Source organism: Eimeria tenella, genomic scaffold (genome assembly GCF_000499545.2).
Source record: "Eimeria tenella Houghton genomic scaffold, Eth_scaff111, whole genome shotgun sequence".
Lineage (NCBI taxonomy): Eukaryota > Apicomplexa > Conoidasida > Eucoccidiorida > Eimeriidae > Eimeria > Eimeria tenella.
Genome location: NW_013541476.1, coordinates 1 through 63,656, shown reverse-complemented (window position 1 = coordinate 63,656; position 63,656 = coordinate 1). Strand labels below are relative to the sequence as shown.

The following is a 63,656-nucleotide window of genomic DNA, read 5'->3' as shown; positions in this document are numbered from 1 at the left end:
CCTGAAGCCGATAAGGCAGCACTCTCTCCTCCTGTATGTACTGTCACTGTGTTCGCGCTGCGGGCTGATCCTGCTGGAACTGCGCTACAGAAAATTATGCGAATAATGAATTTCACGTGGCCTGTGTTATGCCGTGAGCTGCATTCTCCATGGGCTTACCCCTATTGTGCCCGTTGAGGCGTCTGGTAAGCTTCTGCTGCGTGCTGATTCTGTTGGTTGTGGTTCTGCAGCTCTTCTCCAATTTATCTGCCGTCAGAAGCAGTTTGATCAGACTGTTGCGCTGCTGCCTACGAAGAAAAAGCAGGTGGCTTTGCATATTCTCCGCTGCAACACGCATACCAGCAACATCAATAGCAAAGATAGCGGTGCCCACACCTCTGCTCTGTTTACCCATGGCGCCTGTACGGCGGTCTGTTATGTATAAATACTAAACACCTGCTCGAAACGACAAAAGTAACTAACCTTCAACTAGCCGTCCCTCCCTTATCCTCCGCATTTCACGTAGCTGCTGTACACGTATTTGCTTCTGTTGCAATAGGAGTCGCAGCTTTTCCTCATGCTTCCGTGCCTCAGTTTCCTTCTCATCTCGGCCTTTGGAGCTGTTTGAACAGCGCTGCAAAAGAGGCTGTAGCTGCTCCTGCAGCTGCCGATGCTGCTGCCGCAAGAACTGCAAGCACCACATCTGCTGCTGCAAAGCTGTACTGCAGCAGAGGGAACAAACCAGCCGGAGAGGAAGTCTCCCACACAAATGGCATCGGGCAGGGGCGCACTGTGGCAGATTCCTTGGCTCTCCCTGCTGATTTTGCAAGTTCCTCTGGTGAGGGTGCTGCTGATGTTGCTTTCCCATACTAGTTCTCTGCATACGCTGTAACGTTGGAGGCAGCCGCAGCAATGACTCGGACTGTAATACACGGGAGCTTCCCGAAAATCTCTCGACATTGGGAAGCCTATGATTGCGCAGGTGTGTTCGGCTCTGTCTGCGTTGTTGTTGGTGCTCTAGTTGTTCTTGTTGCTGCTGATGCTCGTGTTGCGGAGGCCGCTGCAACTGCAGCGATTGCACCAGCTTCCGCTTTTCTGGAGTGGCGTGCACTTGCAGCGGGCACTGGCCCTGCGTGGCAGACTGCGGTACCTGCTGCAGCAAGTCAAGAGAACACGATGGAACCTGAAGAAGCAAGCAGTAAGCCTCAAGCTGTTGCTTTCGTTGCTGGTGCAGCAACAGCTGCTTCTTGTGGCGCTCTCGAACCGCCTGCTGCACTTTCAGCTGCTGCTGTAACACCAAAATTTCGTCCTGGCGCTGCTTTAAGAGGCGTGCTGCTGCTGCGTGGACAGCTTCCCCTTGTGGTGGTTGTGGTTGTTTGCTTAAGTTCTGCTGCTGAAGCCCTACATGCTTTTCTGCTGCCTTTTCTTCCCCTTGGTTCGATGTCTTCAAGTGTGTCTCCATTGCCGCTATAATGGAGCGTGCCTCAGGTGTAGCTCGGAGCGTCCTACAGTATTAAGACTAAACTCAGAGGCGGGCGAATCTAGGATCCCATTTCTGGTAGGTGCTTGACATGAAGGAGCTGTATGCTCTGAAAACCCTCCGTGTCCTGTGCGGTTGCTGTGGTCCACTGGTCGCGCAGTTCCGAGCTGCCGCTAATGTTCCTGCGTAGCGCCTTCCTTTTCTGCCGTTACAATCCTCAGCAGTACATCTTCTGAAATTTTGCATGTACGTGGTAGCTTTAATGCTCTATCTGTGCCCGCGCGCTTCAGAGCTGTCGGGCTTCATCAGTTAGCATGGAGCGAAGCACCCACGTTATGAAGCAAAACAGAAAACACGGAACCACTGAACACCATTTCGGGTACAAAATTGTTTGATACGAGAATAAGGTGAGAACAGACACGGCCTTCTTCGGCAGCACGTCCTGGGATGCAGCAAAGCGTAGGTTCATCCAAGCAATGTCCTGTCTGGAGGTGCGGTGTCCGAACCACATGTGTTCTGTTAAGCATTTTTGCCAGGTCATGATGCATATGAGCCCCCTCTAATTCATTGTGCATGCATCTCAGGAACTGTTGTGAGTGTACATTCACGTAACTGGGAATCAGGGCGCTCCCCGAGCTGGGTCAGCAGATCACGCCTTCACAGGAGTCCCACAAGCTGAGCCCACAGAAGGAGCCAGACACCTGAACTATAGAGAGAGTGAGACATAATGGCGCGTTCTCTGCATGTAACAAACATGCGTGCTTCACTCATCAAAGAACCAAACACAAAGGACAGCCGTATTGTACATTTTTGCCCTGGAGAGCCGCTGAGGTGCCTTGGGACCGGCACATGGATAGCTCTACTAGCTCTACGGCTTTTTGCTTAACACACTCCTGCGGGAAGGTTTTTCCGACCTCAAAGTAAATCATATGGGCCAACGTAGAGCGCCCAACGCGGCGGCGCCCCCCAGTCCGAACTCTGCGACGGCCTGTACCTTGCTAGCTGCACTAGTCTTCGACAAAGGAGCAGCCTCGACACTAGGCAACAGCAGCCCTGAAGCCTAAGCAACTAATGTTCAAGAAAGTTAAAGGCTGAGTTGAGTTCGCTCCGCACACCATTGCCACTGGCAGTTAGCGCCTGGGTAGGTCTGCACCGAGCCGTGAGGGGACAGCGGGCCCTCAATTGTTTCAAACACAGGCAAGGTTACGAAGGGGGTTGCGTGGCTAGTCAAAAAAGCTTTCTTATCTCTAGACGCCCCCCTAGTGGACCTAGAGGGAAATCTTTGTGGTGAGCCAAACGCGCCAGCGCACTTCCGGAAGTCTTGCCCTCCCTCATCCCATCCTGGCACTCTTTGTGGGGCCAACCGGGAGCCCTTCTGATGCCTTGCAAGTTGAAAAGCTGTAGCTGGATACCTCACTGAGGACCACGATGGGCTACCGCTATTCGCCAGTTTCTCCCTGCACTGTGTATATGAACGCGCGTGTTCAGACGAGTTGTATTTTACTCTCGAGCCAGATTCTCCCTTATTCTTCTGCTGAGTGCGCTGTTCTTCTGGGACCCTTACAGATCGTCGTCGTCGTCCTCTATAGCGGTGTTCACAGCCTCCTGCAACTCCCTCTCCGCTTGCTGCACCAGCGATGGGTCTATCATGATTTCGGGAGCCTTTGCGTGTTCCCCTGAAAAAATATCGCACTTGATTTATATACAATTCATCGATGCCACGGCTGTACCAGCAGGGCACGACACTGCACGCCCAATAGAGCGGCACACAAAAAGCTTCACTGAATCTGGTCGCAAACCCATACGTAGGCCGATGTGTTGTGCACACAATGTCACAACAGTTCCTACAACGTCTTCTCCAATGAGCCGATAAACAGCCACAGAGAACTTACCAGTAAAGGTAAGGGATGCCTGGTTTGTCAGTCGACGCGCGAGCCACAAGAACGGCTTCTCGAAATTATAGTTTGAACGCGCACTGATGTCGTAGTACTGTAAGTTTTTCTTCCGGTGGAACTGGATAACCCGAGCTTTTACCTGTCGGTCCTTCACGTCCACCTGGAGCCAAAATCCAAGCCACAGCCAATGCTCAAACTTTAATTTAAGGCTAATTACACCCTCGACATAAAAAAATAACTTAGGACTACAAACTCCCACCTGAAATGCTGCTGCGCATTCATTAAATGAGGCCAGAAGACGAATGGTAACTTGCCTTGTTTCCAACTAGGACAATGGGTATGTTTTCGCAAACCCTCACAATATCCCGGTGCCAATTTGGAATGTTCCTATAGGTGATGCGACTCGTTACGTCGAACATCATAATGGCGCACTGGCCCTGCGGAGACAGCATACTAGGACCTCACACCCTAAGCCCTGAGCTCCTCAAACGTTAAAACGGATCCACGCCAATGTGGACACATCCAGTTACACACGGCCACTTTGTACCTGCTACGATTTGTAAAAGGGGTGAGTGACCAAGTAACGCACCTTGATATAGTAGCCATCTCGGAGTCCGCCAAACTTCTCCTGGCCAGCAGTGTCCCAGACGTTGAACACAATCGGGCCGAAATTCGTTGAGAAACGCAAAGGCCGCACTTCCACGCCTAGGGTAGGGATGTACTTCTTTTCAAATTCGCCTGCGCGTACCGCCTCGACACGCGATACCATCTACTAAGCATTATCTTCCGCGCACCAACTCCCAGACACTTCAATGCCCGACACCCTTGGCAGCAGACGGGATAAGACAGGCAAGCACGATAGCGTGAAAATGCAGCAAGAGCTCCAGCTCGCTGACTCGCTCCAAACAAGTTGGCACTGCTCATCCCGCACGGGCAACATAGGCATGGGGAACAGGACCTAAGTGAGAAGCTTCAAGAGCCAATAGAGTATCCAGCAATCCTCAACTACTTAGAAACTTGCGTGTCAAACGGATGAACGAGCCAGCAACTTTATACACAACTCCAGACGCCCCACACGGCGGATACTGGTGGAGGGCTGAGGCCCATAGAGTCCAAGGAGTGCCGTGATTCAGCTCGTGTGAATAAATGAAATATGATTCGTTGGCCAATTGTACCACTAGACTCTAGGGCCTCACCCGTGAGGTGGCGCTTCACGAGAGTGGTCTTGCCTACGCCCCCATCGCCCACCAAAATTAGCTTGAATTCCGGCACCTGCTCCGTCATCTTCAGGTCTGTTGGTGGTGGATTAGGGAATTAGCAATTGGAGCGTATTCTGCCTCAGCCCTAACCTAAAAAGATCTCCAGCCTACGCTCTCACCAAACGCAAGTCGCAGCGGCTACAGCAGCCGCTGCTGTTGCTGCTGATGCAGTACGGCGCTGCTTCACGGGCTGTGGCCGCTTTGCTACTATTTGCCCTGTCGGTGTTGATTTATGCTGTGTCTCATCCTGCTCATTTGTTCTTTGAGTCTACACTTTGGGGTGTGTTTAGTGTGGAAAGTTATGCGCACTAACCCATTAGACACTTAGCACCCAATGCCATCCACTAGGTGTTGCCACAAGGGTGTCGCTGCCACCCTTGAAGGGTTGAGCAATGCTCATTGCATTGCGGCGACTGCTATATTTGTCAGATTTTTTCGCGCCGCATCAAGTAACAACTATTTGTGGTTTTTCCCTGCCGCGCCACTGCCTGGCCAACCAAGCATACAGCGTCATGGGCAACTGGGCCAGAGAAGCAGGGTGCTGTGTGTCACTTAGCAGTAGTTTCGTTCAGGTCGGAGGAAATATCATTTTAAATTGAGAATTCTGATTGTTTATTTGTCTTTTTGTTTTCATATTGCATAGGATTAGCATTTCCCGAAGCAGTAAGTTTCTTAAGGGCACCCTCATGCACGAATGGAAGAACTTCGTTTTACAGATTCGACCGAGTTGTTTGCTTTTTTTGTAGAGCTTTCATTCGTCGTTTTAGTACTTTGCTTTTCCCTAGCACCTACATAAGCTTAAGCGTTTCTTCCACCCTTCAAGTCGATGACAGTTCAAGAGTTGACCCACTGGATTGCGAACTCTGGATTGCAGACCTTATTCAGTACGACGCTTAGGCCAACCGTAGCCTTTCCGTTCTGCCGCAAAAAAATTGGATACCTTTTTTATAGTTCTTGGATCCCTATTAAGTAGTCATGATTTTAATGGTTAACAACCATTATGTGGCTCTCAAGTTCGATCATCTAGTTCTCGCTGACAGCGGCAGTATCCGTTCCATGCATCCGCAGTAAATTCTCGTGTGCCATATTTTGTTTTACCACTCTTTCAACGAAGGCACAAAGCTTATTATTTCGAGGCGTACAGGACCAGTTTAGGTTCCCCATGCTTCAACTATGCAACAAGCAAGAAACCAATCTAGGTACCGAAGTGCCCGGTGTTGCAGTTTGAAGCGAGGCGAACCTACATAGACACTTTACGCTTTGTAACCTGGTTAGTGTAGGCTTCCTCTTCAACGAAATATGCTGAATTAAGGAGAGATTGAGCCATGTATTCATAATTCTTGCGCTTGATCAGCGCAAAATCTACCTGAGATTCACCGGATGGTCCCATGGGCCGATTGGCAATATCGGATTGTAAAAATAGATTGGTGGACTCTGGTCGCTGGAGTTCATACGAGCTCGTCTAACCTGACAATCTTTTGTCCCATATCATTTTTAACGGTTATTGGAAGTCCGCCACTGACGCTCCACTGCACCTTGAGTAGCATACTTGGCTATCTGTGCTGGAAGCCAACTGAAGGTACACTTGAACCAGTCAAAGTGAGATACTCACCACCACCGCCAATGCCTCCTTAAAGTAATAGCACAGATATGCAAATTCAGTAAGCCTCAACCTGCATATCTGTGCTATTATTTGTGAAGTTGTGAAGTGGTGGACTGTCCCTGTAAATAAGCCTTCCATGCTGGCATTGCCGTAGTGCGCGCGCAATTGGTTTAGTGGAACAGAATCACTGTTGCTTAGTGTTGTTTTGAATCCAGGTGGCCTTGCCTACGTGATTTGGGTTCGCCGGAAAATTGCGAAATTTTAGTATGGCCTGTAGGGTCCCAGCATTCCTGAATCAATGATGTCTTGGCAGATAGAAACCAACAAGCCGTAATGCAAACTTTGTCTTGGGAGAAGCTTTCTAGGACGCAAACAGTGACACAGATTATTTTAGCAGTCTCTATTTGTCTACCGTGACTGGCTGCGTACTGTTTACAGCCGTTCACAGCTAATTAGGAATGTTTCAAGACCTTCCATGAAGAAACTTGATGGGAGGAGTCCAAAGTGAGGGTTTTCTCATGTTGTTAGTATGCCATTGCCTCTAGGGTGAGTAGCCTCAAATTGCATCCTCTCATATGCAATCAGAGTATCCCTGAGACAGCGAAAAATTGCGGCATATCAAGTGCACTAGCGGGAAAAAAACAAAGTTCTACAGTAGAGGGATATAAAAGCTGAGCAGCACATCGCTTGCGGAGCTGTGTGACTCTTCGGGGCTAATTACTTTGGCTCATACCTGTTGCTGCACATTAGGAACAACATTTAAATACTAATAAGCGAAAAGCATCATCCCCCTAGGCCCATTTTTCAAGGGAATCAATCATTTCTTGCTCCCTAGGTGGCTGCGTTGCACAGTGGAGTTCCACTGCCTCTTGACTGCCCTAAGCTCCAGGCCAAACTCCGGAGTATACTGCGCCTGACCAACCTGTGAGTAGATATGTTTTTATGATAGTTACTGCTGCTTGCTATTTGAATATCAATATATCTGACGTAGAGGCAATTGCTTTGCAACGTTTAGTGCTGGGCACTAGATTAGCGATGGGGGAAGAGCAATAGCCGGTAACATAGTCCCTCACCATCCACGCTTTCTCAATTTAAGTTATCTGCAGCATTTTTTCCCTTTGGTATGGCTTGGAATATGTTGCTACTGCTTCCGCACGAACCGACTTTGTCGGTTGTCCGCACCGTGGCACTGAGCCGCGTTCGTAGTGGCACTTAAGATTTTCACAACAAGCATATCTCCCGGCCGCTTAGGCGAAAGCCAAATGTGAGCAATGGCTATCTCAAACGATTGTTTTAAAACACAACTACCAACTTTAGGGGCTGGGGGCTGCCCTGAACCAGAATTAGTGGAACTTAGGCCGTGTTCGTGGAACAGAGTTGCATCCTTACAGCCGCAGCATATCCCGCATCGGACCGAATAGCCAGCCTAATTCCTCATAAAAGCCCTGATTACCATGTAGTTTCAGCGCAAAGAAGTGATGTATCACTCATTATGATGTCTCTATGTTACTTCTTTGGCGGTGAGGGATGGGTTGCTCATCATGCTGTCATGCGGTTTCGCCGTAAGATACACATATGCATTTTCCCATGAAGTTAAAGCTCTCCAAGCACCACATGTTGTGCAGCTGAAAGCCCACGTTCTTTAAGCTATCGCGAACTAGATTGCAAATGTTGAAACTATACCAAACATTCTTTACGTTGTGGTGAACTAGACCCATGTATGCCATACAGAGCCCGAAGCACTCATACTGTCCTCCGTATAAGGGGGACTGCTACTGAGGGAGGACTGCTACTTCAGCTCATTAGAGGCAGGCAGCCATTTGTCGTCCCTTCAAGCCAAAGGAAAACCTTTTTTTCTTAAAAATGGTACATTACGTGAGCTTGCCACACCAATCCTTCCTGTCCCAGCTCGCCACGCCATTTTTAACGGGAGATGCAGATCATGGTACACAAGTCTCATAATGCATCTCTCCGTAGCTTGAGACGATGCTAGGATCATGATGCGCAAAATGTGCAGCTCCACTTAAAACGTAAGTAGTGTTGTTGAATTTGTTTACTCTACAGCACCATTTCTGTTTTAAGCGGAACTGCACGCACACTAGCCAACCGTGCAATATCTAATTTGTGTCCGTTTACATGCCCTGCGCAGCAATTTCATAGCCAAGGAGCTTACAGCCACTGTCGCGTGGTTTGTTGCGTTGCGGATGCTGCTGTTTGAAACTGAGTACGGTTTCAAGTAGGTATTTTCAAGTATTTTGGGGCAACTTTTTGCTGCAAGGTGTCACTGTAGACCCCGATATATTATGTCGTGTGCCTGTGCATAATTCTCAACACATTATTATTACCTTGATGAACTCACCTGACCCAAACGTTGCTGATTTGGTAGTATCAGGAGCAGGTTGTAGCTATTCTCATAAACTGCGAGCCTCACTCATGCACAACACAAACCAAAGACCAATGCAAACTGCTTCACTCTGTAATAAATTGCTGTTCAGTACTATTTTGAAGTGCTTGCGTTTGTACACATCGCGCTATTTCAACTTTTCTGGACTCAAGTACCTCTCGCCTCTAGCCCTGGGATTAGACTAGCCGTGCGCATGTGGAATCGGCAGTGGTGGGCGTTCACGAGCAGATATCTTCGAAAACGTTGTGCGCTAACTCAAATAGGGCACCAGAGAGTCCCCAGATCCCTAAGTCGCCTCGATGAAGACACCTCAGAGAACGTACTGAGGCTTCAGTTTGCGAGCCAAGAAGCAGAATCCTGTCCACAAATGGATCAAGCCAGTGATATTTTTGACTTGAAGCGAGAGTTGGAGGAGCTGCGGTGCTTCCTTTTCCAATTGAGCGTGGAGCGACGAACTCCGGTGAAGTCATAGCCTCTGCCATTCCAAAAAGAAAAAAAGAAAAGAAACTCCCTTGGAGTAGCGGTGCTGTAGTTTACAAAGATTGGCCTGGGCTGTCACACCTGGGTAACGAGGTAGGTGCGATTCCCTCGTGCACTGAGCATACCTACACGGGCATGGAAGACTGTGTTGGAGTAAAGCGTAGCATGCTACTACGTTTCTGCATTACTAACGGCGGCGCCCTTATTCTGCTGATTGTAGATAATCGGTGACAAGGTTATAAATGGAAATATTCAGCTAACTGTACGGCGACTGTACGGAGAGGGGAAAAACGCCTGTAGCGGAGCTCGTGTGCTATTACCAAGCTAGCCTGATACTTCGCCAACTTTGTGTATTATTCCAAATCCTCTCCTACGCAACCCCTTATCTCTATTGTGATAGGCCTTGTCCCTCAACAGAGAATGCTGAGCTGTCTTCTGACTATCCGTCTGCCAAATGTGTCCGCTCCATGTGTCTGCTGCTGATGTTGTTTGCTCTCTTTAGCATTTTCAGAGTGCTGACAGCTGTTATTTTCTAGAAACAACCGAATAGCCCCCAAATTGAATGCAGCCAAGCCCAGCCAAACGGACAGATAGATACCGAACTAACTGCATAGACGCCCAAACGCCGATTGACATCCAAATCGCCAAGTAAGCACTTGAAGAAAAATATTTGTTCCTATCAATGCCCTGTTCTTGTTCCGGAATTGCCGCCGGTGTCAAACGATACCCGCCGCCGGCTCTGTCAGCCATACTGCCAGCCCCATTTCCCAAACAACATTCAAAGATCCTTAGGCCTAATCTGAACTTAGGCCTAAGTTTCTCTAGCTACTTCTCCGTGACCTAATATCTACTGCTAAAACATTAAGCATTATAACATTTCGAGGCCATCTCTGTGCAGTATTACAGTGCCACCCACTACAGGCGTGCCAAATCGGGCTACCGTGCGGCTTAACACTTCAACGGCAAGCCTGCCCTGGCCAGCGCCTCTAAAGACTTTATAGCTACTCCTTTTATTATTTTGTAAAGACGCGACCAAAGGAAAGATAACACGTAAGACTCTGGGGGGACGCAGAGAAGAAAGTAACTTGTCCACTGCAGCAGGAAGGGGCTACTCCGCATGCATGCAGGGAAGATTCCGCATTCTCATGAGACGGAGATATGGATGCGCCGTGTTGATATGTGTGGCATTTCACCATCGGCCAGTGGCGTGCTGGGAACAGTCCAATCAAGACCAGGCGTTTCTGTTTTTGTCTTACTGCCTCTAGACCCCAATTAGTCGGATTTGGGGGAGTAGGGACAGAGAGGCCAAAATTCCTCCCCACCTATTAGAATTTTTAATGCTCACCTATCACTTTTATAGCTTGGCAAACGTGCTCTTCAAGCTTTTCCAGCGTATACAGAGGGCCCTTTAGGTGCTTCCTATGCTCATTCAACAACCAGGGAGTAGAGTACAATGGCCGTAGCAGGCAATGCAGAACAGGCAAGGGAAGAGAAACCGGCACAACATTCTTCCTCAGAAGGTCCGACTTCAGCAAAGAAGGAAGGCGGAGAAGACGAGTTCGAGGTCTCAGCAAGAGCAGCAGCAGCAGCAGCGCTGGAGCTTGATGAACTGGTCGGGGGAGATGCCGACATTGCCTACGAGCAAGAGCTTAGGAGGGATCCTTATCAGGTCAAGGTTTGGCTTGCCTATCTCAAGAGCAGGGCCAAGGCTAAGCCGGCCATTCGGTGAGTTGCTTCGCCGTCATGCGTACTTCACAGTCATGACTGTATATGAAGTTATTCAATTATTTATTTGTTTTATTTAAATATTTAGATTTTTAATTTATTTTATTTTGTTGTTTCACCTATTTTATTTTATGTTTTCATTTAGTTTAATTGTTTAGTTAATTTTAATTATTCAATTATTTATTTGATTTTACTATTTGATTATTTTATTTGTTTCATTCATTTCAGTTTAATTAGTAAATTTTGTATACTTGCCCGGGTTTCTTCTATATATACATTGATTGGGGCAACATGCTTTTTGTTTCTTCACTATTGGGCCTCACCAGCTCCACCAGACACCGTTCTCTATGCCGATCGCTTTGTGACACATCCCAGATTTTTTCATATGTTTTCCTCTCTGTATGCCCGCATAGCAGTCTTCAACTTCAGCCACAGATTTTTCTAGAAACTGCCCTGCTGAGCTAATATCTTGATGTGCCTATTTCTTGCAGGTTTGTAATATACGAACGAGCCGTTCGTTCCCTGCCGGGTAGCTATAAGCTATGGCGATTGTACCTCTTGGAGCGTGTAGCTTTGTGCGAGCGTACGGCAGGGCCCCCTTCCGGTCCAGAAGCAGCGCCGTTGTACTCTGCGACAAATTCAGCCTTTGAGAGGTGTCTTGTGCACCTGTCCCGCATGCCCGAAATATGGCGGATGAATCTGAAATTCCTGCAACAGCAGCAGCTCCTTACGCGTGTCCGTAGAACCTTCGACGCGGCACTCAGAGCTCTTGCTGTTACTCAACATGAACTGCTTTGGCCTGAGATGATGGACTATGTCAAGGTACGCAAATATTCTGTTTGGCAATTATTATGTGTTTCACTGATGTGGTTGTCGTTATTTCTGTCTAGAAACGGCAGTTATAGCACACTTTGTCCATTCGTGAGGACTTGGGGCTGAGGGGTTTAGTCGTTTCCACGGTCGTATCTGCACAGAGCTGTGGCGTCCCTGAGACAGCTGTATGCCTCTACCGCCGGTGGATAATGATAGAGCCAGAGAGGACAGATGAATTCGCGCTGTACTTGAGCAGTATTGGGCGCTATGACGAGGCGGCAAGCCACTTAGCTGCCGTGGCAAGCGACTCAACGATCACCACTGCATCGGGACGGACCCGCCACGAACTCTGGTTGGAGCTGTGCAAGCTGGTGGCAGCTCACCCGGAGTCCATACACTCAATGAGGGTTGAAGACATACTAAGAAGCGGCATAGCGCGATTTTCGGATGCTGTTGCGTCTTTGTGGTGTTCGCTTGCTTCTCACTATGTGAGAATGGGGTTGCTAGCGAAGGCTAGAGACATATACGAAGAAGCTGTCAGTTCAGTTTCCACCATTCGCGACTTGGCCGTTGTATACGAAGCATACGCAGCATTTGAGGAGGCGGTTGTCGCACAGCTTCTGCAGGAGCAGCAGCAAGCTTCCCCGGAGGCGGCGGCAGCCGCGGCAAAGGATATTGACTTCGCAATTGCACGCCTCGAACGACTGACTGAAAGGCGCCCTCTGTTGATTTCATCTTGCAAGCTGCGCCAGAACCCCCACAACGTCCATGAGTGGCTAGCTAGGGCAGAGCTGGTGCAAGACGATAACAAGAAAGTAACATTGCATACCGCTGCAATATGCCGCTGTTGCTTCGACGCAGTTGCTGCATTTGCTGTTGCTAAGACGATTATGGTTTTTAGTGTAACTACTGCATCATAGCTGTCACGTGGTATTTAAAACTTCTCAGGAGTCACGTTATGATGTCAATATCGCATGCTTGCAGCACACCCACCCAGAGCAAGAGTGGGCGAGGTTTATGAGGTTTTTGATGACTGCTGTTTCAGGTGGTGGAAACATTTACGGAAGCCGTGGCAACAGTGAAAGCGGACCAGGCTGTGGGTCGTTTGGGTGTGCTCTGGATCGCCTTTGCGCGCTTCTATGAGGCCCACGGTGACCTCGAAAACGCGGCGAAAGTGTTCGAGCGGGCTGTGCAAGCAACTTACCGCACCATTGACGACTTAGCGTCTGTTTGGTGTGAAGCTGTAGAGATGCACTTGAGGCATGGACTGTTTAAAGAGGCCTTGAGGCTAGTCCGGCTAGCCATCAGCAGTTCCAGAAAGGGACAGGATACGAAAGGCGCTCAAGGCCGCCTCTTCAGATCGGTCAAGCTCTGGTCTCTTGCAGCGGATGTAGTAGGCGCTTTTAGTTTCGTGTAGAATTTGGCACAGTGTCACTGAACACCACGTTGTCGCTCACTAGGCAGGTTGCAAGCCCGTGAAGCAATGGAGCTTTGTGAAGACTGTAGTTGAAAAAGCATGCTGCTAATCTTTGCTTTGGATGCACTGGGAGTAACCAGATTGATTTTCGGTTGTGTCTCTGGCTTGCTGTGTAATGCCGCAGGAGGAAATGTTTGGATCTATCGAGACAGTGCGGGCTTGCTACGATAAGATGTTTCAGCTGAAAGTAATAACACCGCAGCTTGTTATAAACTACGCTCATTACCTTGAGGTAGGGCGCCACGTTTGTCTGCTAGAGAATCCACTCCGCCAATACGTGAATGCCGCCAATACGTGAATGAGCCACTCCGCCATGATGCTCGAATTAGTGGCATTTAATATTTTCCTTTAAGAAACCATTTCACTGTGTTCCAGTATGTTGCTTTTTACAGGAGCGGCGCTACTATGAAGAGTCTTTTCGTGTTTATGAGCGGGGGGTGGCCGCTTTTCACTGGCCACATGTTAATGCGATATGGTTGATGTATTTGACGAAGTTCGTGTCGCGATATCGTAGTACCAAGTTGGAACGAGCCAGAGAGCTGTTCCAACAGGCTACGGCAGAGGTGCCGCCCAAGTACGCAAAGAATCTGTTTCTGCTTTATGCGAAGCTGGAGGAAACTTACGGGCTTGCAAAACACGCTTTGGCGATCTACAGCGCAGCTACCAAGGCAGTTTTACCTGAAGATAAGCTGGACATGTTCTGCGTTTACATTGCACGGGTGAGCACCACATTATTTTTCGTGCATATTACTTTATGTAGCTACCAACGTAGCATCTCCATGCTAACGCGAATAAATGGTTTAACGTGGATTTTGCTGAGCTTCACTAAAGAATGGGGAATTTCCCGGTGTTAAGGTTCTGCAACTTCACAATGGTGTCTTTGAAGCTGGTGGTGTTATTCTGTTGCTATCTCTGTAGACGAGTGAGCTATTTGGAGTAGCACGGACGCGAAAGATTTTCGAGGAGGCCATAGAGACACTCCCGTCAAACGACGTGAGGCACTGAAATGCAGCTAGCAGACACTCCACACATGAAGCCAGTCACAATCGAGTGACTATTGCGGCCACTGCTAAGTTAATGCTGTGAATAGTCTCTAGAAAATCTTTTCTTCTGCTATGACGTTTAGCTGTGCTTGTATTGCATGTACCCTGTGGGAACTGAAAGTGCGGTGCTTGATATGCGGCTCGTCTGTGCACGAGGGTGCACAAAGGGGATTGAGTCGTATCCATACTGCGTGCATGCTTGGACTGCCGTGGTGTACAAAGGTAGTTATCATCGTGGGTAAGTCTTTTGGTACTCTTGGAGCTACAACCAAAGCGTGTGAAAGATCACATGTGGTGACCTTATTCTACCAGTACATGCATTCTACTTTTTTCCTCCTTGCTTATCTTCACGCGTGGCAGTTCCGCGTCCCCTCTTTTCTCGTCATCTATTCTGCAGGTGAGGAATGTTTGCATGCGCTATGCGGCCGTGGAGAAGTCACTAGGCGAGATCGACAGGGCCCGCGCCATCTTTCAACACGCGGCCCATCTTTGCGACCCTAGCAGAGACCAGGAGTTCTGGGACGTAAGTCTCTCCTAAACCACTATGCTGCAACTTTCATCTTCTTGATGGTGCCTTCGCCAAACAAGTTTTCTTAGCGGGCAGAAGGCATGACGGGTCACTGTACAGGCTGGCCTTGGCTCGTCATTCTTTAGGCGATAGTGCTCCCACGGACAGCTGGGCGGCTGCAGCTCTCGACTTTAGCCTTCTGTTTGATGCCTGGTCTAATACATTGTGAAAAGCTCTGTTTATACGCTCTCACTGAACTGCAGGCTTGGCGTGAATTGGAAGTTGCCTATGGCAATGAAGACACGTTCAAAGACATGCTTCGGATCAAACGAAGGTAAGCACGTGCTAGTCACATGTATTTTGAGTTGTAGGCTGCACGACGCATTCGCAGCAAAGGTAAGCATTTTTTAGGCACATATATTTCGAATTATAGGCGGCACAGTGCATTCATAGGCCCATGGAAGCGCTGCATTTTAGTAGAGATGTATTTAGGAGTAGTGTGGGCAAATGCATGCTGGACCAGTTTCTATAGGCAACGATTTCAGCATACTTTTGCCCTGCACGCAATAATGCCGACCGGCCTGTGTCTACTCAATGCGCATGTGTGTGCACAGCGTCATTGCACAGTACAGCCAAGTACACCACAATGTCGCCGAGCTTACTGCCTCAGAGGTGCCGAAGCCGTTACCTGCGGACCCTGTCAAGGAAGCTGCTGCTCAACTGGCGAAGGAAGATGAAGAGAGGCAGCAGGTACTACGGAGGGAGGAGGCACTGCAGGAACAGCTGCGTTTCCAGCAGAAACAACAAGCGGAAATGCAGGAACTAGAACAAGCTGAGGCCGAGTTCCAGGAATTGCAGAGGAGTCGGAGGCAGGCCGCCACCTTGGCATCGCTTCAGGCCGATGCTCCATTGTTCGTCAGCGCGAGTACCTTTGAGGTAATCTGTCTAATCAGCAACTTGGTATTGATTTTGCGTGCATTTGCATGACATGTACGACGCAACCTGGATTTCGGAGTGCATTGCATATAGAATGCAAGTTCCATAAGCCAGTTACTTACGGTGGCGGCTTTTTGCGGAACGGACTATTATGTGCAGAGCAAGCTGTGGGAATTTGTTGTATATTTTCGCTTGGGAAGCCGTTTACATAAGCCTCTTATTTCATGCTTCAGAGTGCATTAGTGAAGGTAACCAGTGATGCTCAGGGAATTCGATATTTTCTCAATTCTTTGCAGGGAGCACATCTGGGCTACGCATTTAAGCATGGCCCACAGGGCTTGGGGTATTATCTGGATGAAGGGCAGGTGGGCAAGGGTTTCATAGAAGCCCGAGAGAGGTCACTCCTGGAAAGAAGCTGGCCAGGAGGTAGCGGCAGCAGCGAGAATGCACCACCTGGGTTGCGACGCCAAGATGAGGAAATGGAAATTGATATTAATGATTAGGTGGAATAGGGAGGAAGGAAGTGCATGCAACACTGTTCTTCTGGAGCTTGGACTTTGGAACGAAGCGCCAGGCACCATTGCGGTTACCTTCGCATATGCTTGGGAAGATTTTGAGGGGGACTTTGAAGAGGGTGTACACTTCCTGAGGGAAACAGAACTTCCTCACTATGAGGATGTAGGTGGAGGCAGAGACTTCCGAAAATGCTGTGGGCGGAAGGACAATTCATTGTATTTACCTTGGCTCTGAAAACCAACGCCAACCGAACTGTGTTCGAATACTAAAACACACGAGTTGCGGCATCTAGGCAATGCTGTGTGACCCTTCAGCCCCTCAACCGTGTTTTTCTTATCAAAGAAGGCTTTGTACCTTTTTATATGAATCTAGACTTACCTTTTACCTTTATATGAAAGCTGGAACTGTAAAGCAGAATAACGCAGCTTAGCGCGGAACATCGCAGTAAGTGCCGCGGTAGACTGTGCCCGTGGCTTTTGTCGTAACCTTGGGTTCGATATGCGAGCTGCTACAGAGCATACCTCATAGTTCTTTGGCTACTGTGCGGAGTTTGCTTTTGGGTCACTACATTAGCAGCCTCACGAGGTGCATCATTCTTAGGTAGACGCTTTTGGGTCTCTTGCCACTCTCCGCCCGCTCTGTGAGCTTCTCCTGGTCCAGCCACAGCTTCATTCTCTGGCTGACAGTTGTTTTATTGTCGAGGTCACGCGAGGCAAGCCTGTCAACCTTTTCAAATACCCATCCCAGGATAACAAAGGAGCATCAGATCACAAACACTGCAGTCACTGCCGTCTAAACGTGTTGCTTGGAATAGCCTTTTGCGGGTCACTGCAGAGCTCTGCATTGACCCACTCTTTCTGGCCGGCACACGCCGCACCCTCCTCATCGGCCAAACGACCTGCAGGGTTTTCATCCCTCACGTAAGTAATTAAAGGCCTCTGCGCTAATTCGGAGATATCTACCTAAGCTGAACTCTCGCTTCAGCAATGAGATAGCAATGACATTTTTTCTTTCTACAAACAGGAGCTTGGTGCTCCTCCTCGCTGTGTATAGCCCCCAATTGGCGCCATAAAGTATCGCGCCGCCTGTCGAACTAACGCGTGCGAGCCCCTTAAACCAAGTTTATCTGTCTACCCTCACCCACAGCAAGCCAGACGGCGCAGCGTCTTCAATGATAAACTGAACAGGCGTTTGAACCGTGGAAGGCTTCATCACGTCCAATGAAAAATTGAAAAGTGCAACGTCCGATGCTCTACAGCTTTATTCTCTAGGGTCATTGTTGCATATCAAGCAACGACGTCGGAGAAAACATCAGCCACAGGTTAAGCATGCTAATGCGCCTGCCCTACGTGCAGTGATGCGTTCATGAGACCAGGCGCTAACGCCAACTCGGTGCAGGTGATTGCACGGTCAACACGCACTGGTGTGCTTGCAGCCGCTGTAAATTGCCTCAGTTGGATTCCCTTGGTGCATGTGTACTTTGCGTAATATCACAGGAATGCCTACTTTGCAGATTACAAGCAGCATCAGGCCCAAAACATATGCTGTAACACTGATGCGGCACAAAAACCTACAACTTACTAATTAGCCCTCACAACAAACACCAACAGGCACGCGAAAAGGCTAAGGCTAGCCTACCCAAAGAGGCGCTTTTGGCGCTGGTGCGCGCAGTGCACAATGGCTGGTAGTTCATGGTGCACACAGCTTGAGATGGCGGTAGCTCTTCTACTCACTCCGCGGAGGACACCCAAAACAGCGAACGCCCCCAGTAGTATGCCCGCTGCCTATGCTAATGACAAAGCATTATCTGCAAATCTGCTTTTCGAAAGTTTAAGAAGAACGAAACTTAAGCCTGCCGTAAATACCCTAGATGCCCACCCTTAATGTGTTGTTCCAACAGACAATCTGTTAAAATAAGCATCTGCAGCGCCTACAACTAGACTTGCTTTCTGCGATTGTACCGCTCATTCTGTGGATAAATTAGTACGGGGCTACTGTGCTGCCACCAGGCCACGCAGCCAACCTGCGTGGCACTTGCAGTGCGTACTTGACCTGCTTTCTGCGACTTCGTCGACCACTCTACGAATAAATGAGTGCAGCGTTAACGTGCCGCCTTCAGGCCAGACGACTCACGTGCCTACACACCTAAAAATCTTTGGGAACAGCTGAGGGATGCCATGAGCTTAGTTGTCCTGAACACGGATGCCCGCTGCATCAGCAGCATGCCTGCCTTGTCAGCTTGCTTCATGGGATTCGCCCATTCGGCTGAATAATTTGTGCCATTTGTTTGCTGCTAAGAGTGCTTTCACAAAGCAGGGAGGCGGAGCTTGGCCTGGCTCAGTTTTCAAAAGGGCAAATCCCCGAATTACACAATGCCCTACGTTTTGCCAGTGTCGGATTTTTGTGGTGATCATTTACGGTGAAGCAACTTTTTATCAAGGCTTTTTCACTTCCTAGTGTAGAGTACAAAAGCTGCAGATTTCTTGCGGATGCGCTTAGTATTTTCGGTTAGTCTGATCGTGGAATTCCACGCACACAGCAGCCGGTGATGCTTGGCCTGCTACAGCACACCCTTCACCTACCTAAACCGCCTTATTTTCTGCGTGACCGTTGCAAAAGGCGTATACTAACCTCAAACAGTGTGTCACGTGATTGCAAATGACCGCATATTGTTGCAACGCTCTGCACACATGTGCTCACTTGCTACTCCATGAGGTAAGTCGCGTCGTGAGACGAACGACGCGCACTGAACCAAGGGTTCTAACTGCTAAGGCGCTCTCATCTGCGCTGTACATATACGGTGTAAAATTGCACTCCGCCATTTACTAAATGGCTGCTTCATTATGAGTGTACGGTGATGCTTATTCCATTCAAATCAATTGTTTCCGCGCCAAAGTCCCCACATTTCAAACTTCTCGTGATTTATTGATGTGATACGGACAACACTCCGGTGTATTCTTCCTCTGTTGTAGCTTAAACACAAACTCCTGCTATTCCCTGGTGGTTGAGTCACAACAGCTTCCTTCAGTCTGGCAATTCACGTACTTCAGGACATTGGGTACCAGCCTTGAGTCCCAAGACATCGTGGCGGCTGCGCATCCGGCGCGAAGAAGCCATTAAATAACTGCCTACAGGGATTGCTAAGTACATACGTAAATCACTATAGCTTCTACATAGGACAGTTAAAACTCGGAGCTCCGTTCTTGCGGCTTGGCAAGCCGACGAGCATATTCTCTGACCTCGCTGACAGTAGCCACAGGCAGACCAGTCTGTCTCGCGACAAGCTCCTGAGGACGATAATTAAGACAACAGGTAGTAGAAACAGACAGTACGTACTTCGGTAACAACCGCAGTAATGGTGGCAGTGCCCTGGCAACAAGGCATGGACAGTGCAGAGGCAAGTGATATTGTAACAAAGCAAGAAGCGCGACAGGCGCCACAGCAGCGACGAAACACGAGCACCAACGGTTGCACAGCTTCAGTCACAACAGCAACTCACATTCAATCGGTTGTCATTAAGACATTCAGGAGCCTTCCTCAGCACCAGCAACGCTTCAGTAGCCTGGCAAGCAAAACTCTTATTGCGTATACCTGAATCCCTCTCACATTCATACTTTCACGTTGGCGACGAAAACATGTATCTTGACACGCAAGAAACAGTGAAAATGCCCCTGTAGGGAATTTATAAATCTTCCCGGATGCGTGAGTTGAGCATTAAGAGCTTACCTCCACAACACAGCGAAGACAAGTGCAGGAGAAACCGTAATTCTGCATCGAAGAAAACCGTAAACTCAAAACACCAAACCCTAAGCCTAATTCCTCTCCCTGATCCCTTAAACTCAAAACACCAAACCCTAAGCTGATTGCTCTCCCTAATCTCAGAAGTGCAAGACACCGGTTGATGCAGTACTGCAGGCGAAGCGACCTAGCCTACAGGAACCGTCTGCCTTGAACCTTAGGCCGTACCGCCTGCAGCATCTGGCGGCGCTCGTGAAGAGGTAGGGCCTCGTCTATGTATGAGACTGTCACTTCTTCTCCGTTCTTGATCGGCCTTAAAGCCCGAACCTGCAAAAGACTCCAAATATCATAGAGCATGTTTCCAGCGCCTAAAAGTTCTGGCTGCCCACCGAGCACCTGTACACTAAACTCTTAGCCAGGAACCATCAGCCACTATGATGGCGTACCTCTAGAGCCGGCTTGCTCAAAGGGAAATCTGACTCTGCATTCGGCCAGCAACTGTGATTTGTCATGGACCCTAACTGGAATAAACCCCAGCCTATGAAAGGCAGTAAAGGGGCTCGCCATGGGAGCCTGAGAGTTCCTGCAGAATCAGCAGCGAGAATCCCTACTTCAAGAGACCCCGCCGCGTCTTCCACCTCCACTTCACAGGCTTCATCCGCTTCACTCCAGCGAGTTATTTCGTGCACTTCTTTCAGCAGCTACCAAACACGCACATGCCTTTGATCATGAGTCATAAACTCCAAGTCATGAATCATAAAGGCCAGAGCAGCAGTTAAACTACGTGACTGCATCAGCTCACGAGGCCTAGGATATGCTCGGCGTTGGCGTCCTCCGCCGTCACATTTTCCAGCTCATCTCGGAGCCCTTTGTGTGGCACTCGCACTAGAGCCTCCTCAGTTAATTGCAAAGCGCCGAGTTGGGAGTCCTGGCTTTGAAGGCTGGAAATGAGGGTATGAACCACTGGACAGCGCCACTTAAAGGCCAGGAGACGGTTATTAAGAGGATGGGGGAATTCCACATCGAGACATACGAGGGCGAATGTGCCCTGAGCGATCAAATAAGAGCACCGAAAAACCCTCTGCCCACTCAGGCGAAGCGAAAGCGGAAACGTCGAGATGCACTTGCGGCTGGCGGTAGTGCTGCAGAAAACGCAGTCATCGTCACTGCCTTCAGGAAATTGTAGTTAGCACGGCACACCGGACTTCGGTTTTTCGCATGGCGCTATGACTAAGAATAACTAAGCTGCAGTCCAGCATTTCGTATATTTTTCGGTTGCCGACCATTAGTTTGGAGTAAAAGTCCAACTGGAATAAGGTCTCAAGGTCGCTTTCGTGTGGCATAGTTGCTGATACTCTCAGAGCAGGCTTCAGGGCTTTTGACAGAAGATCCAGGGAATCCTTCAACAGGGCCCTCCGACCTTCGACAGTTTCAGTCTCGGGGTTCGTCTGAGCCCTCAAGCCAACAGGAGTTGTTTCTTGGCTGGAACAGGACTGAGCAAGCGATTCCCTGCGAGCCAAATTACGAAGGCAAAAGGCTTACGGTCTTGATTGTATAAGTCAAGCAGGAGCACAAAGGGATGGGATGAGACAATGGGTGGAAGTGCTTAAAGAAAATTAATACAATGACAAAGCACAACGACTAAACTATAACAAGAATGTTAGACAAATGCACATGGATACACGAGCGGCCACAAATAAGTCACAAAGGAGAACCATATAAATAGAGAAGCCACAGCAATGGCGGCGTGTGAAACGAACAGAAGACAACAACGCGCAATCGACGGAGGCAGAGATATGCACAAAAGAATAGACCCACATACTGCAGAGCACACAATAAGACGGAGCAAATGACAGAGTGAGTAGAGAACAAATACGAATAGCTAGCATATATGCAGCGCGTTCCGGAATGCATCCAATAAAGCAAAGCAGATATGTAACAAAGATAGCGGCACATTAAAACATGGGAGACTCACCAGGGAGCGGAATAGAACTGCAAAAAGGGTGTCACAGCCTCTGAGAATTGGCGACCCTTGAAGATCACCTCAAATACAACGTGCGCCACGCAGAGACCTGCAGCAACAAACCTGGGTACAATATTCGTGATGCGAATCAGAAACTCTGCACCGTGAAGTCTTGTCATGCATTGTTGAGTTCAAAAGTTATAGAGAGTCCTCCGGCGAAGCCAAACAAACTCCCAACCATAAGCAGTGACACTTTTACACCCAGCCGTGAACCCGGTCGGAACCTATACAGACAGCAATCCAAGATGGAAGTGGCCTCAAGAACCTCAGCCTCAAGCCCTAGGCCAAGAAATATCACATTACCTGCCATGACAAGGCCGTCATGGTGTCGCCGGGCGTGAGACAGAAAAAGCTGCCAACTGTTAGGCTCCCTAGCTTCCACGCAAACCATTCGATGAAGAGTTTCGCAACGAGCGTGCTGTTAAGAAAGCAGATTTAAAAGCGCAAGCATCCCACCTAGACACCCATCCTGAAGGCGGCTTTATGACACTCTTCTAAAAATTTACACCCAGCAGACAGACCGACATTTTACACCACGGCAAAAAACGCACAGAAACGTTTCACAGTTATGCCGCAGCCTAGTGTTAAAAGTTTTAATGCTGGAAGTTCTATTTACGAGTATACTAACCTGGCGGCATTGCTGAGAGCAGAAAACCGCCCCGCAGTGTGCCTCCCCGCATGGCACTACAGAACCCAAAACAAGCCCCTGAATCATAAACCCCAAGAACCAAACTGCACTAAAGCTTGTGACCTATGTAAACGAAGTTAAATGCTTGGATGCTTTTTACTTGTGACTCACCGCCCTCTGAAGAAATGAATCAGGCAGACACTCCAGCTTGGCCACTGAGCGATGCCGGCCTGCCCTGCAGCAGCAGCAGCTTCTATTTTGCACCTCAGCCAAGCATGCTGCGATCAAGGGGCGAAACTAAACTGGCTTGCCGGGGTCAAAACTGGAATGTCAAAGGGTTTCTGGAGGGCACCTATGGTTTAGGGTCACAGCTGCAATTTAAGGGCGAGTTAGGGGAGACAGAAAACACACAAAAACATCCAAACGCATTCATGGGTACCTCATGCCGCATTGAGTATTCAAACATAGGGCTGCACTTTATAATATCACCCACTTAGTTAAAACATGCCTAATGGAGTCTTTCAGCGAGCCCACAAATCTCAAGCAATTTTCACATGCCAATCCACAGAGCCTGAAAATACACGCAGACCCTTAAACACAAATTGTAAACCCTATAAATCCATGCTAGGGTTCAAAACACACCGTTTATGCCTTGAGCTTTTGACTGACCGCGAAAACTCGTGCTGCACTGCAAGTAGTGGACGGTCTTCCGTGTAAATTACCTGCGTCCAAGCAGGTGCACTTTACGGCACAAAGCGTACAATACAAAGGGCCGGCTTGAAGGCTTAATCATGAACACATTCTGAGTGAACCAACAATTCCGTGAAGTCGTGCATGTCTAACTTAGACGCACAAAGCTGGTTATGTGGGAAGTTGCGATGCGAACTCTACTCGAAACGAGAAGCATAGCTAGCTGCACCACCGAACCGCGCTGCTGGCCACAACTGGTCACGCTACCATATGCTTTGCGGGCTGTGCCTGACCTCCGCTGTCTGAATAGCCTCAGAGGCAACAAGAGCCTTTCCTTTCTTTGGACCCAAATATTCCACGTGAACTTTGGGCAGTTGCAGCTCCGGCAGCTGCTGCTGCAGCCGGTGTGCCTGCTGCCGTCGCTGTTGCTGTTGGTCCTCCTGCTGCCGTAGTTGCTGCTCTTGAGATCCCGTCTTCTGGTTCTGCTTTTCCGGTTGCTTCTGATCCTCCCGCTGGTGTCGACCTCTTTTTTGGCGGTTTCGCCGGTGGCTTTGCTGCGGGCCCTCCGGGCCCTCCCCAAATGCCATTATTCTACAAAGGCCAACAATTCGCCAAAAGCAGTGATACCTCCGCTTTCACTGCCCCAGCTGCTGTTGTTACTGCTGCTGCGGGGGAGAACAGTGGGACCGCAGCGGCTGCAGGTCGGTGACATGAGACGTTGAGCTGCCTTCGTGGCGCTAACTGCAGCACCGGAAACTAGCAAATCAGGTCTTTCAGTTGTAGAGCCAACCACGCGCCAGTAGGTGAAGCCCTTCTGCTGATCCTGTCGTTGGTTACGGACTCTGAACCTGCATATATCAAGTAAACAGAACAAATATCCGGAAACTGATAAGTTGATATTCCGCGTCATTATTTCTTGGCCTTGGAGGCAACTTCACTGGCATCACGGGTGCTTGTGGCTCCCAGAGCAGCGGCAGCGTAGGAGACACGGGTGGGCACGTAGAGTTGCGAAACACTCCAGCTTTAAAATAAGTGGATGAATTGGCTACAAGAAACTTTACAATAGTCCTGGGATGCTGTGGTTAGACATTGAGCTGTACCCATGCCTCCCTAGTTCGTGACAACCGGAGCAGCCGAGAGGTTTGCTAGCATCTGCGCTTTCTTTCAATGAATTCTTTCTCCATTATTCTTTTAAAAATGGATCATGTGCTTCTAAGTGTATTTTTGGGACTCTGGAGCTCAAAGCTCAAACCCTAGGCTCAAAACTGTGAGAAGTCCCAGTATTACTGGACGCGCCAAAGGGAACACTCAAGCTGTGTCTTGCAAGTTTTGTTCTTCACACACGTTTGCCTCCGGTATTCTCTTTGAAGACTTGCAGCTGCATAGCAGCTGCAAGACTTGAATTGCCCTCGAATCTCCTGAGGCTGTTCTACAGTGTATACTGTGAAGCCTCTGAGATCCTCACTCCTCCAAATCCCAGAACCAGGAACACATGGGTAATGTAAACTCCCAAAAGCACTAAGCGACTCGTCTGCTTGCCGGCAGCGCCAAGTTTTCCGGCGTGAATAATTGCTTGGCCTAGTTTCTTCTTCAGTCTACGGGTTAGGTTCGGCGATTTGGCGTTAGGATAATGGAGGGAGACCCAGAGTTTCTGTCGCGTCTGCAGCAGCTCGGCTCAGAATACAAGCGCCTTAAGGAGCAGCGGGCGGAAGCACAGCAGCTAGCTGAGGCCCTGGAGGCTCAGAACAGCAATCTAGTTACAGCTAACAAAGAGCTAGCTAGCCAGCGCCAAGAGCTCCTTTCAGAGAACAAGACATTGATAGGGAAGCTCCAAGCAACAACACGTGAGAAGTCCCTGCTGCAACAGCAGCTTTTCCAAAGGGAAAAACAGCTGCAGGAACTGCAGCAGGAGCTGCAGCAGCAGCAACAGGCAACGGCAGCAGCAGCATCAGCAGCAGCTGAAAAGGATGCAGCGAACCACGTGCTTCGCGAGGCCAATGAGAAAGCAACAGCAGCAGCTGCTGAAATTGAGAAACGGCTCGAAGAAGCTCAGCGAGAAGCTGCTGCTTTCCGGGCGGAGGCAGAGGAGCAACAGAAGCAGCTGACTGAAGCAAACACAAAACTTAACCTTGTAAGCCCAACACTCTAGACCTTATGCGGGAAAGTTTCGTTTCATATGCAAGCACCAAAGCATAAGACGGACTCAAAATTGGAGAACCAGAACTACAGAGTCCTAAGTACTGAAAGTCAAGGGCTGTTGGATCACTACAGTGTTCATGGCCAAGTGCTCGTGGTCTGTGTTATAGTTCTCAGCATATGAATTTGTCCTGCAGGAGAACAAAGAGCTTGCAGATAAGAGTAAAGAGTTGAATGACAGAAACAGAAATCTCCAGAAGAAGAGGCAAGAGCTTGTTGAGCAGGTACGTAGATTATACAGTGTACACTACGATTCTTCCACCCTCTGCGGCTGATCTCTAGCGATAAACAGCCAATATGTTGGATGAAATACGGATAAATAAGGGTGCATGACTGAGGACTGAGCCATGGAAATTCATGCTAGCACTTTACACAAGCGCGCCTACAGCTTGCACTGGATACAGCACAGACGCTCTTTAAAATTCTTCACGTACCATGCTTTTTTGAGCAGTGTCTACAACGCTACTGAGGTACACAGAACAATAGTCCAGAGCGACTGAAATACACATGGGAATTTCTTATCAAGTAGCTTTATGATTCAACGAGCAAATGCAAGCAGTTGCCACCATAGGCCGCGTCGCCGCCTAACATACTCTCATCGAAGGCCTCATATTTTCAGTGAAAATGCTTAGGACATTCATACGAGAAACCCACTCTGGACGACATCTAAGTCCACGGGTGGCTGCTCGTTCTTTGGGGTTTACCTGCAGGTCAGGACCCTGGAAGCGTCGCAGCGACGCAGCGTTGAGGAGCAGCAGCTACAACAACAGCAACTACAGCAGCAGCAGGAAGAATTACGGTCACTGAAACAGGCAAACAGATCGTTGCTCACAAAGAGTAAGCAGCAGCAGGAGGAGAGACAGGAAGCGCTAAAGCAACTAAGGCAACAGCTGCAGGAACTGCAGGAACAGCAGCAGCAGCAGCAGGAACTAGTTGAAAGACGCACCCAGGAAGTTGCTGCGGTAGAAGCGCAGCTGCTTCAGCAGCAGCAGGCCTCCGCAGCTCAGACAGACCTGCTTCAGCAGCAAATAGAGCAGCAGCAGCAGCAGCTCAGGGCTGCCCTGGCGTCAAACACAAAGGCAGTCGATGATCTCAACACTGAGAAAGCACGTGCAGCCGAGGACCGCATGCGTTACGAGATGCAACTGCAGCAGATGCAGCAACTGCAGCAGGAAACGGCGGCGGCAGCAACAACAGCAAATGAAGAACAGAAGGAGGCAATGAGCAGAGTAGAGGCGCTCTGTAGTGAACGTCAGTTGGCGTACGAACATCTCGAACCGCTTTTGCGACAAGTGCATCGCGGCAGCAGCTTCTGTAGCAGCAGCAGCAAAAGAAGTGACAGCAACGGCAGCCAGCGCAGCTGCAGCGACGACGAAGATGGTATAGAGGGCCGGCGTAACGGTGCCTTAGCTGCTGCTGCAAGGCGCGCTGCTGCATCTTTTCTGCGCCTACAGAACGAACACGAGAAGGCCTGTAGGGAGACAGAGCACCTGAGGCATCAACTGGAGCAGCAGCAACAGCACGAACACAGATTACAGCGGGAAGTTCGAATAGCGACGGAAGGAATTCAAAAAGCGTTGCGAGAAAAGCGGGAGCTGGCTTCGCAGTACATGTCACTTGCACAGGTATGCTTAGGGGTAGGCTCATTTGAGACTGAGCGCAGCTTTAACAATTATTGTCTTTGAAGAGGATACATAAATATAAAAGAGCTGCATACATTGTGCCGTCTACTCCATAGTGTTTTTGGTTATGACTTCTCGGTTGAGGACACCGTGTCTACAGCTGTGCGCTGCTGTATGACGGCAGGGGCTGCAGCAGTTGGCTCAGCAAAGCGAATCTGTCGCGGTTTGTCCTTTGCTAGCGTGTCTGGATGAAAAGCAGCAGCAGCAACAGCATCAGCAAGGAGCCTGCCTGCTGCCAGTTAGGATGACATCTGCGAATTCTCAAGTGCACGCAGCACCAGATTGGGTTCCCCCCTCGGCCAGGACGTCCACTGCTGACAGCTACGCAATTGGCTCTCCTCATGAGTAGGCCTGGAATTTGGTTTGGACTTTCCAGCTGCAGCTGGTTCTTTTTCCAGTGAAACAGACACTGCAAAGCTGCATGCTTCAGCAACCGGCTGACGCAAGGAAAACTCATAGGAATAAACAACGCGCAGGAGACGAAGCCTCTAGCAATGTCGCCACGATCTCTGTGGCAAAGCAGGCAGCTGGATAAGTGGGGACGTAGGTGCGGTAGCATTTCTAAAATGCCTTCCCTGGAGAGCCAAGGGGCTGCATCTGGCATGGCATCGCATTCAAGGCCTTCTATTTGCATACCTACGTGGCCACAGGCCACTAACAATAGCTGAGAGACAGACTGTCGGTGCCACTACTGTGCTGTCCTCTCTTCGAGTCAAAACAGTTCAACCAGCGAGTTAGCAAGCGAAAAAGTAAGATGAAATGATGCAATTGTTGTTGCAGCACTTGTGAGCAGTGAATGCCAACACAGGATGCCGCGGCTGCCGCAGCACAAAAACGTGGCCCTTCCTACTGGACCATTCTTGGGAGCAACCATTCCCAGAAGCAGCTGTAGCACCTTGTGCAGGAGCAAGAGCAGCAGCAACGAAGGCTACTCTGTCTTTGTCTCCTAGTGCCCTGGATCGTTGCATTCAGCCTCTCAGAGGCATTGGGGACAATGCACAGCCAAGCTCGAACCACATTTGAATAAAGCTGTCTTGAAAAAAGCTGCCTAGCTAGCCACCTGTAGAGCCTCCCTTGCTACGAGTGGAGCTAGTCCGGCTTCGTCAGGTGCCCGTATATTTAGACAGGGGCTGCCCGCTAAGACATTCATTCACTCCGGGAGCGACAAGCTGCCCCTCCTAAACGCCGAATACTTCGTGGTTGCGATGGCTGCTTCTTTACCGCCTTTACCGCCCTTGCAGCCCACTAGAACGGCTCCTCTGTATTCTAACTTGTAGTGCTATTTTTGTTGTGGCTGCCGCCGTACGCCAGTGGAACTGCGGCTAAAGGCTTCCGCCCTTCTAGGTGATGAGCGCAATGGGGTCGCGTCACTGTTGCTGTCGTCACCTCCTACGAACCCCTCGGCAACGGCGTCTGCTGAAACAGCAGTTTCTGTATCTACATCCCCCATTCGCGTGTGTCTCCTCCTGTCCTGCGCATCCTGTTCGTCCTGCTCGTCCTGCCTATACTCCTTTTCTACTATGGTGTTCATCCTCTCCTGGTCGCGCCCTGCGATGTCAAAAGAGCAGAGAATGCACAAATAATAAACTAGAACAAAAGGAACTGATACACGATACTCAGGCACTACATCTAACGGCTCCGCAGAACAGACGATGCAGAGACGAGAAAGTTCTGGTCGCATATCAGCATTTACGGACAATGGCAGCTCATGTAAAACCCATGACTTGCCCAACTAAAGGCAGTTGACGGATTAAGAAGTGGGGTTTAGATACAGAAATTGCCTGCGCAGGCTGACCGTATGTGAAATGTAGCAGCCCGTAGAGAATGAAGGAGATGGACCAAGGAATGACAGTGAGGAAGGCAAGCGCAGCAGCGAGAGCGTCTGCATTGCCGACGCGTAGTTGCTCAGGCATCTCTGACACCAGCAGAGTTGTTCGGAGATAGCCAAACGAATGCTCGGCCAGGTAACCAACCAAGGGGGCCCCCAATATGGCTGCACCACTTCCCTCCACAGCCACTGTCTGCATGATGAAAACACACACAAATCTCCCTGGCAGAAAGTATTCCGCATATGGACAAGATAAAAAATGCTCGCCAAGCATATTCACGAGCAAGCACGCATTGGTTTACTGTCACAGCGCCACGCAATTACACATTGCCCCTGTGCCCCAAAAACAACAGAGAACGTCTCAGCAGCACCACTAAAGCCGATGCACGCGCCATCTCGTAAGAAAAGGTGTAGTTAAATCACAGCGTCCTCAGAAGCAAAGGCCAGCCCTCACTACAAGCCTTCAAAAATTCATGTGAATGCGAATGCAAGTGAACAATGCATCCTGAGCGTGTTTCGTGCACACTTCAGTGCTTACAAGGGCAAAGACAGTAGCTTTGTGATTCGGGCGAACGACGTCCGCAAGAATTGGCCGGTTGACTGCAACGCCAGCCATAGATGAGAGGCCGACAAACAGGGCGAGAAACATGAAAACAGTGAAAGAGGTTTCCTCTTTGGGGACCACGACGTACGCAATAACCAGCAGAGGCACGCGCACAGCCATCGCAAATTGGCCTGAGTAAAAGGGAGACACAAGCACAACCATAGCGCATTGCTCCTGCTGACTTCTCAAGCAGAGGATATAAACAAAATATAGGTAGGAGACAAGCTTTACAAAACAGCAGGCAAAAGAAAGAGAAAGAGATGAAGACGCAAAAGTGCAAACAGATAAAGCAGAGCCAACATAAGGTAGCAAAGACCAAAATGATATTTTTTCACGCAGTTCCGCTGCTTGAAAAAATATCATTGCCTTCGAAGACTTCCAAATGCTCATGGAACTCCAAAGAACGTACCAACAAGAGGCCTCCCGTGCCACGGTGACCACTCGTAGAGTTTATCTCCTAGAAGCCCCCCCAAGACGCCGCCCACAGCAGAGCCAATAAGAAGGGCCCCCATGATGTAGGCTGCCTTGAGGTCAGACATGTTGCAGTACTGAAAGAACATCGTGTTGAAGCTAAAGGCCGACCACGGGATTGTGCCTACCAAGCCCTAAGACAGAAGAACCGTAAAACCCATAGCGGCAACATATCGAAGGCAAAGAACACCCATACCAACAACGCAAACGCAATACGTGCCAATCAACACACAAAAAATAAAAAGGGATATGGGGCTGTACACACGCCGAACGAAAAGGAACCTCGTCCTTGCAAAAAAACTGACACAATTAAGACATCCAAATTTCAAAACTAGGATGACTGCTAAGTTAAATACGTCTCCTGGTGTTAAGGACCTGCAAACTCGTATTTCCACCCTATGATCTGTTCACAGAGGCAGCAGTATGGGAGAGGCCAGTCACCACCTAGCGAGCCAACCAGCTAGGTAAGTGGGGATATCCTGGCATACCTCAAGAATGACGATGAGAACGCTGGGCGTGAAAACGGATTCGCTGAAGACCGCCTTCAGGAAAGACGACCACGTATCTGGCGACTGAGACACCGAGCCTGTGCCCCCCGAATCATCCATGCGGGGTCTTAACACCCGTCGCCGAGGGATTTCCTCCAAAATAAAAGATATTAACACCCCGAGCAAGCAGCTCAATGCACCCACGCAAATAAAACAAGCGCGCCAGCCCTGAAAGCAACAAAACACACGCATGCAACTCTGCCCGAAAAACTATGGATACACTTGGATATCCATAGAGACGCGCATCATACGAAGACACGTGTACACACAAAAATGCATGTCGCACTTAATGAAACAAATGCACTGTTGGACCCAACAAACAAGCATCTACGAGAAGCCTGAAATATCGGCCCTTGTCTTCCTGTTCGATCTTCTAAAATTCAGAGTACACTTCGGGTGAATATATATACCTTGAGGGCCCCCATTTGTACTTGCGCAACTGTAGTTGTTACTACGCCTCCTACGAGGCGACCCATGCTTGTACACAGCTGAACAAGGCCAAAGGAATAACCCAAACTCCGCCGGCGTGAGGTATCTGCCAAGATACTTTGCGACACAGGGCCTACGCTGCCTAAGAAGACCCCATTGAGAGCTCGAAGCAATGCCACCTATACGCACAGTTACAGAGACACCCGCCTTCATCCCCTGGTCAAGTACTTTTCCCTAGCACCACGACTGCTCAATCATTCGTTCACTGCCTGGCGCCGGCCTTTTAGCCTCTGCTGCGGAATACAACTGTCGATTTTGGGTTAAGCGTTACCTGCCAAAACTCCGAAACAAGCCCTAATGCTGTAGTGATGATGCCCCATGCCGTGGTTCCAAAGACTAAGAGCCACTTCCTCGAATGTCTATCTGCGAGATATCCCCAAAGAGGACAGAAAATTGAAAGGCATAGGGTTTGAGAGAGGGTGATGTAACCAAGAAGAGAGGGGTGGAATCCCAAGTCGCTCTCCAAGGCTCTGAAAGTGGCTGGAAGGAGCTGGTCATCACAACCGTCTAGAGCCGAAGAGACATTTACAACCAGCACCGACCGAATCTTGAGCTCATCATGAGTTCGGTATTTATCTCGGCCGCCCTTTTCTTTGCTTGGATCCTTCCTCTTCTCTTCAGCTGACTTCAGACGGTTCCTCTCTGTTGCAGAGTCTGAGCCAGACTCTAAACTCACTTCCCCCCCGCCTAACACCTCCCATGTTGGTTTGTAATCTATGAAGGGCTCAGATGCCATTTTACCTTGCCGCAGGCCCACAGGCCACGGATTGTACGCACCCGACCTAATGCATGCAGGGAGTTACCCGCCTGCTGTTACTGGCGCTTCTCCTTTTCTTGCTGCTCCCGTTTCCGTGGATGGGGTAATTGACGAGATGTTGTTCCACCTGTTTATTTGAGTGGTCGTTCCTGAGGGGATACCTGCGTTTCTAAATCCGTCCACGGTGGAGTTGCTGCTGCTGCTTGTGTGTGTCCTGTAGCTGCCTAGCGCGGCTTCCTGGCAGCTGCAGTATGATCGTTCCCTGCAGGTTCTCCGTGAGGGCTAGGCGACATACTATTCATCAAGCTCTCCTCAAAACCGACGCCATTCACGCAGGGAAGATGACTCCAGAGAGTTAGGAAAGGACGAATAAGGGAGTGCAACTTCTCTGCAGAGCTCGCTGCAACGAGCACACCCTCCCAGGGACAAACGGCTTAAACAGCCAAATTGACCCCTGCAGGTTGCTGCTGAGTGCTGAAGAATGTAAGTTTGAAATAGATGAGACCGAAAAAGGCAAGGGAGCGACGTAATCTTGGACGGAAGGCTGGTATTCATTTCATGAAGACCAGACTAGCCAACCCAAAAAGAGAAATGAGGGCAGCTTCTCGGTCACAATATGACGAAAAAGAGCAACTTCAGGGCATACGTGAAGCATGGGAGTAAAACATACCGCAGAAGAGAGAAAAGTAACAAAAAAAGATGAAGGTATATGCTGCTTATCCTGTCGAGCAGCCTCTGTTGGTGCCTGAACACTTGTCGATGCTGTTGCGCGCAGCGCTTGTTAAATGTGCTTATGTGACTTTGGCCGCTTTAATAGCAATTTTTAAACTTAGATAAAATTTACCCCACTTCACATGGGAAAAACATGGTAGAGCAACTTGCGCATGAAGCCATTGTTGACCACTCTGAAATGGGCAGCCCTGGCAGGCATAGTAGAAGGGAGGGCTGGCTTTTAATGCGTTGCATTGCGTTCCATAAGTACTCGTTGTTTCTATTCAGTGAAGCTCAACTGATAGTAATTTGCCTGAATACAGCTGAGAGTTTGCTCTATTTTGCTTTCGGCTTATCGTCAAGACTGGATGGGCACGCACAACTGCACAGTGGCCATGCTAGAGCCTAGTTCTCGTCAGAACGGGTCCATCTGCAGAACAGTTGAAGCCTATTATAGTTTTATACATACTATCAGACGCATAAACCTTCCCCTCAAAAGAAGTATAGCATCCATGGATGGAGAACACTTGACGCAGAAGCGGGGTACATGTACTATACACAAAAAGCAGTGGAACCCAGTGCCAAAAAGCAGGAAAACTACTCAGCGCAGTAAAACTGCAACCCTGTATACTCTGCCCCCAGAAGAACACTCAATTTGTTCAGATGCAGCATTTCGTGGCCGTTGAATGTAGCAGCGCTTATTGAGTCGTGATAGAATAGCCGCTGCGCCCCTTAAGGACCGTATCACTCCAGTTCGTATTCTGACTTCCTTTGTGTTTGTATGCTGCCACTGGCCCTTGCTTTCTGCAGCGTTGGGATTACCAATGGGCCGCCTTGCGGTGATAGCCTGCGGCGACACACTCGCATGACGAGATGGGAGTGCAGGCACAGCTGGAGCAGCCTTCCCTTCTCCCGGGAATCCCTTTGGGTGATGACGGCCTTTTTGTTGGCTTCCCTAACAACTCCTACGCCTCTCAACCCTCTTCTATTCACCTCCAACAGCTCACCTTCGACTCAGCAACGAGCAAACACCCCAATTTACGTCCTTCCCATCCTCTTCATCAAACCGCCACCCTCAACCTTCTATATGCTCAACCCCAATTGCGCACCACTCGCATCCCTCCATAACGCCACTTCCGCGCTTCTCTCCCTATCCACTGCCACAGAGTAACACTCAACATCCACTAAATACCTTCAACACAAACCCACAAACACGCACACCAACACGCTCTCTCTCCACCGCCCTCGCATTCGTTGCAGCTAGGTGCGAGACACCGCGCGCAGCTGGAAAATGGTAGCTAGCTGCAGCAGCAGCATGTTTTAGGCTTTGTGTTGAGGTTGGTAGAGAGGACGCGCTGTGGAGAGAGCGTCCATAAGTTAGCGCAAGGCGTGGGGGCGCGTGGTCGAAAGGCTGTGTGTGGGTGGACGTGGGTTGTTTTTTGTGGGCGTGAGGGGCGTTGAGTGGTGTTGGAGAGGGGATGTTGCATGGGAAGTTGTTGGTTGAAGGTGTGTGAAGTAGAGGTGTATTGAGGGAGTGTATGATTTGCCGTCGTTCATACTGCGTCTAATGCACCGGATCCCATCTGAACTCCGAAGTTAGGCGGCGCAAGGCCCGGTTAGTACTGCGGTAGGGGACTCCGCGGGAATCCCTTTGGGTGATGACGGCCTTTTTGTTGGCTTCCCTAACAACTCCTACGCCTCTCAACCCTCTTCTATTCACCTCCAACAGCTCACCTTCGACTCAGCAACGAGCAAACACCCCAATTTACGTCCTTCCCATCCTCTTCATCAAACCGCCACCCTCAACCTTCTATATGCTCAACCCCAATTGCGCACCACTCGCATCCCTCCATAACGCCACTTCCGCGCTTCTCTCCCTATCCACTGCCACAGAGTAACACTCAACATCCACTAAATACCTTCAACACAAACCCACAAACACGCACACCAACACGCTCTCTCTCCACCGCCCTCGCATTCGTTGCAGCTAGGTGCGAGACACCGCGCGCAGCTGGAAAATGGTAGCTAGCTGCAGCAGCAGCATGTTTTAGGCTTTGTGTTGAGGTTGGTAGAGAGGACGCGCTGTGGAGAGAGCGTCCATAAGTTAGCGCAAGGCGTGGGGGCGCGTGGTCGAAAGGCTGTGTGTGGGTGGACGTGGGTTGTTTTTTGTGGGCGTGAGGGGCGTTGAGTGGTGTTGGAGAGGGGATGTTGCGTGGGAAGTTGTTGGTAGAAGGTGTGTGAAGTAGAGGTGTATTGAGGGAGTGTATGATTTGCCGTCGTTCATACTGCGTCTAATGCACCGGATCCCATCTGAACTCCGAAGTTAAGCGGCGCAAGGCCCGGTTAGTACTGCGGTAGGGGACTCCGCGGGAATCCCTTTGGGTGATGACGGCCTCTTTGTTGGCTTCCCTAACAACTCCTACGCGTCTCAACCCTCTTCTATTCACCTCCAACAGCTCACCTTCGACTCAGCAACGAGCAAACACCCCAATTTACGTCCTTCCCATCCTCTTCATCAAACCGCCACCCTCAACCTTCTATATGCTCAACACCAATTGCGCACCACTCGCATCCCTCCATAACGCCACTTCCGCGCTTCTCTCCCTATCCACTGCCACAGAGTAACACTCAACATCCACTAAATACCTTCAACACAAACCCACAAACACGCACACCAACACGCTCTCTCTCCACCGCCCTCGCATTCGTTGCAGCTAGGTGCGAGACACCGCGCGCAGCTGAAAAATGGTAGCTAGCTGCAGCAACAGCATGTTTTAGGCTTTGTGTTGAGGTTGGTAGAGAGGACGCGCTGTGGAGAGAGCGTCCATAAGTTAGCGCAAGGCGTGGGGGCGCGTGGTCGAAAGGCTGTGTGTGGGTGGACGTGGGTTGTTTTTTGTGGGCGTGAGGGGCGTTGAGTGGTGTTGGAGAGGGGATGTTGCATGGGAAGTTGTTGGTTGAAGGTGTGTGAAGTAGAGGTGTATTGAGGGAGTGTGTGATTTGCCGTCGTTCATACTGCGTCTAATGCACCGGATCCCTTCTGAACTCCGAATTTAAGCGGCGCAAGGCCCGGTTAGTACTGCGGTAGGGGACTCCGCGGGAATCCCTTTGGGTGATGACGGCCTTTTTGTTGGCTTCCCCAACAACTCCTACGCCTCTCAACCCTCTTCTATTCACCTCTAACAGCTCAACGTCGACTCAGCAACGAGCAAACACCCCAATTTACGTCCTTCCCATCCTCTTCATCAAACCGCCACCCTCAACCTTCTATATGCTCAACCCCAATTGCGCACCACTCGCATCCCTCCATAACGCCACTTCCGCGCTTCTCTCCCTATCCACTGCCACAGAGTAACACTCAACATCCACTAAATACCTTCAACACAAACCCACAAACACGCACACCAACACGTTCTCTCTCCACCGCCCTTGCATTCGTTGCAGCTAGGTGCGAGACACCGCGCGCAGCTGGAAAATGGTAGCTAGCTGCAGCAGCAGCATGTTTTAGGCTTTGTGTTGAGGTTGGTAGAGAGGACGCGCTGTGGAGAGAGCGTCCATAAGTTAGCGCAAGGCGTGGGGGCGCGTGGTCGAAAGGCTGTGTGTGGGTGGACGTGGGTTGTTTGTTGTGGGCGTGAGGGGCGTTGAGTGGTGTTGGAGAGGGGATGTTGCGTGGGAAGTTGTTGGTTGAAGGTGTGTGAAGTAGAGGTGTATTGAGGGAGTGTATGATTTGCCGTCGTTCATACTGCGTCTAATGCACCGGATCCCATCTGAACTCCGAATTTAAGCGGCGCAAGGCCCGGTTAGTACTGCGGTAGGGGACTCCGCGGGAATCCCTTTGGGTGATGACGGCCTTTTTGTTGGCTTCCCTAACAACTCCTACGCCTCTCAACCCTCTTCTATTCACCTCCAACAGCTCACCTTCGACTCAGCAACGGGCAAACACCCCAATTTACGTCCTTCCCATCCTCTTCATCAAACCGCCACCCTCAACCTTCTATATGCTCAACCCCAATTGCGCACCACTCGCATCCCTCCATAACGCCACTTCCGCGCTTCTCTCCCTATCCACTGCCACAGAGTAACACTCAACATCCACTAAATACCTTCAACACAAACCCACAAACACGCACACCAACACGCTCTCTCTCCACCGCCCTCGCATTCGTTGCAGCTAGGTGCGAGACACCGCGCGCAGCTGGAAAATGGTAGCTAGCTGCAGCAGCAGCATGTTTTAGGCTTTGTGTTGAGGTTGGTAGAGAGGACGCGCTGTGGAGAGAGCGTCCATAAGTTAGCGCAAGGCGTGGGGGCGCGTGGTCGAAAGGCTGTGTGTGGGTGGACGTGGGTTGTTTTTTGTGGGCGTGAGGGGCGTTGAGTGGTGTTGGAGAGGGGATGTTGCGTGGGAAGTTGTTGGTTGAAGGTGTGTGAAGTAGAGGTGTATTGAGGGAGTGTATGATTTGCCGTCGTTCATACTGCGTCTAATGCACCGGATCCCATCTGAACTCCGAATTTAAGCGGCGCAAGGCCCGGTTAGTACTGCGGTAGGGGACTCCGCGGGAATCCCTTTGGGTGATGACGGCCTTTTTGTTGGCTTCCCTAACAACTCCTACGCCTCTCAACCCTCTTCTATTCACCTCCAACAGCTCACCTTCGACTCAGCAACGACCAAACACCCCAATTTACGTCCTTCCCATCCTCTTCATCAAACCGCCACCCTCAACCTTCTATATGCTCAACCCCAATTGCGCACCACTCGCATCCCTCCATAACGCCACTTCCGCGCTTCTCTCCCTATCCACTGCCACAGAGTAACACTCAACATCCACTAAATACCTTCAACACAAACCCACAAACACGCACACCAACACGCTCTCTCTCCACCGCCCTCGCATTCGTTGCAGCTAGGTGCGAGACACCGCGCGCAGCTGGAAAATGGTAGCTAGCTGCAGCAGCAGCATGGTTTAGGCTTTGTGTTGAGGTTGGTAGAGAGGACGCGCTGTGGAGAGAGCGTCCATAAGTTAGCGCAAGGCGTGGGGGCGCGTGGTCGAAAGGCTGTGTGTGGGTGGACGTGGGTTGTTTTTTGTGGGCGTGAGGGGCGTTGAGTGGTGTTGGAGAGGGGATGTTGCGTGGGAAGTTGTTGGTTGAAGGTGTGTGAAGTAGAGGTGTATTGAGGGAGTGTGTGATTTGCCGTCGTTCATACTGCGTCTAATGCACCGGATCCCATCTGAACTCCGAAGTTAAGCGGCGCAAGGCCCGGTTAGTACTGCGGTAGGGGACTCCGCGGGAATCCCTTTGGGTGATGACGGCCTTTTTGTTGGCTTCCCTAACAACTCCTCCGCCTCTCAACCCTCTTCTATTCACCTCCAACAGCTCACCTTCGACTCAGCAACGAGCAAACACCCCAATTTACGTCCTTCCCATCCTCTTCATCAAACCGCCACCCTCAACCTTCTATATGCTCAACACCAATTGCGCACCACTCGCATCCCTCCATAACGCCACTTCCGCGCTTCTCTCCCTATCCACTGCCACAGAGTAACACTCAACATCCACTAAATACCTTCAACACAAACCCACAAACACGCACACCAACACGCTCTCTCTCCACCGCCCTCGCATTCGTTGCAGCTAGGTGCGAGACACCGCGCGCAGCTGGAAAATGGTAGCTAGCTGCAGCAGCAGCATGTTATAGGCTTTGTGTTGAGGTTGGTAGAGAGGACGCGCTGTGGAGAGAGCGTCCATAAGTTAGCGCAAGGCGTGGGGGCGCGTGGTCGAAAGGCTGTGTGTGGGTGGACGTGGGTTGTTTTTTGTGGGCGTGAGGGGCGTTGAGTGGTGTTGGAGAGGGGATGTTGCGTGGGAAGTTGTTGGTAGAAGGTGTGTGAAGTAGAGGTGTATTGAGGGAGTGTATGATTTGCCGTCGTTCATACTGCGTCTAATGCACCGGATCCCATCTGAACTCCGAAGTTAAGCGGCGCAAGGCCCGGTTAGTACTGCGGTAGGGGACTCCGCGGGAATCCCTTTGGGTGATGACGGCCTTTTTGTTGGCTTCCCTAACAACTCCTACGCCTCTCAACCCTCTTCTATTCACCTCCAACAGCTCACCTTCGACTCAGCAACGAGCAAACACCCCAATTTACGTCCTTCCCATCCTCTTCATCAAACCGCCACCCTCAACCTTTTATATGCTCAACCCCAATTGCGCACCACTCGCATCCCTCCATAACGCCACTTCCGCGCTTCTCTCCCTATCCACTGCCACAGAGTAACACTCAACATCCACTAAATACCTTCAACACAAACCCACAAACACGCACACCAACACGCTCTCTCTCCACCGCCCTCGCATTCGTTGCAGCTAGGTGCGAGACACCGCGCGCAGCTGAAAAATGGTAGCTAGCTGCAGCAACAGCATGTTTTAGGCTTTGTGTTGAGGTTGGTAGAGAGGACGCGCTGTGGAGAGAGCGTCCATAAGTTAGCGCAAGGCGTGGGGGCGCGTGGTCGAAAGGCTGTGTGTGGGTGGACGTGGGTTGTTTTTTGTGGGCGTGAGGGGCGTTGAGTGGTGTTGGAGAGGGGATGTTGCGTGGGAAGTTGTTGGTTGAAGGTGTGTGAAGTAGAGGTGTATTGAGGGAGTGTATGATATGCCGTCGTTCATACTGCGTCTAATGCACCGGATCCCATCTGAACTCCGAAGTTAAGCGGCGCAAGGCCCGGTTAGTACTGCGGTAGGGGACTCCGCGGGAATCCCTTTGGGTGATGACGGCCTTTTTGTTGGCTTCCCTAACAACTCCTACGCCTCTCAACCCTCTTCCATTCACCTCCAACAGCTCACCTTCGACTCAGCAACGAGCAAACACCCCAATTTACGTCCTTCCCATCCTCTTCATCAAACCGCCACCCTCAACCTTCTATATGCTCAACCCCAATTGCGCACCACTCGCATCCCTCCATAACGCCACTTCCGCGCTTCTCTCCCTATCCACTGCCACAGAGTAACACTCAACATCCACTAAATACCTTCAACACAAACCCACAAACACGCACACCAACACGCTCTCTCTCCACCGCCCTCGCATTCGTTGCAGCTAGGTGCGAGACACCGCGCGCAGCTGGAAAATGGTAGCTAGCTGCAGCAGCAGCATGTTTTAGGCTTTGTGTTGAGGTTGGTAGAGAGGACGCGCTGTGGAGAGAGCGTCCATAAGTTAGCGCAAGGCGTGGGGGCGCGTGGTCGAAAGGCTGTGTGTGGCTGGACGTGGGTTGTTTTTTGTGGGCGTGAGGGGCGTTGAGTGGTGTTGGAGAGGGGATGTTGCGTGGGAAGTTGTTGGTTGAAGGTGTGTGAAGTAGAGGTGTATTGAGGGAGTGTGTGATTTGCCGTCGTTCATACTGCGTCTAATGCACCGGATCCCACCTGAACTCCGAATTTAAGCGGCGCAAGGCCCGGTTAGTACTGCGGTAGGGGACTCCGCGGGAATCCCTTTGGGTGATGACGGCCTTTTTGTTGGCTTCCCTAACAACTCCTCCGCCTCTCAACCCTCTTCTATTCACCTCCAACAGCTCACCTTCGACTCAGCAACGAGCAAACACCCCAATTTACGTCCTTCCCATCCTCTTCATCAAACCGCCACCCTCAACCTTCTATATGCTCAACCCCAATTGCGCACCACTCGCATCCCTCCATAACGCCACTTCCGCGCTTCTCTCCCTATCCACTGCCACAGAGTAACACTCAACATCCACTAAATACCTTCAACACAAACCCACAAACACGCACACCAACACGGTCTCTCTCCACCGCCCTCGCATTCGTTGCAGCTAGGTGCGAGACACCGCGCGCAGCTGGAAAATGGTAGCTAGCTGCAGCAGCAGCATGTTTTAGGCTTTGTGTTGAGGTTGGTAGAGAGGACGCGCTGTGGAGAGAGCGTCCATAAGTTAGCGCAAGGCGTGGGGGCGCGTGGTCGAAAGGCTGTGTGTGGGTGGACGTGGGTTGTTTTTTGTGGGCGTGAGGGGCGTTGAGTGGTGTTGGAGAGGGGATGTTGCGTGGGAAGTTGTTGGTTGAAGGTGTGTGAAGTAGAGGTGTATTGAGGGAGTGTATGATTTGCCGTCGTTCATACTGCGTCTAATGCACCGGATCCCATCTGAACTCCGAATTTAGGCGGCGCAAGGCCCGGTTAGTACTGCGGTAGGGGACTCCGCGGGAATCCCTTTGGGTGATGACGGCCTTTTTGTTGGCTTCCCCAACAACTCCTACGCCTCTCAACCCTCTTCTATTCACCTCCAACAGCTCACCTTCGACTCAGCAACGAGCAAACACCCCAATTTACGTCCTTCCCATCCTCTTCATCAAATCGCCACCCTCAACCTTCTATATGCTCAACCCCAATTGCGCACCACTCGCATCCCTCCATAACGCCACTTCCGCGCTTCTCTCCCTATCCACTGCCACAGAGTAACACTCAACATCCACTAAATACCTTCAACACAAACCCACAAACACGCACACCAACACGCTCTCTCTCCACCGCCCTCGCATTCGTTGCAGCTAGGTGCGAGACACCGCGCGCAGCTGAAAAATGGTAGCTAGCTGCAGCAACAGCATGTTTTAGGCTTTGTGTTGAGGTTGGTAGAGAGGACGCGCTGTGGAGAGAGCGTCCATAAGTTAGCGCAAGGCGTGGGGGCGCGTGGTCGAAAGGCTGTGTGTGGGTGGACGTGGGTTGTTTTTTGTGGGCGTGAGGGGCGTTGAGTGGTGTTGGAGAGGGGATGTTGCGTGGGAAGTTGTTGGTAGAAGGTGTGTGAAGTAGAGGTGTATTGAGGGAGTGTATGATTTGCCGTCGTTCATACTGCGTCTAATGCACCGGATCCCATCTGAACTCCGAATTTAAGCGGCGCAAGGCGCGGTTAGTACTGCGGTAGGGGACTCCGCGGGAATCCCTTTGGGTGATGACGGCCTTTTTGTTGGCTTCTCCAACAACTCCTACGCCTCTCAACCCTCTTCTATTCACCGCTAACATCTCACCTTCGACTCAGCAACGACCAAACAGCCCAATTTACGTCCTTCCCATCCTCTTCATCAAACCGCCACCCTCAACCTTTTATATGCTCAACCCCAATTGCGCACCACTCGCATCCCTCCATAACGCCACTTCCGCGCTTCTCTCCCTATCCACTGCCACAGAGTAACACTCAACATCCACTAAATACCTTCAACACAAACCCACAAACACGCACACCAACACGCTCTCTCTCCACCGCCCTCGCATTCGTTGCAGCTAGGTGCGAGACACCGCGCGCAGCTGAAAAATGGTAGCTAGCTGCAGCAACAGCATGTTTTAGGCTTTGTGTTGAGGTTGGTAGAGAGGACGCGCTGTGGAGAGAGCGTCCATAAGTTAGCGCAAGGCGTGGGGGCGCGTGGTCGAAAGGCTGTGTGTGGGTGGACGTGGGTTGTTTTTTGTGGGCGTGAGGGGCGTTGAGTGGTGTTGGAGAGGGGATGTTGCGTGGGAAGTTGTTGGTAGAAGGTGTGTGAAGTAGAGGTGTATTGAGGGAGTGTATGATTTGCCGTCGTTCATACTGCGTCTAATGCACCGGATCCCATCTGAACTCCGAATTTAAGCGGCGCAAGGCCCGGTTAGTACTGCGGTAGGGGACTCCGCGGGAATCCCTTTGGGTGATGACGGCCTTTTTGTTGGCTTCCCCAACAACTCCTACGCCTCTCAACCCTCTTCTATTCACCTCTAACAGCTCAACGTCGACTCAGCAACGAGCAAACACCCCAATTTACGTCCTTCCCATCCTCTTCATCAAACCGCCACCCTCAACCTTCTATATGCTCAACCCCAATTGCGCACCACTCGCATCCCTCCATAACGCCACTTCCGCGCTTCTCTCCCTATCCACTGCCACAGAGTAACACTCAACATCCACTAAATACCTTCAACACAAACCCACAAACACGCACACCAACACGCTCTCTCTCCACCGCCCTCGCATTCGTTGCAGCTAGGTGCGAGACACCGCGCGCAGCTGGAAAATGGTAGCTAGCTGCAGCAGCAGCATGTTATAGGCTTTGTGTTGAGGTTGGTAGAGAGGACGCGCTGTGGAGAGAGCGTCCATAAGTTAGCGCAAGGCGTGGGGGCGCGTGGTCGAAAGGCTGTGTGTGGGTGGACGTGGGTTGTTTTTTGTGGGCGTGAGGGGCGTTGAGTGGTGTTGGAGAGGGGATGTTGCGTGGGAAGTTGTTGGTTGAAGGTGTGTGAAGTAGAGGTGTATTGAGGGAGTGTATGATTTGCCGTCGTTCATACTGCGTCTAATGCACCGGATCCCATCTGAACTCCGAAGTTAGGCGGCGCAAGGCCCGGTTAGTACTGCGGTAGGGGACTCCGCGGGAATCCCTTTGGGTGATGACGGCCTTTTTGTTGGCTTCTCCAACAACTCCTACGCCTCTCAACCCTCTTCTATTCACCGCTAACATCTCACCTTCGACTCAGCAACGACCAAACAGCCCAATTTACGTCCTTCCCATCCTCTTCATCAAACCGCCACCCTCAACCTTTTATATGCTCAACCCCAATTGCGCACCACTCGCATCCCTCCATAACGCCACTTCCGCGCTTCTCTCCCTATCCACTGCCACAGAGTAACACTCAACATCCACTAAATACCTTCAACACAAACCCACAAACACGCACACCAACACGCTCTCTCTCCACCGCCCTCGCATTCGTTGCAGCTAGGTGCGAGACACCGCGCGCAGCTGAAAAATGGTAGCTAGCTGCAGCAACAGCATGTTTTAGGCTTTGTGTTGAGGTTGGTAGAGAGGACGCGCTGTGGAGAGAGCGTCCATAAGTTAGCGCAAGGCGTGGGGGCGCGTGGTCGAAAGGCTGTGTGTGGGTGGACGTGGGTTGTTTTTTGTGGGCGTGAGGGGCGTTGAGTGGTGTTGGAGAGGGGATGTTGCATGGGAAGTTGTTGGTTGAAGGTGTGTGAAGTAGAGGTGTATTGAGGGAGTGTGTGATTTGCCGTCGTTCATACTGCGTCTAATGCACCGGATCCCTTCTGAACTCCGAATTTAAGCGGCGCAAGGCCCGGTTAGTACTGCGGTAGGGGACTCCGCGGGAATCCCTTTGGGTGATGACGGCCTTTTTGTTGGCTTCCCCAACAACTCCTACGCCTCTCAACCCTCTTCTATTCACCTCTAACAGCTCAACGTCGACTCAGCAACGAGCAAACACCCCAATTTACGTCCTTCCCATCCTCTTCATCAAACCGCCACCCTCAACCTTCTATATGCTCAACCCCAATTGCGCACCACTCGCATCCCTCCATAACGCCACTTCCGCGCTTCTCTCCCTATCCACTGCCACAGAGTAACACTCAACATCCACTAAATACCTTCAACACAAACCCACAAACACGCACACCAACACGCTCTCTCTCCACCGCCCTCGCATTCGTTGCAGCTAGGTGCGAGACACCGCGCGCAGCTGGAAAATGGTAGCTAGCTGCAGCAGCAGCATGTTTTAGGCTTTGTGTTGAGGTTGGTAGAGAGGACGCGCTGTGGAGAGAGCGTCCATAAGTTAGCGCAAGGCGTGGGGGCGCGTGGTCGAAAGGCTGTGTGTGGGTGGACGTGGGTTGTTTTTTGTGGGCGTGAGGGGCGTTGAGTGGTGTTGGAGAGGGGATGTTGCGTGGGAAGTTGTTGGTAGAAGGTGTGTGAAGTAGAGGTGTATTGAGGGAGTGTATGATTTGCCGTCGTTCATACTGCGTCTAATGCACCGGATCCCATCTGAACTCCGAAGTTAAGCGGCGCAAGGCCCGGTTAGTACTGCGGTAGGGGACTCCGCGGGAATCCCTTTGGGTGATGACGGCCTTTTTGTTGGCTTCCCTAACAACTCCTACGCCTCTCAACCCTCTTCTATTCACCTCCAACAGCTCACCTTCGACTCAGCAACGAGCAAACACCCCAATTTACGTCCTTCCCATCCTCTTCATCAAACCGCCACCCTCAACCTTCTATATGCTCAACACCAATTGCGCACCACTCGCATCCCTCCATAACGCCACTTCCGCGCTTCTCTCCCTATCCACTGCCACAGAGTAACACTCAACATCCACTAAATACCTTCAACACAAACCCACAAACACGCACACCAACACGCTCTCTCTCCACCGCCCTCGCATTCGTTGCAGCTAGGTGCGAGACACCGCGCGCAGCTGGAAAATGGTAGCTAGCTGCAGCAGCAGCATGTTTTAGGCTTTGTGTTGAGGTTGGTAGAGAGGACGCGCTGTGGAGAGAGCGTCCATAAGTTAGCGCAAGGCGTGGGGGCGCGTGGTCGAAAGGCTGTGTGTGGGTGGACGTGGGTTGTTTTTTGTGGGCGTGAGGGGCGTTGAGTGGTGTTGGAGAGGGGATGTTGCGTGGGAAGTTGTTGGTTGAAGGTGTGTGAAGTAGAGGTGTATTGAGGGAGTGTATGATTTGCCGTCGTTCATACTGCGTCTAATGCACCGGATCCCATCTGAACTCCGAATTTAAGCGGCGCAAGGCCCGGTTAGTACTGCGGTAGGGGACTCCGCGGGAATCCCTTTGGGTGATGACGGCCTTTTTGTTGGCTTCCCTAACAACTCCTACGCCTCTCAACCCTCTTCTATTCACCTCCAACAGCTCACCTTCGACTCAGCAACGAGCAAACACCCCAATTTACGTCCTTCCCATCCTCTTCATCAAACCGCCACCCTCAACCTTCTATATGCTCAACCCCAATTGCGCACCACTCGCATCCCTCCATAACGCCACTTCCGCGCTTCTCTCCCTATCCACTGCCACAGAGGAACACTCAACATCCACTAAATACCTTCAACACAAACCCACAAACACGCACACCAACACGTTCTCTCTCCACCGCCCTTGCATTCGTTGCAGCTAGGTGCGAGACACCGCGCGCAGCTGGAAAATGGTAGCTAGCTGCAGCAGCAGCATGTTTTAGGCTTTGTGTTGAGGTTGGTAGAGAGGACGCGCTGTGGAGAGAGCGTCCATAAGTTAGCGCAAGGCGTGGGGGCGCGTGGTCGAAAGGCTGTGTGTGGGTGGACGTGGGTTGTTTTTTGTGGGCGTGAGGGGCGTTGAGTGGTGTTGGAGAGGGGATGTTGCGTGGGAAGTTGTTGGTTGAAGGTGTGTGAAGTAGAGGTGTATTGAGGGAGTGTTTGATTTGCCGTCGTTCATACTGCGTCTAATGCACCGGATCCCATCTGAACTCCGCATTTAAGCGGCGCAAGGCCCGGTTAGTACTGCGGTAGGGGACTCCGCGGGAATCCCTTTGGGTGATGACGGCCTTTTTGTTGGCTTCCCTAACAACTCCTACGCCTCTCAACCCTCTTCTATTCCCCTCTAACAGCTCACCTTCGACTCAGCAACGAGCAAACACCCCAATTTACGTCCTTACTTTCCACTTCATCAAACCGCCACCCTCAACCTTCTACATGCTCAACCCCATCTGCGCACCACTCGCATCCCTCCATAACGCCACTTCCACGCTTCTCTCCCTATCCACTGCCACAGAGTAACACTCAACATCCACTAAATACCTTCAACACAAACCCACAAACACGCACACCAACACGTTCTCTCTCCACCGCCCTTGCATTCGTTGCAGCTAGGTGCGAGACACCGCGCGCAGCTGGAAAATGGTAGCTAGCTGCAGCAGCAGCATGTTTTAGGCTTTGTGTTGAGGTTGGTAGAGAGGACGCGCTGTGGAGAGAGCGTCCATAAGTTAGCGCAAGGCGTGGGGGCGCGTGGTCGAAAGGCTGTGTGTGGGTGGACGTGGGTTGTTTTTTGTGGGCGTGAGGGGCGTTGAGTGGTGTTGGAGAGGGGATGTTGCGTGGGAAGTTGTTGGTTGAAGGTGTGTGAAGTAGAGGTGTATTGATTGAGGGAGTATGTGATTTGCCGTCGTTCATACTGCGTCTAATGCACCGGATCCCATCTGAACTCCGAAGTTAAGCGGCGTAAGGCCCGGTTAGTACTGCGGTAGGGGACTCCGCGGGAATCCCTTTGGGTGATGACGGCCTTTTTGTTGGCTTCCCCAACAACTCCTACGCCTCTCAACCCTCTTCTATTCACCTCCAACAGCTCACCTTCGACTCAGCAACGAGCAAACACCCCAATTTACGTCCTTCCCATCCTCTTCATCAAACCGCCACCCTCAACCTTCTATATGCTCAACCCCAATTGCGCACCACTCGCATCCCTCCATAACGCCACTTCCGCGCTTCTCTCCCTATCCACTGCCACAGAGTAACACTCAACATCCACTAAATACCTTCAACACAAACCCACAAACACGCACACCAACACGCTCTCTCTCCACCGCCCTCGCATTCGTTGCAGCTAGGTGCGAGACACCGCGCGCAGCTGGAAAATGGTAGCTAGCTGCAGCAGCAGCATGTTTTAGGCTTTGTGTTGAGGTTGGTAGAGAGGACGCGCTGTGGAGAGAGCGTCCATAAGTTAGCGCAAGGCGTGGGGGCGCGTGGCCGAAAGGCTGTGTGTGGGTGGACGTGGGTTGTTTGTTGTGGGCGTGAGGGGCGTTGAGTGGTGTTGGAGAGGGGATGTTGCGTGGGAAGTTGTTGGTAGAAGGTGTGTGAAGTAGAGGTGTATTGAGGGAGTGTATGATTTGCCGTCGTTCATACTGCGTCTAATGCACCGGATCCCATCTGAACTCCGAAGTTAAGCGGCGCAAGGCCCGGTTAGTACTGCGGTAGGGGACTCCGCGGGAATCCCTTTGGGTGATGACGGCCTTTTTGTTGGCTTCCCTAACAACTCCTACGCCTCTCAACCCTCTTCTATTCACCTCCAACAGCTCACCTTCGACTCAGCAACGAGCAAACACCCCAATTTACGTCCTTCCCATCCTCTTCATCAAACCGCCACCCTCAACCTTCTATATGCTCAACACCAATTGCGCACCACTCGCATCCCTCCATAACGCCACTTCCGCGCTTCTCTCCCTATCCACTGCCACAGAGTAACACTCAACATCCACTAAATACCTTCAACACAAACCCACAAACACGCACACCAACACGCTCTCTCTCCACCGCCCTCGCATTCGTTGCAGCTAGGTGCGAGACACCGCGCGCAGCTGGAAAATGGTAGCTAGCTGCAGCAGCAGCATGTTTTAGGCTTTGTGTTGAGGTTGGTAGAGAGGACGCGCTGTGGAGAAAGCGTCCATAAGTTAGCGCAAGGCGTGGGGGCGCGTGGTCGAAAGGCTGTGTGTGGGTGGACGTGGGTTGTTTTTTGTGGGCGTGAGGGGCGTTGAGTGGTGTTGGAGAGGGGATGTTGCATGGGAAGTTGTTGGTTGAAGGTGTGTGAAGTAGAGGTGTATTGAGGGAGTGTGTGATTTGCCGTCGTTCATACTGCGTCTAATGCACCGGATCCCTTCTGAACTCCGAATTTAAGCGGCGCAAGGCGCGGTTAGTACTGCGGTAGGGGACTCCGCGGGAATCCCTTTGGGTGATGACGGCCTTTTTGTTGGCTTCCCTAACAACTCCTACGCCTCTCAACCCTCTTCTATTCACCTCCAACAGCTCACCTTCGACTCAGCAACGAGCAAACACCCCAATTTACGTCCTTCCCATCCTCTTCATCAAACCGCCACCCTCAACCTTCTATATGCTCAACCCCAATTGCGCACCACTCGCATCCCTCCATAACGCCACTTCCGCGCTTCTCTCCCTATCCACTGCCACAGAGTAACACTCAACATCCACTAAATACCTTCAACACAAACCCACAAACACGCACACCAACACGTTCTCTCTCCACCGCCCTTGCATTCGTTGCAGCTAGGTGCGAGACACCGCGCGCAGCTGGAAAATGGTAGCTAGCTGCAGCAGCAGCATGTTTTAGGCTTTGTGTTGAGGTTGGTAGAGAGGACGCGCTGTGGAGAAAGCGTCCATAAGTTAGCGCAAGGCGTGGGGGCGCGTGGCCGAAAGGCTGTGTGTGGGTGGACGTGGGTTGTTTGTTGTGGGCGTGAGGGGCGTTGAGTGGTGTTGGAGAGGGGATGTTGCGTGGGAAGTTGTTGGTTGAAGGTGTGTGAAGTAGAGGTGTATTGAGGGAGTGTATGATTTGCCGTCGTTCATACTGCGTCTAATGCACCGGATCCCACCTGAACTCCGAATTTAAGCGGCGCAAGGCCCGGTTAGTACTGCGGTAGGGGACTCCGCGGGAATCCCTTTGGGTGATGACGGCCTTTTTGTTGGCTTCCCTAACAACTCCTACGCCTCTCAACCCTCTTCTATTCACCGCTAACATCTCACCTTCGACTCAGCAACGAGCAAACCCCCCAATTTACGTCCTTCCCATCCTCTTCATCAAACCGCCACCCTCAACCTTCTATATGCTCAACCCCAATTGCGCACCACTCGCATCCCTCCATAACGCCACTTCTGCACTTCTCTACCTATCCACTGCCACAGAGGAACACTCAACATCCACTAAATACCTTCAACACAAACCCACAAACACGCACACCAACACGCTCTCTCTCCACCGCCCTCGCATTCGTTGCAGCTAGGTGCGAGACACCGCGCGCAGCTGGAAAATGGTAGCTAGCTGCAGCAGCAGCATGTTATAGGCTTTGTGTTGAGGTTGGTAGAGAGGACGCGCTGTGGAGAGAGCGTCCATAAGTTAGCGCAAGGCGTGGGGGCGCGTGGTCGAAAGGCTGTGTGTGGGTGGACGTGGGTTGTTTTTTGTGGGCGTGAGGGGCGTTGAGTGGTGTTGGAGAGGGGATGTTGCATGGGAAGTTGTTGGTTGAAGGTGTGTGAAGTAGAGGTGTATTGAGGGAGTGTATGATTTGCCGTCGTTCATACTGCGTCTAATGCACCGGATCCCATCTGAACTCCGAAGTTAAGCGGCGCAAGGCCCGGTTAGTACTGCGGTAGGGGACTCCGCGGGAATCCCTTTGGGTGATGACGGCCTTTTTGTTGGCTTCCCTAACAACTCCTACGCCTCTCAACCCTCTTCTATTCACCTCCAACAGCTCACCTTCGACTCAGCAACGAGCAAACACCCCAATTTACGTCCTTCCCATCCTCTTCATCAAACCGCCACCCTCAACCTTCTATATGCTCAACCCCAATTGCGCACCACTCGCATCCCTCCATAACGCCACTTCCGCGCTTCTCTCCCTATCCACTGCCACAGAGTAACACTCAACATCCACTAAATACCTTCAACACAAACCCACAAACACGCACACCAACACGCTCTCTCTCCACCGCCCTCGCATTCGTTGCAGCTAGGTGCGAGACACCGCGCGCAGCTGGAAAATGGTAGCTAGCTGCAGCAGCAGCATGTTTTAGGCTTTGTGTTGAGGTTGGTAGAGAGGACGCGCTGTGGAGAGAGCGTCCATAAGTTAGCGCAAGGCGTGGGGGCGCGTGGTCGAAAGGCTGTGTGTGGGTGGACGTGGGTTGTTTTTTGTGGGCGTGAGGGGCGTTGAGTGGTGTTGGAGAGGGGATGTTGCATGGGAAGTTGTTGGTTGAAGGTGTGTGAAGTAGAGGTGTATTGAGGGAGTGTGTGATTTGCCGTCGTTCATACTGCGTCTAATGCACCGGATCCCTTCTGAACTCCGAATTTAAGCGGCGCAAGGCGCGGTTAGTACTGCGGTAGGGGACTCCGCGGGAATCCCTTTGGGTGATGACGGCCTTTTTGTTGGCTTCCCTAACAACTCCTACGCCTCTCAACCCTCTTCTATTCACCTCCAACAGCTCACCTTCGACTCAGCAACGAGCAAACACCCCAATTTACGTCCTTCCCATCCTCTTCATCAAACCGCCACCCTCAACCTTCTATATGCTCAACCCCAATTGCGCACCACTCGCATCCCTCCATAACGCCACTTCCGCGCTTCTCTCCCTATCCACTGCCACAGAGTAACACTCAACATCCACTAAATACCTTCAACACAAACCCACAAACACGCACACCAACACGTTCTCTCTCCACCGCCCTTGCATTCGTTGCAGCTAGGTGCGAGACACCGCGCGCAGCTGGAAAATGGTAGCTAGCTGCAGCAGCAGCATGTTTTAGGCTTTGTGTTGAGGTTGGTAGAGAGGACGCGCTGTGGAGAGAGCGTCCATAAGTTAGCGCAAGGCGTGGGGGCGCGTGGTCGAAAGGCTGTGTGTGGGTGGACGTGGGTTGTTTTTTGTGGGCGTGAGGGGCGTTGAGTGGTGTTGGAGAGGGGATGTTGCGTGGGAAGTTGTTGGTTGAAGGTGTGTGAAGTAGAGGTGTATTGAGGGAGTGTATGATTTGCCGTCGTTCATACTGCGTCTAATGCACCGGATCCCATCTGAACTCCGAATTTAAGCGGCGCAAGGCCCGGTTAGTACTGCGGTAGGGGACTCCGCGGGAATCCCTTTGGGTGATGACGGCCTTTTTGTTGGCTTCCCTAACAACTCCTACGCCTCTCAACCCTCTTCTATTCACCTCCAACAGCTCACCTTCGACTCAGCAACGAGCAAACACCCCAATTTACGTCCTTCCCATCCTCTTCATCAAACCGCCACCCTCAACCTTCTATATGCTCAACCCCAATTGCGCACCACTCGCATCCCTCCATAACGCCACTTCCGCGCTTCTCTCCCTATCCACTGCCACAGAGTAACACTCAACATCCACTAAATACCTTCAACACAAACCCACAAACACGCACACCAACACGCTCTCTCTCCACCGCCCTCGCATTCGTTGCAGCTAGGTGCGAGACACCGCGCGCAGCTGGAAAATGGTAGCTAGCTGCAGCAGCAGCATGTTTTAGGCTTTGTGTTGAGGTTGGTAGAGAGGACGCGCTGTGGAGAGAGCGTCCATAAGTTAGCGCAAGGCGTGGGGGCGCGTGGTCGAAAGGCTGTGTGTGGGTGGACGTGGGTTGTTTTTTGTGGGCGTGAGGGGCGTTGAGTGGTGTTGGAGAGGGGATGTTGCGTGGGAAGTTGTTGGTTGAAGGTGTGTGAAGTAGAGGTGTATTGAGGGAGTGTGTGATTTGCCGTCGTTCATACTGCGTCTAATGCACCGGATCCCATCTGAACTCCGAATTTAAGCGGCGCAAGGCCCGGTTAGTACTGCGGTAGGGGACTCCGCGGGAATCCCTTTGGGTGATGACGGCCTTTTTGTTGGCTTCCCCAACAACTCCTACGCCTCTCAACCCTCTTCTATTCACCTCTAACAGCTCAACGTCGACTCAGCAACGAGCAAACACCCCAATTTACGTCCTTCCCATCCTCTTCATCAAACCGCCACCCTCAACCTTCTATATGCTCAACCCCAATTGCGCACCACTCGCATCCCTCCATAACGCCACTTCCGCGCTTCTCTCCCTATCCACTGCCACAGAGTAACACTCAACATCCACTAAATACCTTCAACACAAACCCACAAACACGCACACCAACACGCTCTCTCTCCACCGCCCTCGCATTCGTTGCAGCTAGGTGCGAGACACCGCGCGCAGCTGAAAAATGGTAGCTAGCTGCAGCAACAGCATGTTTTAGGCTTTGTGTTGAGGTTGGTAGAGAGGACGCGCTGTGGAGAGAGCGTCCATAAGTTAGCGCAAGGCGTGGGGGCGCGTGGTCGAAAGGCTGTGTGTGGGTGGACGTGGGTTGTTTTTTGTGGGCGTGAGGGGCGTTGAGTGGTGTTGGAGAGGGGATGTTGCGTGGGAAGTTGTTGGTAGAAGGTGTGTGAAGTAGAGGTGTATTGAGGGAGTGTATGATTTGCCGTCGTTCATACTGCGTCTAATGCACCGGATCCCATCTGAACTCCGAAGTTAATCGGCGCAAGGCCCGGTTAGTACTGCGGTAGGGGACTCCGCGGGAATCCCTTTGGGTGGTGACGGCCTTTTTGTTGGCTTCTCCAACAACTCCTACGCCTCTCAACCCTCTTCTATTCACCGCTAACATCTCACCTTCGACTCAGCAACGAGCAAACACCCCAATTTACGTCCTTCCCATCCTCTTCATCAAACCGCCACCCTCAACCTTCTATATGCTCAACCCCAATTGCGCACCACTCGCATCCCTCCATAACGCCACTTCCGCGCTTCTCTCCCTATCCACTGCCACAGAGTAACACTCAACATCCACTAAATACCTTCAACACAAACCCACAAACACGCACACCAACACGCTCTCTCTCCACCGCCCTCGCATTCGTTGCAGCTAGGTGCGAGACACCGCGCGCAGCTGGAAAATGGTAGCTAGCTGCAGCAGCAGCATGTTATAGGCTTTGTGTTGAGGTTGGTAGAGAGGACGCGCTGTGGAGAGAGCGTCCATAAGTTAGCGCAAGGCGTGGGGGCGCGTGGTCGAAAGGCTGTGTGTGGGTGGACGTGGGTTGTTTGTTGTGGGCGTGAGGGGCGTTGAGTGGTGTTGGAGAGGGGATGTTGCGTGGGAAGTTGTTGGTAGAAGGTGTGTGAAGTAGAGGTGTATTGAGGGAGTGTGTGATTTGCCGTCGTTCATACTGCGTCTAATGCACCGGATCCCATCTGAACTCCGAATTTAAGCGGCGCAAGGCCCGGTTAGTACTGCGGTAGGGGACTCCGCGGGAATCCCTTTGGGTGATGACGGCCTTTTTGTTGGCTTCCCTAACAACTCCTACGCCTCTCAACCCTCTTCTATTCACCTCCAACAGCTCACCTTCGACTCAGCAACGAGCAAACACCCCAATTTACGTCCTTCCCATCCTCTTCATCAAACCGCCACCCTCAACCTTCTATATGCTCAACCCCAATTGCGCACCACTCGCATCCCTCCATAACGCCACTTCCGCGCTTCTCTCCCTATCCACTGCCACAGAGTAACACTCAACATCCACTAAATACCTTCAACACAAACCCACAAACACGCACACCAACACGCTCTCTCTCCACCGCCCTCGCATTCGTTGCAGCTAGGTGCGAGACACCGCGCGCAGCTGGAAAATGGTAGCTAGCTGCAGCAGCAGCATGTTTTAGGCTTTGTGTTGAGGTTGGTAGAGAGGACGCGCTGTGGAGAGAGCGTCCATAAGTTAGCGCAAGGCGTGGGGGCGCGTGGTCGAAAGGCTGTGTGTGGGTGGACGTGGGTTGTTTTTTGTGGGCGTGAGGGGCGTTGAGTGGTGTTGGAGAGGGGATGTTGCGTGGGAAGTTGTTGGTAGAAGGTGTGTGAAGTAGAGGTGTATTGAGGGAGTGTATGATTCGCTGTCGTTCATATTGCGTCTAATGCACCGGATCCCATCTGAACTCCGAAGTTAAGCGGCGCAAGGCCCGGTTAGTACTGCGGTAGGGGACTCCGCGGGAATCCCTTTGGGTGATGACGGCCTTTTTGTTGGCTTCCCTAACAACTCCTACGCCTCTCAACCCTCTTCTATTCACCTCCAACAGCTCACCTTCGACTCAGCAACGAGCAAACACCCCAATTTACGTCCTTCCCATCCTCTTCATCAAACCGCCACCCTCAACCTTCTATATGCTCAACCCCAATTGCGCACCACTCGCATCCCTCCATAACGCCACTTCCGCGCTTCTCTCCCTATCCACTGCCACAGAGGAACACTCAACATCCACTAAATACCTTCAACACAAACCCACAAACACGCACACCAACACGTTCTCTCTCCACCGCCCTCGCATTCGTTGCAGCTAGGTGTGAGACACCGCGCGCAGCTGGAAAATGGTAGCTAGCTGCAGCAGCAGCATGTTTTAGGCTTTGTGTTGAGGTTGGTAGAGAGGACGCGCTGTGGAGAGAGCGTCCATAAGTTAGCGCAAGGCGTGGGGGCGCGTGGTCGAAAGGCTGTGTGTGGGTGGACGTGGGTTGTTTTTTGTGGGCGTGAGGGGCGTTGAGTGGTGTTGGAGAGGGGATGTTGCGTGGGAAGTTGATGGTAGAAGGTGTGCGAAGTAGAGGTGTATTGAGGGAGTGTGTGATTTGCCGTCGTTCATACTGCGTCTAATGCACCGGATCCCATCTGAACTCCGAATTTAAGCGGCGCAAGGCCCGGTTAGTACTGCGGTAGGGGACTCCGCGGGAATCCCTTTGGGTGATGACGGCCTTTTTGTTGGCTTCCCTAACAACTCCTACGCCTCTCAACCCTCTTCTATTCACCTCCAACAGCTCACCTTCGACTCAGCAACGACCAAACACCCCAATTTACGTCCTTCCCATCCTCTTCATCAAACCGCCACCCTCAACCTTCTATATGCTCAACCCCAATTGCGCACCACTCGCATCCCTCCATAACGCCACTTCCGCGCTTCTCTCCCTATCCACTGCCACAGAGTAACACTCAACATCCACTAAATACCTTCAACACAAACCCACAAACACGCACACCAACACGCTCTCTCTCCACCGCCCTCGCATTCGTTGCAGCTAGGTGCGAGACACCGCGCGCAGCTGGAAAATGGTAGCTAGCTGCAGCAGCAGCATGTTATAGGCTTTGTGTTGAGGTTGGTAGAGAGGACGCGCTGTGGAGAAAGCGTCCATAAGTTAGCGCAAGGCGTGGGGGCGCGTGGTCGAAAGACTGTGTGTGGGTGGACGTGGGTTGTTTTTTGTGGGCGTGAGGGGCGTTGAGTGGTGTTGGAGAGGGGATGTTGCGTGGGAAGTTGTTGGTAGAAGGTGTGTGAAGTAGAGGTGTATTGAGGGAGTGTGTGATTTGCCGTCGTTCATACCCCGTCTAATGCACCGGATCCCATCTGAACTCCGAATTTAAGCGGCGCAAGGCGCGGTTAGTACTGCGGTAGGGGACTCCGCGGGAATCCCTTTGGGTGATGACGGCCTTTTTGTTGGCTTCCCCAACAACTCCTACGCCTCTCAACCCTCTTCTATTCACCTCTAACAGCTCACCTTCGACTCAGCAACGAGCAAACACCCCAATTTACGTCCTTCCCATCCTCTTCATCAAACCGCCACCCTCAACCTTCTATATGCTCAACCCCAATTGCGCACCACTCGCATCCCTCCATAACGCCACTTCCGCGCTTCTCTCCCTATCCACTGCCACAGAGTAACACTCAACATCCACTAAATACCTTCAACACAAACCCACAAACACGCACACCAACACGCTCTCTCTCCACCGCCCTCGCATTCGTTGCAGCTAGGTGCGAGACACCGCGCGCAGCTGGAAAATGGTAGCTAGCTGCAGCAGCAGCATGTTTTAGGCTTTGTGTTGAGGTTGGTAGAGAGGACGCGCTGTGGAGAGAGCGTCCATAAGTTAGCGCAAGGCGTGGGGGCGCGTGGTCGAAAGGCTGTGTGTGGGTGGACGTGGGTTGTTTTTTGTGGGCGTGAGGGGCGTTGAGTGGTGTTGGAGAGGGGATGTTGCGTGGGAAGTTGTTGGTTGAAGGTGTGTGAAGTAGAGGTGTATTGATTGAGGGAGTGTATGATTTGCCGTCGTTCATACTGCGTCTAATGCACCGGATCCCATCTGAACTCCGAATTTAGGCGGCGCAAGGCCCGGTTAGTACTGCGGTAGGGGACTCCGCGGGAATCCCTTTGGGTGATGACGGCCTTTTTGTTGGCTTCCCCAACAACTCCTACGCCTCTCAACCCTCTTCTCTTCACCTCTAACAGCTCACCTTCGACTCAGCAACGAGCAAACACCCCAATTTACGTCCTTCCCATCCTCTTCATCAAATCGCCACCCTCAACCTTCTATATGCTCAACCCCAATTGCGCACCACTCGCATCCCTCCATAACGCCACTTCCGCGCTTCTCTCCCTATCCACTGCCACAGAGTAACACTCAACATCCACTAAATACCTTCAACACAAACCCACAAACACGCACACCAACACGCTCTCTCTCCACCGCCCTCGCATTCGTTGCAGCTAGGTGCGAGACACCGCGCGCAGCTGGAAAATGGTAGCTAGCTGCAGCAGCAGCATGTTTTAGGCTTTGTGTTGAGGTTGGTAGAGAGGACGCGCTGTGGAGAGAGCGTCCATAAGTTAGCGCAAGGCGTGGGGGCGCGTGGTCGAAAGGCTGTGTGTGGGTGGACGTGGGTTGTTTTTTGTGGGCGTGAGGGGCGTTGAGTGGTGTTGGAGAGGGGATGTTGCGTGGGAAGTTGTTGGTTGAAGGTGTGTGAAGTAGAGGTGTATTGAGGGAGTGTATGATTTGCCGTCGTTCATACTGCGTCTAATGCACCGGATCCCATCTGAACTCCGAAGTTAAGCGGCGCAAGGCCCGGTTAGTACTGCGGTAGAGGACTCCGCGGGAATCCCTTTGGGTGATGACGGCCTTTTTGTTGGCTTCCCCAACAACTCCTACGCCTCTCAACCCTCTTCTATTCACCTCCAACAGCTCACCTTCGACTCAGCAACGAGCAAACACCCCAATTTACGTCCTTCCCATCCTCTTCATCAAATCGCCACCCTCAACCTTCTATATGCTCAACCCCAATTGCGCACCACTCGCATCCCTCCATAACGCCACTTCCGCGCTTCTCTCCCTATCCACTGCCACAGAGTAACACTCAACATCCACTAAATACCTTCAACACAAACCCACAAACACGCACACCAACACGCTCTCTCTCCACCGCCCTCGCATTCGTTGCAGCTAGGTGCGAGACACCGCGCGCAGCTGGAAAATGGTAGCTAGCTGCAGCAGCAGCATGTTTTAGGCTTTGTGTTGAGGTTGGTAGAGAGGACGCGCTGTGGAGAGAGCGTCCATAAGTTAGCGCAAGGCGTGGGGGCGCGTGGTCGAAAGGCTGTGTGTGGGTGGACGTGGGTTGTTTTTTGTGGGCGTGAGGGGCGTTGAGTGGTGTTGGAGAGGGGATGTTGCGTGGGAAGTTGTTGGTTGAAGGTGTGTGAAGTAGAGGTGTATTGAGGGAGTGTATGATTTGCCGTCGTTCATACTGCGTCTAATGCACCGGATCCCATCTGAACTCCGAATTTAAGCGGCGCAAGGCCCGGTTAGTACTGCGGTAGGGGACTCCGCGGGAATCCCTTTGGGTGATGACGGCCTTTTTGTTGGCTTCCCCAACAACTCCTACGCCTCTCAACCCTCTTCTCTTCACCTCTAACAGCTCAACGTCGACTCAGCAACGAGCAAACACCCCAATTTACGTCCTTCCCATCCTCTTCATCAAACCGCCACCCTCAACCTTCTATATGCTCAACCCCAATTGCGCACCACTCGCATCCCTCCATAACGCCACTTCCGCGCTTCTCTCCCTATCCACTGCCACAGAGTAACACTCAACATCCACTAAATACCTTCAACACAAACCCACAAACACGCACACCAACACGCTCTCTCTCCACCGCCCTCGCATTCGTTGCAGCTAGGTGCGAGACACCGCGCGCAGCTGGAAAATGGTAGCTAGCTGCAGCAGCAGCATGTTTTAGGCTTTGTGTTGAGGTTGGTAGAGAGGACGCGCTGTGGAGAGAGCGTCCATAAGTTAGCGCAAGGCGTGGGGGCGCGTGGTCGAAAGGCTGTGTGTGGGTGGACGTGGGTTGTTTTTTGTGGGCGTGAGGGGCGTTGAGTGGTGTTGGAGAGGGGATGTTGCGTGGGAAGTTGTTGGTTGAAGGTGTGTGAAGTAGAGGTGTATTGATTGACGGAGTATGTGATTTGCCGTCGTTCATACTGCGTCTAATGCACCGGATCCCATCTGAACTCCGAATTTAAGCGGCGCAAGGCCCGGTTAGTACTGCGGTAGGGGACTCCGCGGGAATCCCTTTGGGTGATGAAGGCCTTTTCGTTGGCTTCCCCAACAACTCCTACGCCTCTCAACCCTCTTCTATTCACCTCCAACAGCTCACCTTCGACTCAGCAACGAGCAAACACCCCAATTTACGTCCTTCCCATCCTCTTCATCAAACCGCCACCCTCAACCTTCTATATGCTCAACCCCAATTGCGCACCACTCGCATCCCTCCATAACGCCACTTCCGCGCTTCTCTCCCTATCCACTGCCACAGAGTAACACTCAACATCCACTAAATACCTTCAACACAAACCCACAAACACGCACACCAACACGCTCTCTCTCCACCGCCCTCGCATTCGTTGCAGCTAGGTGCGAGACACCGCGCGCAGCTGGAAAATGGTAGCTAGCTGCAGCAGCAGCATGTTTTAGGCTTTGTGTTGAGGTTGGTAGAGAGGACGCGCTGTGGAGAGAGCGTCCATAAGTTAGCGCAAGGCGTGGGGGCGCGTGGTCGAAAGGCTGTGTGTGGGTGGACGTGGGTTGTTTTTTGTGGGCGTGAGGGGCGTTGAGTGGTGTTGGAGAGGGGATGTTGCGTGGGAAGTTGTTGGTTGAAGGTGTGTGAAGTAGAGGTGTATTGAGGGAGTGTGTGATTTGCCGTCGTTCATACTGCGTCTAATGCACCGGATCCCATCTGAACTCCGAATTTAGGCGGCGCAAGGCCCGGTTAGTACTGCGGTAGGGGACTCCGCGGGAATCCCTTTGGGTGATGACGGCCTTTTTGTTGGCTTCCCTAACAACTCCTACGCCTCTCAACCCTCTTCCATTCACCTCCAACAGCTCACCTTCGACTCAGCAACGAGCAAACACCCCAATTTACGTCCTTCCCATCCTCTTCATCAAACCGCCACCCTCAACCTTCTATATGCTCAACCCCAATTGCGCACCACTCGCATCCCTCCATAACGCCACTTCCGCGCTTCTCTCCCTATCCACTGCCACAGAGTAACACTCAACATCCACTAAATACCTTCAACACAAACCCACAAACACGCACACCAACACGCTCTCTCTCCACCGCCCTCGCATTCGTTGCAGCTAGGTGCGAGACACCGCGCGCAGCTGGAAAATGGTAGCTAGCTGCAGCAGCAGCATGTTTTAGGCTTTGTGTTGAGGTTGGTAGAGAGGACGCGCTGTGGAGAGAGCGTCCATAAGTTAGCGCAAGGCGTGGGGGCGCGTGGTCGAAAGGCTGTGTGTGGGTGGACGTGGGTTGTTTTTTGTGGGCGTGAGGGGCGTTGAGTGGTGTTGGAGAGGGGATGTTGCGTGGGAAGTTGTTGGTTGAAGGTGTGTGAAGTAGAGGTGTATTGAGGGAGTGTGTGATTTGCCGTCGTTCATACTGCGTCTAATGCACCGGATCCCATCTGAACTCCGAAGTTAGGCGGCGCAAGGCCCGGTTAGTACTGCGGTAGGGGACTCCGCGGGAATCCCTTTGGGTGATGACGGCCTTTTTGTTGGCTTCCCCAACAACTCCTACGCCTCTCAACCCTCTTCTATTCACCTCCAACAGCTCACCTTCGACTCAGCAACGAGCAAACACCCCAATTTACGTCCTTCCCATCCTCTTCATCAAACCGCCACCCTCAACCTTCTATATGCTCAACCCCAATTGCGCACCACTCGCATCCCTCCATAACGCCACTTCCGCGCTTCTCTCCCTATCCACTGCCACAGAGTAACACTCAACATCCACTAAATACCTTCAACACAAACCCACAAACACGCACACCAACACGCTCTCTCTCCACCGCCCTCGCATTCGTTGCAGCTAGGTGCGAGACACCGCGCGCAGCTGGAAAATGGTAGCTAGCTGCAGCAGCAGCATGTTTTAGGCTTTGTGTTGAGGTTGGTAGAGAGGACGCGCTGTGGAGAGAGCGTCCATAAGTTAGCGCAAGGCGTGGGGGCGCGTGGTCGAAAGGCTGTGTGTGGGTGGACGTGGGTTGTTTTTTGTGGGCGTGAGGGGCGTTGAGTGGTGTTGGAGAGGGGATGTTGCGTGGGAAGTTGTTGGTTGAAGGTGTGTGAAGTAGAGGTGTATTGATTGAGGGAGTATGTGATTTGCCGTCGTTCATACTGCGTCTAATGCACCGGATCCCATCTGAACTCCGAATTTAAGCGGCGCAAGGCCCGGTTAGTACTGCGGTAGGGGACTCCGCGGGAATCCCTTTGGGTGATGACGGCCTTTTTGTTGGCTTCCCCAACAACTCCTACGCCTCTCAACCCTCTTCTATTCACCTCCAACAGCTCACCTTCGACTCAGCAACGAGCAAACACCCCAATTTACGTCCTTCCCATCCTCTTCATCAAACCGCCACCCTCAACCTTCTATATGCTCAACCCCAATTGCGCACCACTCGCATCCCTCCATAACGCCACTTCCGCGCTTCTCTCCCTATCCACTGCCACAGAGGAACACTCAACATCCACTAAATACCTTCAACACAAACCCACAAACACGCACACCAACACGCTCTCTCTCCACCGCCCTCGCATTCGTTGCAGCTAGGTGCGAGACACCGCGCGCAGCTGGAAAATGGTAGCTAGCTGCAGCAGCAGCATGTTTTAGGCTTTGTGTTGAGGTTGGTAGAGAGGACGCGCTGTGGAGAGAGCGTCCATAAGTTAGCGCAAGGCGTGGGGGCGCGTGGTCGAAAGGCTGTGTGTGGGTGGACGTGGGTTGTTTTTTGTGGGCGTGAGGGGCGTTGAGTGGTGTTGGAGAGGGGATGTTGCGTGGGAAGTTGTTGGTTGAAGGTGTGTGAAGTAGAGGTGTATTGATTGAGGGAGTACGTGATTTGCCGTCGTTCATACTGCGTCTAATGCACCGGATCCCATCTGAACTCCGAATTTAAGCGGCGCAAGGCCCGGTTAGTACTGCGGTAGGGGACTCCGCGGGAATCCCTTTGGGTGATGACGGCCTTTTTGTTGGCTTCCCTAACAACTCCTACGCCTCTCAACCCTCTTCCATTCACCTCCAACAGCTCACCTTCGACTCAGCAACGAGCAAACACCCCAATTTACGTCCTTCCCATCCTCTTCATCAAACCGCCACCCTCAACCTTCTATATGCTCAACCCCAATTGCGCACCACTCGCATCCCTCCATAACGCCACTTCCGCGCTTCTCTCCCTATCCACTGCCACAGAGTAACACTTTTGTGTTGAGGTTGGTAGAGAGGACGCGCTGTGGAGAGAGCGTCCATAAGTTAGCGCAAGGCGTGGGGGCGCGTGGTCGAAAGGCTGTGTGTGGGTGGACGTGGGTTGTTTTTTGTGGGCGTGAGGGGCGTTGAGTGGTGTTGGAGAGGGGATGTTGCGTGGGAAGTTGTTGGTTGAAGGTGTGTGAAGTAGAGGTGTATTGAGGGAGTGTATTCATTGCCGTCGTTCATACTGCGTCTAATGCACCGGATCCCATCTGAACTCCGAAGTTAAGCGGCGCAAGGCCCGGTTAGTACTGCGGTAGGGGACTCCGCGGGAATCCCTTTGGGTGATGACGGCCTTTTTGTTGGCTTCCCTAACAACTCCTACGCCTCTCAACCCTCTTCTATTCACCTCCAACAGTTCACCTTCGACTCAGCAACGAGCAAACACCCCAATTTACGTCCTTCCCATCCTCTTCATCAAACCGCCACCCTCAACCTTCTATATGCTCAACCCCAATTGCGCACCACTCGCATCCCTCCATAACGCCACTTCCGCGCTTCTCTCCCTATCCACTGCCACAGAGTAACACTCAACATCCACTAAATACCTTCAACACAAACCCACAAACACGCACACCAACACGCTCTCTCTCCACCGCCCTCGCATTCGTTGCAGCTAGGTGCGAGACACCGCGCGCAGCTGGAAAATGGTAGCTAGCTGCAGCAGCAGCATGTTTTAGGCTTTGTGTTGAGGTTGGTAGAGAGGACGCGCTGTGGAGAGAGCGTCCATAAGTTAGCGCAAGGCGTGGGGGCGCGTGGTCCAAAGGCTGTGTGTGGGTGGACGTGGGTTGTTTTTTGTGGGCGTGAGGGGCGTTGAGTGGTGTTGGAGAGGGGATGTTGCGTGGGAGTTGATGGTTGAAGGTGTGTGAAGTAGAGGTGTATTGAGGGAGTGTGTGATTTGCCGTCGTACATACTGCGTATAATGCACCGGGTCCCATCTGAACTCCGAAGTTAGGCGGCGCAAGGCCCGGTTAGTACTGGGGTAGGGGACTCCGCGGGAATCCCTTTGGGTGATGACGGCCTTTTTGTTGGCTTCCCCAACAACTCCTACGCCTCTCAACCCTCTTCTATTCACCTCTAACAGCTCACCTTCGACTCAGCAACGAGCAAACGCCCCAATTTACGTCCTTCCCATCCTCTTCATCAAACCGCCACCCTCAACCTTCTACATGCTCAACCCCAATTGCGCACCACTCGCATCCCTCCATAACGCCACTTCCGCGCTTCTCTCCCTATCCACTGCCACAGAGGAACACTCAACATCCACTAAATACCTTCAACACAAACCCACAAACACGCACACCAACACGCTCTCTCTCCACCGCCCTCGCATTCGTTGCAGCTAGGTGCGAGACACCGCGCGCAGCTGGAAAATGGTAGCTAGCTGCAGCAGCAGCATGTTTTAGGCTTTGTGTTGAGGTTGGTAGAGAGGACGCGCTGTGGAGAGAGCGTCCATAAGTTAGCGCAAGGCGTGGGGGCGCGTGGTCGAAAGGCTGTGTGTGGGTGAACGTGGGTTGTTTGTTGTGGGCGTGAGGGGCGTTGAGTGGTGTTGGAGAGGGGATGTTGCGTGGGAAGTTGATGGTTGAAGGTGTGTGAAGTAGAGGTGTATTGAGGGAGTGTGTGATTTGCCGTCGTTCATACTGCGTCTAATGCACCGGATCCCATCTGAACTCCGAAGTTAGGCGGCGCAAGGCCCGGTTAGTACTGCGGTAGGGGACTCCGCGGGAATCCCTTTGGGTGATGACGGCCTTTTTGTTGGCTTCCCTAACAACTCCTACGCCTCTCAACCCTCTTCTATTCACCTCCAACAGTTCACCTTCGACTCAGCAACGAGCAAACACCCCAATTTACGTCCTTCCCATCCTCTTCATCAAACCGCCACCCTCAACCTTCTATATGCTCAACACCAATTGCGCACCACTCGCATCCCTCCATAACGCCACTTCCGCGCTTCTCTCCCTATCCACTGCCACAGAGTAACACTCAACATCCACTAAATACCTTCAACACAAACCCACAAACACGCACACCAACACGCTCTCTCTCCACCGCCCTCGCATTCGTTGCAGCTAGGTGCGAGACACCGCGCGCAGCTGGAAAATGGTAGCTAGCTGCAGCAGCAGCATGTTTTAGGCTTTGTGTTGAGGTTGGTAGAGAGGACGCGCTGTGGAGAGAGCGTCCATAAGTTAGCGCAAGGCGTGGGGGCGCGTGGTCGAAAGGCTGTGTGTGGGTGGACGTGGGTTGTTTTTTGTGGGCGTGAGGGGCGTTGCGTAAAGGGGAGAGGGGATGTTGCGTGGGAAGTTGTTG

General features: G+C 51.7%; 6 protein-coding genes across 6 annotated transcripts in view; 2 read left to right on the top strand and 4 right to left on the bottom strand.

Annotated features, from left to right (window-relative positions):
* The window catches only part of ETH_00021650 (uncharacterized protein), a gene marked incomplete at both ends in the record, with an annotated part of 6,256 nt that extends 4,815 nt beyond the window's left edge, over positions 1-1,441 (bottom strand). Inside the window, 2 exons of the mRNA XM_013372918.1 lie at positions 160-324; positions 463-1,441. Of these exons, the coding sequence (XP_013228372.1) occupies positions 160-324; positions 463-1,441 (1,144 nt within the window). The remainder of the gene's footprint in view (positions 1-159; positions 325-462) is intronic.
* Positions 1,442-3,019: 1,578 nt separating this feature from the next.
* Positions 3,020-4,638, bottom strand: ETH_00021645 (GTP-binding nuclear protein ran/tc4, putative; the record flags this gene model as incomplete). Its single annotated transcript, XM_013372917.1, has 5 exons — positions 3,020-3,135; positions 3,352-3,514; positions 3,669-3,791; positions 3,944-4,092; positions 4,551-4,638. 5 exons carry the CDS (start codon positions 4,636-4,638, stop codon positions 3,020-3,022), a joined length of 639 nt encoding a protein of 212 aa, XP_013228371.1.
* A 5,915-nt stretch (positions 4,639-10,553) lies between these two features.
* Positions 10,554-16,105, top strand: ETH_00021640 (XPA-binding protein, putative; the record flags this gene model as incomplete). The annotated part of the gene is made up of 11 exons (XM_013372916.1): positions 10,554-10,825; positions 11,317-11,647; positions 11,800-12,453; positions 12,684-13,031; positions 13,240-13,347; positions 13,508-13,834; positions 14,034-14,108; positions 14,556-14,681; positions 14,930-15,000; positions 15,281-15,602; positions 15,899-16,105. 11 exons carry the CDS (start codon positions 10,554-10,556, stop codon positions 16,103-16,105), a joined length of 2,841 nt encoding a protein of 946 aa, XP_013228370.1.
* A 3,195-nt stretch (positions 16,106-19,300) lies between these two features.
* On the bottom strand, positions 19,301-23,784 carry ETH_00021635 (uncharacterized protein; the record flags this gene model as incomplete). The annotated part of the gene is made up of 14 exons (XM_013372915.1): positions 19,301-19,405; positions 19,618-19,680; positions 19,845-19,886; positions 20,085-20,183; positions 20,303-20,557; positions 20,659-20,904; positions 21,140-21,365; positions 21,832-21,928; positions 22,183-22,297; positions 22,508-22,585; positions 22,679-22,742; positions 23,001-23,078; positions 23,177-23,229; positions 23,491-23,784. The coding sequence occupies 14 exons, from the start codon at positions 23,782-23,784 to the stop codon at positions 19,301-19,303; spliced, it is 1,815 nt and encodes a 604-aa protein (XP_013228369.1).
* Positions 23,785-24,827: 1,043 nt separating this feature from the next.
* Positions 24,828-27,424, top strand: ETH_00021630 (plectin, putative; the record flags this gene model as incomplete). Its single annotated transcript, XM_013372914.1, has 4 exons — positions 24,828-25,328; positions 25,531-25,617; positions 26,104-27,018; positions 27,200-27,424. 4 exons carry the CDS (start codon positions 24,828-24,830, stop codon positions 27,422-27,424), a joined length of 1,728 nt encoding a protein of 575 aa, XP_013228368.1.
* A 930-nt stretch (positions 27,425-28,354) lies between these two features.
* Positions 28,355-31,751, bottom strand: ETH_00021625 (transmembrane domain-containing protein, putative; the record flags this gene model as incomplete). The annotated part of the gene is made up of 7 exons (XM_013372913.1): positions 28,355-28,623; positions 28,871-29,096; positions 29,442-29,638; positions 29,917-30,112; positions 30,467-30,694; positions 30,937-31,134; positions 31,287-31,751. 7 exons carry the CDS (start codon positions 31,749-31,751, stop codon positions 28,355-28,357), a joined length of 1,779 nt encoding a protein of 592 aa, XP_013228367.1.
* Positions 31,752-63,656: the final 31,905 nt, after the last annotated feature.